General features: G+C 42.2%; 5 protein-coding genes across 5 annotated transcripts; 2 read left to right on the top strand and 3 right to left on the bottom strand.

Annotated features, from left to right (window-relative positions):
- Positions 1 to 1,049: 1,049 nt before the first annotated feature.
- psmd8 (proteasome 26S subunit, non-ATPase 8) lies at positions 1,050 to 5,002 on the top strand. The gene is made up of 7 exons (XM_030765940.1): positions 1,050 to 1,172; positions 1,966 to 2,038; positions 2,148 to 2,250; positions 2,376 to 2,541; positions 3,921 to 4,021; positions 4,178 to 4,289; positions 4,560 to 5,002. Exons 1-7 carry the CDS (start codon positions 1,062 to 1,064, stop codon positions 4,695 to 4,697), a joined length of 804 nt encoding a protein of 267 aa, XP_030621800.1. The 5' UTR covers positions 1,050 to 1,061; the 3' UTR covers positions 4,698 to 5,002.
- A 1,522-nt stretch (positions 5,003 to 6,524) lies between these two features.
- Positions 6,525 to 15,834, top strand: spred3 (sprouty related EVH1 domain containing 3). Its single transcript, XM_030765218.1, has 8 exons — positions 6,525 to 6,542; positions 8,119 to 8,193; positions 12,983 to 13,189; positions 13,400 to 13,587; positions 13,863 to 13,875; positions 14,036 to 14,097; positions 14,371 to 14,545; positions 14,857 to 15,834. Exons 1-8 carry the CDS (start codon positions 6,525 to 6,527, stop codon positions 15,832 to 15,834), a joined length of 1,716 nt encoding a protein of 571 aa, XP_030621078.1.
- Positions 15,835 to 19,070: 3,236 nt separating this feature from the next.
- dhx34 (DEAH (Asp-Glu-Ala-His) box polypeptide 34) lies at positions 19,071 to 27,568 on the bottom strand. Its single transcript, XM_030765812.1, has 16 exons — positions 26,867 to 27,568; positions 26,269 to 26,580; positions 25,674 to 25,928; positions 25,290 to 25,392; positions 24,819 to 25,036; positions 24,321 to 24,495; positions 23,973 to 24,166; positions 23,636 to 23,737; positions 23,087 to 23,353; positions 22,564 to 22,737; positions 21,585 to 21,690; positions 21,331 to 21,437; positions 20,636 to 20,917; positions 20,044 to 20,229; positions 19,651 to 19,792; positions 19,071 to 19,262 (listed from the first exon to the last, which is right to left on the bottom strand). The coding sequence occupies exons 1-16, from the start codon at positions 27,566 to 27,568 to the stop codon at positions 19,126 to 19,128; spliced, it is 3,462 nt and encodes a 1,153-aa protein (XP_030621672.1). The 3' UTR covers positions 19,071 to 19,125.
- A 1,140-nt stretch (positions 27,569 to 28,708) lies between these two features.
- On the bottom strand, positions 28,709 to 31,812 carry LOC115804710 (lipase member I-like). Its single transcript, XM_030765217.1, has 10 exons — positions 31,796 to 31,812; positions 31,404 to 31,710; positions 31,024 to 31,132; positions 30,791 to 30,892; positions 30,580 to 30,687; positions 30,076 to 30,243; positions 29,416 to 29,508; positions 29,205 to 29,316; positions 28,919 to 29,101; positions 28,709 to 28,808 (listed from the first exon to the last, which is right to left on the bottom strand). Exons 1-10 carry the CDS (start codon positions 31,810 to 31,812, stop codon positions 28,709 to 28,711), a joined length of 1,299 nt encoding a protein of 432 aa, XP_030621077.1.
- Positions 31,813 to 33,684: 1,872 nt separating this feature from the next.
- Positions 33,685 to 44,815, bottom strand: st14a (ST14 transmembrane serine protease matriptase a). Its single transcript, XM_030766173.1, has 19 exons — positions 44,771 to 44,815; positions 40,610 to 40,769; positions 40,162 to 40,292; positions 39,848 to 39,918; positions 39,405 to 39,574; positions 39,227 to 39,262; positions 38,797 to 39,031; positions 37,884 to 38,026; positions 37,501 to 37,604; positions 37,159 to 37,262; positions 36,878 to 37,011; positions 36,623 to 36,727; positions 36,364 to 36,471; positions 36,157 to 36,273; positions 35,936 to 36,058; positions 35,127 to 35,310; positions 34,484 to 34,752; positions 34,100 to 34,236; positions 33,685 to 33,849 (listed from the first exon to the last, which is right to left on the bottom strand). The coding sequence occupies exons 1-19, from the start codon at positions 44,813 to 44,815 to the stop codon at positions 33,685 to 33,687; spliced, it is 2,541 nt and encodes an 846-aa protein (XP_030622033.1).
- Between the last annotated feature and the right edge of the window lie 16,133 nt (positions 44,816 to 60,948).

Below are 60,948 nucleotides of genomic sequence, written 5' to 3'. Positions count from 1 at the left end.
TACGTGGGGAATTCCTCAAAAAGACGCCCCGCAAACTCTCCACTGACCCATCAGAAGTTAATATCGTGCGACGGAATTGCACCCTCTGGTGGAAGAGATTAGACATTTATTCGTGTGAGGAACTCATATGGATAAACAGTTGTCTAGTCTCTCAACATCCTTTTTTTAAGTTCCTTGGCAATCTTGAAAGGAGCACTTCTGAAATAAATATATAGGCTCTGTTATGAATGCGACCTAGTTTGCAACATTACTGGTAATGTGAGTAGGGTGGTTACTGTAAACATTTCGTAGACATTCTTGTAAAATTTTTAGATAACATGTCAACAAGTGAAGCGGACTCATCATTCCAGCCTTTTATTTGGGATCCGCACCCCTGAGTGTAACATTCAGACACTATGACTCTAGATCATGTGTTTTAGGCGGCGCTTACCCTAGTGGGTTATGGGGAAGAGATCGCCTATCCTTAACAGGGAGGTTATAGGTGACCTGAGGTTTCGTAATAACTTTTATAATACTCACACAGCTGCAGGACTGTTAACTCAGTCTAACTCAGGCATCGAACTTTCCTTCCGGAGACTTTACCACTTCTGCCGCAACAAGTCCTACTTTTTTCCCTACTTCCACAAGATGGCGACGTCATTGATTTGCTGCGAATATTTGGTCGTTATGGAAACTCAGATTCCCGACATCCTGTTATAACGAAGAAAACATTTTTTCAGTGCGTCGATTGCGTGTGAATTCGGTAAATGAAAAAGCTCTTCATGTTATAAATCGTAGATCTATTGACACCAGTCATTATATAACAATATTCAGACACGTAACCTGACTAGAAGGATAAAGAAAGAATAAAATAAGATTTAAAAGATTTGATGTGCCTGTGTGTTTGTGACAGAAACAGCGTAATTTCTATAATGTTAGCCCTCCGTTCTTTTTTATTTTTCTTTTCTTTTGTCATCACTCGTCACCATTGCAGTCAAGATTGGTTACCATAGCATCAAAACTTTACGACAACGGATAGCCGTATTCTAGCCGACCGGTGTCGTACGTTTTGCAGAATCACCATGGCGTCTGTATTGAAAGAGACTGCTGGGCTGTATGAAACATTGAAAACTGAGTGGAATAAGAAAAATCCAAATTTGAACAAATGCGGGGAGATTTTGAGTAAACTAAAGGTGAGAAACAATACATATTCTGCTTGTGTTGCCCTAAACAGCAGCTAAACATTTTAGAATTCTATTCGTCAGTGTCATGTTAGTTAGCTCACCAACTTAGCACTGCTAGCGTTAACTAGCTTCCTCTCTAAGCTTATCGTGAAGGCTAACAGTTATTGCTAGCCATGCTATGTTAACGAGGATTTCATTCTTTTAAATATCTTAAATGGCAGTTATAAGTGCACAGACCATTTGGCGAACGAGCGCAGGTATATCTATATATCTGATTTTTGGTTGTCAACCACAGTATTGTAATGCAGGTTTGTTTTAAAATGGTGTCTTTAAAGTCAGCTGTGTAGGATACCTGGATACTGTAGCCAACTCATTCTGATTGACAGTGGGGGTGAACTTCAGGTCTAATGTTGAACAGCCTTTCACCATCGTTACAGTCGTGATTTATTCAGTAATTTGCCTAATGTAAGCCCATCGGCAGCTGCTAATATTTGGGAAAAATCTTATTGTAAAATCTTCAGCCAACCGGCTCAAATACCTTTCAGATCGGTGTTTTCCGTATTCATCCGTAAGAACCCCGTTAAGTTAGATGTTGTTAAGTTGTCAACATAACAGACTGAAGCAAGCCTTTATGTGTAGCGCAAAGCGTGTACCGCAACGATTTTCAGCCTTTTGCATTAAGGTTTTATGACTGTCGTTTCCCCATAATACAAAAAATTAGAATGTTTTTCTGATGAAATATTGTCATATTCAAAACAAAAATACTCATTGTCTGGATATCTGTGTTGAAATGTATTCACAGATCTCTCTGTTGGAGCTGAATTTCTTACCAACATCCGGGACCAAACTAACTCAACAGCAGCTTATCCTGGCCAGTGAGTGTTTAGTATAAAAAGAGATGACCACATCTGTTTACTCTCTCTGTCAGGTTTTTTTTTTTTTAAATGGACGTCCCAAGAGCCTGTTCCATTCTGTCTGTTGCAGGAGATGTCCTTGAGATTGGAGCTTTGTGGAGCATCCTGAAGAAAGACATCCCGTCATTTGAGCGATACATGGCCCAGCTGAAATGCTATTATTTCGATTACAAGTAATGCTGATTCCTTGCTCTGTAGTTCTTACTCACATTCGCAGATTTTATACACGTTACAGTTTAGAAATGTATTTCAACTTGTAGTGTTTTGGTTTGTTTTTTTGTCTCTCCATGTCATGTAGGGACCAGTTGCCCGAGTCAGTCTACATGCACCAGCTGCTGGGTCTGAACCTTCTTTTCCTGCTCTCCCAGAACAGAGTGTCTGAGTTTCACACAGAGCTGGAGCGGCTCAGTCCTAAGGATATTCAAACCAATGTCTATATCAGACACCCAGTTTCATTAGAGCAGGTGAGTGGAGCTTTAATGGGAATTGTTTGTGTATTGACTTGAGATGTCCTGTTCTCTGACACAGGCATCATAGTTTTGTATACCCGTCATGTCATTCAGCAATGGAAAGAACAGAACCAAGTGCAATTATTTACAGCTTTGTGTGGAGGTCAGGGTTTCCATTTTGAATAGGAAAATAGGAAAAAAGAAAGACATTATGGATATTGTTCAGAGGCACCCTGTGAGGCAGGTAGGGCTAGGAATTGTATTTAGTTTCTGTGTGGAGCCAATGCTCAGTTGCCGTCATTTTAGCTCAAAATTTATTCAGGTAGGAGTTTTACACTCCCTCTCCATATTTTCATGTCTACATTCAGTTCACTATCAATTTGGACCATACTGTTGATCTAGTCTGTTTTTGATAGATAGCTATGTACATCAAGCTAAAATAACACTTAAACAGTTATGAACTTTAACAGGGACACAGAATGTAGTGAGAACTTCTGTGGATCAAGAAATAAACCTCAAGAAGTTCCTACGAGTTATTTGGAAAAATTATGGAGAGAGGAAAAAGAAACCCAACAACACAACTTAATGCTCAAAGAAGTACAGATGTATGAGCATATGATTGCCACAAAAAGTAGCAAGACCTCAGATATGTTCCATCACTTTCGTCAGAAGTGGGCAGTGCAGCATAGAGAATCAATTGAAGTGCTGACACTTCCCACAGAGCTCCTACCAAGGAAACCTCAGGGACAGAGCAGGTCACAGTAGCCTCATCGCTTTCCAGAAGTGTGCCTCATGACAGGAAACACTGGCTGTGGAGAGAAACCAGTGACGCTGTGACAGGAGATGTGATGACATGTTTAAATCAGTTTCTGTAGCATTGCATCACTGTATCTGTTGCATGTGTTCAGTTGGTCATTTGAACTCAAGATAACAAAAACTAAAAACATTCAGAGATCTTCTCTATTGCATATGAGTCAACTGTCAATATTGAGTATTGTTTTATTTAGGTCACCGTTCAAGGCATGGAGAAACCCAGTCAGTTCATGTGATGGAGTATTTTTGTACATGTTAAACACTAGTCTTTCACCATTACAGTTTTCTTTGTCACATGCTGTTCTTTTACAAAGGGATGTCAGATGTTCTCCATTTAAGGAAGACGACCCAGTTGGTACAAATACTCCTGAATTTCTCTGTAGAAAAAATGCCAGATTCTACCATTTGTACTGACTCTTTAATGCTGGATAGACCAATCTCAAGATAAGCTTAGACACCCAGCATCAAGTTTGGTTTGTGTGAATGTGTATCAACTGCATGTAGTCCATTATAGGTGTAATTTGAGAGTACAGTGGAAAACATGATTTATTCATCTGTTTATTTTTTCTGATCCGTTTCAGTATTTGATGGAAGGCAGTTACAACAAGGTGTTCCTGGCCAAAGGGAATATCCCTGCAGAAAGCTATACATATTTCATAGACATACTGCTGGACACCATCCGGTAAGACTGGGTTCTTTGGTCTGTCTCTATAACACAGAGGTCACTGCAGTGACTCAGTAAGTCCACAATTAAACTGCTGGAGGACTCAGTCTTCATTAGTTCACCTTCATGTAGTTCTCATGGACTTTGATTGGTCTTTGGCTTTTCCCTGTACAGTGATGAGATTGCGGGCTGCATAGAGAAGGCCTACGAGCAGATCCAGTTTAACGAGGCCACACGTGTTCTTTTCTTCTCCTCTCCCAAGAAGATGACGGAGTATGCAAAAAAGGTTGGTTTATTGTTTGCTGATAAACAGAAAAGAAAGATGAATTAATTTATTCTCTATGCATTCTTTTTTTTAATTGATGAGATGTGGCAAAGAGCTTAGTCTTGGTTGTTTTCATCAGCCACTCAGATAATATTAACTATGGGCTTGGCACCTGGTTAATTCTTTCTAAAAATAAGAGAGCTGTGTGGTAACTGTTGTGAGTAGCTTTTGTGAGTGTCATGGGTGGCAGGGTGACCTTTTTAACTTTTGATGTGACTTTGTCTTCTTCAGAGAGGCTGGACTCAAAGCCCTGATGGCTACTATTCATTCAGCACCCAGCAGCAGAGGACAGAGGAAGTGACCATCCCCTCCACAGAGCTGGCCCAGCAAGTCATCGAGTACGCACGACAGCTAGAGATGATCGTCTAAGAACACACACACACACACACACACTTATGTATGTATACATATGTATGGATACATATATATGTGTATGTGTGAGGTCATGTATGTAGTTTTAGTAGGATTTTACATACATACATATATATATAAAATCATACTAAACTTGCATATATGACATTTATACTAAAACTACATACATACATCTGTACTGTTCCACAGACAGAGAATGGTCTTCAAATGTTTGAACTCCCTCACCCTTTTGTCAATACTTGTGCCTCTCTGACTGACTGCCAGGGGGCATTTGTTCGTCTGTATCTGTATTTTTTGGGATATCAGAATAAAGATTTTTTTTTGCTTTGCCGTAGTGCAGTCTTCTCTGTGATTCATAAATTTCTAAAATCAAAGGTGGTGTGACATTTAGGAGTTTGTAAAGTCATATTATCTCGTCTCATTTTACACTGTACTCGCTGAGCTACAGAGTGGTGGTCAAAGAGTGACTAGGGTCTAAGAGTGCTTTAAACCTAGATGGATTTAGGTGGACATAAACATTATCAGAGGCCAAAAGCCCACCATGCTGACTTGTTGCTTGTGGAGTGCTCACAGAATTATTATGCTCCTTTCCAATGCCCTTGCCTTGTATCCTAGCAACAGACAGATTTGCTGTGAAAGTTGTTTTTTTTTTTGGTAGGAGGTTTATAATTGGTAATTTGACCCCCCTCCCCCCCCTCCCGGAATTGGTAACTCCAATTGATTTGAACAGTGCTACTGTTTATTTCTGTAACAGTGACAGAACAAAACTTCTGGGAACTCTGATCTGGTAGTTGTTTTTAAAACTATTCTTATAAAACTTTACAATGTTCTTGTATTGCATGTCTGTCAAATCTTAAAAACAAGTACAACTTCAGTCAAGGATATGCAAACTCGTGACATTTATTCATATACATTAGAGTTTGTATGTATATGATTAATTTTCATGAGAATTTGCGTAATACAGCTTCACACTCATGTTAGTCATCTCCCTCAAGCCTTGCTCTAAGTGCGAGAGATACTGCTAGGCTTGCTGTGGTGGCCCATGGTGGTTCACACAGGTAGTTCCGTCGCACATTCAGCCTAAGGGACAGGAGGAGTAAACTGAAGCAGGAGTAAAGGTGCTACTGGCCTAAAGCACATTCTCTCAAAGCAAAGAAAAACTTTAATTACAACTCACAGCTTCTATATTCATCAGCTTTCGTACTAATGAAGAAATGGATAAGTATGTGCCACTGGTACACGCTTGTGACAAAACCAAGAGGCAAGAAACATCACAACGGTGATTGAGAAGAAATGTGTGAAGAGAGATGCATGTGACTCACCATCTACTGACATTGACTGGCAGCACATTTTTTTCTTGGTGTTGGCAAAGTACTCTTTTTGGGCACTGCTGTTGGATGGTGAAGGGATGCCAGCGACCCTCAGGGCGTTTTGGATGTTCAGGAGGTGGCTGCAGTTCCGCTTCTTTCACCTCCTCTGCTTTCCCTTCTGTTGTATCATTTTTTGTATTTGAGGTTTTGTATTTGAGGCCTTGGGCACAGTGTTTTCTCTTAGCCTTAAATGGTATGGTTGGTTTAGTTAGTGGATCCTGTGTGGCCAAAGTTTCTCGCATGGCTGGGACCGGGTTTTCAGAGCTCAGCTTTGCTGTTGTGGTGTTAACTATCCGAGAACTGAAAAACTTTGCAGTAGATATGCTTGTCTTTTGTAGGATTCCATTTTGTTCCTGTGATTCCTGGGGTGATAATGCAACATGCATCCCACATGGTGAGGAAGCTATAGAATCTGATGAAAAAAATTTTGGAACTTCAAATGGACAATTTGGGAATGGCTCAGTTTCTGAAGGTAGGTCACAGAAGTAGCTCTTACTCCCACTTTGCATTGTTCTCATCTTGCAGTTTGTAAAATCACCATTGGTTATATCTGCTGAAGGGAAGGCATTCTTTGTGGTGTGCTCCTGCGCTTCCGCTCTGGCCTCTTCTTGCAAGTTTCTGTCTTCCGTCAGGCTCTCCTTCTCTAGAGGAGAGCCTGGACCAACTTGCTGCTTCACCTCCTCTTTTGGATTGTGCTGTTTCACTCTTGCTGTTAAGAAACAATGACTAGCTGAGTGAAGATGGCTCCGACACAGGTTACTGCTAGGTGGTATGTAGGTGTTGGTTGCGTTGCTTGCCAAGGGTATGGCTGGAGTGTCTGGTACATCTGCTTGGCCTTGACATTGTAGAATTCTCTCTGTGGGCACTGACATTGTGGGTCTTGGAGGAGTGAATGTTTCTTTAGTTGTCTTTGTATACTGGGCATCAGAACATCCTGAATTAGGACTGGGTGTTGATTCTGCAACTGGTTTTGTTTCTTTGGTAAATCCTTCGTTATCAGTGCTTGAGACTGTAGCTGGATCTAGAGGATTGGTGTGTTTTGACACTGATCTTGACATTTTCAGCCTCTTAGCCAACTTTGTTTTCCTTTCTCGGCGTGTGGAGTTCACCTTCGTTGTGGTCCCTTTGACTGCCTCTTCATACGAGACCCCGTTCAGAGCTCTCTTCACAGCTGCCTGCATTTCTGCAGTAGAAGGCTCAGAAAGAGTCTCTTTCTTCATGACGTACTCAATCCTGAGTAGATACCAGTTGGATAAATTGTTAGACATATGTAGAATAATCTTCACAAAGTCAGACTGACACACTTGGAGACAGTATTGGATGGTCTGTTTTTCCATAATCACATGGTCAAAGCAAGTTTAATATAACAAAAATATATAAAATTCTAATGTCTATTACCACAGTGCACGTTCATGTGTTCTGAGGAGAATATTTTGTACAGATGAGAGATGACATTGAGGATCATCAGGAAGGATAAAGAAGTAGTAGATAATTAAATAGACAGAACATGACCCACCTTGATTTAATCTGAGCTAGGAGGTTGAGTGGTAGTGATGGTGGATCAGTTTTCTCTGTTCTTCTTGGTGAGTTCTGACTTGGGGGTACTTTCACATTTTGCTGAGGTGACGTTTTCTGTGGTAGTTTAAAAGTGGATGGTGTTTTAGGAGATTCTTTCAATCTAGGGTCACCCAGGACATGGGAAAAAGTGCCAACATTGCCTGGAGAAGTTTCTGTTACTTTTGGCTCTTCTTTGGTGTGTCTCTGTGCTGACAATGGGGGCTTTTCTTGTGGAGGAATCTGGGTTATTAGGGGCGTCCTGATTTGACACTGAGCGAAGAGGGGGGGGGCAGTTGGACGAGGAGGAACAGGATCAGGACAGAAGGGTTTAGGCAGTAAACCTGTTATAGCAGGAGGCTGTGGTTGCACAGGTAGAGCTGTGAAAAAGTGGGGAGGATTGGGGTTTTGGAACAAGGGTGGCTGTTCTTCACTTCTTTCTTGGGACTGCCCCAGGGTGTGGCCTGAAGGAGTCTTGGGTTGCCCTCGTGCAGGGATACTGTGGCTGTTGTAAGGAGGTGGAGCTACCTGTGGAAGCAGTGGACTCTCTACATCTGCAGCTGGAGGGGGTATGGCTGGCTCAAAAGCCCAGAGCGAAGCCTGGTCTCTGCTCAGTGAGAAGTCTGGGATACGACTGAAGTCACCAGGGGCTACTGAGTTAAAACTGAATGATGGGGCTTGCACTGCAGCCTTGGCCCATGTGCTGCTGCTGAAGTCAGTGTCTACTCTTTTATTTTCTGACCTCTGTCTTACCCACCCTGTGTCATCCTTGTTAGGTGAATCCTTGCTCTGCCGCTCCTGGTCAGAGTGATTATTTCCCATTCTCGTTCACTCTTGTAATCTGTAATGTAAACAAGTGAAAACATGGTTTTTCGTTGTTGTAACTTTAGCAAACATCTTGTGTTTTCGATGTCACGACATTGTACCATTTCCTCCAAAATATTACTCAGATGTTGTCTTTTACCTACCCTAAAATGTTTAGTTAGCAAAAGATCGAGATATGTGGGTTGAAGGGAAGCGGACATCTCTCTTTTTAATTGGATCTACTTAATGGAGTTTCACTACCATCTGTGACCATGTGATGTCAGGGGGTGTAAGTTTGAGTTGAACTGGCCAATCGTTCACATCACTCCTCTGTTCTCAGCTTCTCTCCAGATCGTGCACTTTGATTAGATTTGAGGATCCATGACTCTCTTAGCCCATTTATTTCCTGGCTATTGACTGTGTCTAGACTTGCAGTAATATTGTCTGGAATTCTCGTGTAACAGATATGTATCTGCAAAGAATATCTTTAATGGTCCAGGAATTACCCAAGTAGCAACAGTCTGAAATTTTTATGGTATACTCGCTAACACTCGGAAGTCTAACCACAGCACCTGTCTACCTGTTATTTGTTGGTAGTGGTGTCGGAAGAGAAATTTAATTTAGGCTACTTATATACGCAGGACTGTCTTAACCTGAATGCGACAGAGTATGAATACATACTATAGAGCTAACTCTTCATAAATAACATTTGCTTGTTAAACTTCTGACTAGATTACGATTTGTCCAGACATATCAGCGGGTGTGGGCGTTATGTGAATAAGTCGAAAGTTGAGAAAGTACACAACGTAAAAAACAACTCAGCACGGTTACATTAGCTCATTTCATTGTTAAAATCGGCAAGCTATGCTGGTGACGACAAGCATTCATCTAACTCACATGTCAGTCTTGCTGGCGAAGGAGCGATTCAAAGTTTAAAATGGCTAAGGTTGACTATTTAAGGTTGAGAATTTCAGTGTCATTGAAACAGAAATCTTGAATTGCCTAACGAAAATGACCACCATTGTTTTTTTCATGCATTCGACTGCTGTAAGTCTCGATCAAAAGAAACTGAATTATTGAATTATGAAACTGTTATGAATTGTAGCTTGAGAAGCCGATGAGATAACTATGTTTTTGGTTTGTTTTTTAACAAAATTTTCTTTTAACTGTGTAACATGCTGTTACCTCGCAGGACACTGCGCACACTTTCACCCCACGATTAAGGTTTTGTTCGTTCTTCCTGGTCCTCTTGCTTTGAGCCTAATGTAAGCACGATTACAAAGCTACAAGTATGATGCAGAACCACTGCTGAGAGAACATTTGAATGTAAATACGAATATTTTCAGTTGCTAAGCTCGTGCTTGTACTTCTACGCTTGGACATACCTCCCGCCTTACTCTTCTATTGTAAAATGTTAATAGACCGTACTGTTGAAATGTGGAAATCAACATGGAATATTCTGGTTGTGGATAATAGAATTATATTATCATGTTTCTTTTCAAGGTCCTTAGAATGAAGACAACCCATCTGAACTTGAATCCGTTATTTATCAATGGTTCGTCTCGGCTCGCGGCTGACGTGAATGGGAGTTTTAGATGAATGGACACAAGCCGATGGAAACTAAATTCTATCATGGCTCCGCCAACCCTGCGTGGTCTAGAAAGATGAACGAGTAGCATCCGTGAGAGCTGTCCGAGGTACTGAAATAGTTTTTCTCCCCTTGTCCTTATTTAAATGTTTTACGGTAGTTTCTATAAACACCGGTTACTTTAATTCTCGTTTATTAAACAACAATTAGCCTATATGCAAATTGTCTGTTGTATCTAAAAGTTTGGCTGGCATTTTCCACAGTACAAAAGTGCTTCATAGCTGTATGTAGCGCCTGAAGACGATACATCGGCAATGCAATGATTCACGCAATAGATCAATTTACTCGCTTACTCGTTTGTATTTTCAAGAGTAATATGCTATCTTTGCGCACTGAAGCAAGAACGGTATACTGTTTAGTGTTGTGAATCCTCTTTGCCCGAACAGCCGTGCGTCCATTAGCCACAGTGAACGTTTGATTCAATTTACGCTTTATACCTACCCGTTAACGGTAGTGTCGTGAAGAATCTTACCCAACACGACTCATATGGCGTGACAGCCCCTAACCCTGTGTTTTCCGTATGTGTGCCAACTGGTTTAACGATAGTTAGTCAGAGGGGAACGCGGCAGGTAGAGTGTGAGGAAAAGAAATAGGGAGGGAGTGATTGTGAGAGAGAGTGAGGGAGGGAGAGAGGGAGGGAGGATGCTGCCGCTGCTGCCAGCGGAAAATGGCTGCTGCAACCTCGAGCCCATCCTGATACACCAAAACGACATAAAGGTGGAGAAAGAAAAGATAAGAAAATGAGAACAGCGAACACGATTGGGGAGAGGGTGTGAAAGAGAGGGAGAGAGCGTGTGTGTGCGTGTGAGTGTGTGCGTGTGTGTATGTGTGTGTGTGACTGAGCGCGCGCGCGTGTGTTCTGTGAGAGGGGAAATAAAAAAGACAGGAGACCGGGGGGCAGCCAGCTCGAAGCGGCGGGCAACACCGAGCCATGGAGGGCGAGTAAGTCTTTACATTTTTATTTGACAAACATTCAAAGAAAATAAACCGAGAACCTGTGAAACAGATTGATTTGAATCACCGCTGACAGACTGTATGGCAGTCATACGACCACCGAATGCGATCACAATTGATCTAGTGAGGAATAAACAGTATTACGTAGTCTTCTAGCTATCAACAGTATACACCCAGTTTTCCATAGATCCATTGAAATAATACTTGACGAATGCGTACAAACCATTCGTCTACATAGGAACTACAGTGTAAAACCTTGCACAAGAGATGTTCAATGCCGTATCAAAGACAAATAGGATTGTAGTTTTGGTTATTTCATGCCGAATACGCATTAAGAAATAACACATGATAGTCCTGGAGATGTATGGAGGCTCCATCTAAGCATTAAATATGTCAGTGAATCTGTAAAAATGTGTTGAGGAAATGGACAAAATATGGCGAGTTTTCGGCCAACATCACGTTACGGACCACATTCACAGTGATGTGTAAGAGGAGGAAAGAAATGGGTGATCGTGCTGTGATTTTTATCAACGCGTCTCGGGTTTCATTATGATTTTTAAAGCCAAACTTTATGAATGAAATGTGATTTTTCTCTCTCACCCTCTTCCTCAACCCCCTCCTCTCTTTGCTTTTCTGTCGCCCCCTCCCCCCAACTCTAGCTTCCTCCATCCATCCTTGCACCCACTCATCTCTCTTCTTTCCACACGATTGTAGTTTTTTGCTGTCATGTAGGATATCAGTTCGAATCGACATGAATTTATTGTATTTCATTCATAAAATAAGGGATGTCAGTGTGCGCGAGCGAGTGCGTGCGTGCGTGCGTGTGTGTGCAGAACAGACGATAGGTGGAGAGGAGAACGCAGTGTCTTACAATAATTGCTAACCTACAGGGTTGGACGGCTCTTTTAATAATAAAAACATGCGTTGTAATTTGCATGTGGCTTACTATGTGTTGTCAGTTAAGTCTGTTCGTTCTGTAATGCCAGTAAAACGCGTTTAAGGTTTGCTGTCTTGATTTCTGGTAAGCTAGACCGGGCCTCGTATGGCGAATGGGCGCGTTCATTGATATATCTCTGTGAGAAATACTCTCGCTCCATCTTTCACCCTCTCGGTCATTCGCTCTTCACCAGAGGCGATCTCAGTCTATCTCTACGATTTTTCTTTCACTGCCATTGCTTTCATCCTGTAGCAGTTTATGTAGACAGTGACCAGGCGTCTTTACTCCATTATGGTGTCAGTTTTATGAATCTCAGTAACTTGATTCAGTCGATGTGTTCGTATTTTACATCAAACGGGTAATATTTGTAAATGAGCAGTGGCTCCCAATGAGTTTAGTCCTTGTACTAAAAGCGAGATGTACCTCGTGCACGTGACCATCCATTAAAAAAATCACACTGCTTCCTGTCAATGACCGAAACGTGCCTAACGGGTTTTGTTTTCATGAGAACGTAATGAGAGAATTAACGTGAATGCTTATATTTTTATAAATTATTATAAAGCATACGAATCTCCATTATAAAGAGGCGCTTTTTATATTAAAAAGAAAGGGGCATACTCTACTCCGTGGTGTCATCTATCTTGTGTCAATAAAGCAATCATAATCTTCCCACAGCCACGTGTCACCATTTTGATGCAGTAGGCCTGCATAAGAAACACTCTGAAAACTTAACAGGTTAGGGCGAGGGCTTCTCCATGTCACACTCTTTTAATCTTTGCAACACTGTACATTATATCTCAATAAGAAAAAGTAAATAAATATATTTTTAAAAAATCTATTCATTGACTTTTCTCTGAATCTTTTCCCTGTTGGAGGTTTTTCTATATTATGTGTGTTATGTTACTGAAAATGTGGAATATAAGGGTGATGGCCTATCTTTTTTGTAAAGGTGTACAATTGTGTGTGTGAGAGAGAGAGTGAGAGAGTGTGCATGTATATCTGTGTCTGTTTTCAGGCTCAGCTAACCTCACTCACTCCTCTCACTTCCCCTAACAGTGTGCGTGTTCGTGCAGTGGTGATGACACGTGACGACTCTAGTGGCGGTTGGGTGCCCCTCGGAGGTGGCGGCCTCAGTCACGTGATCATCGGTAAGGGGCGGAGTCCCGAAGGCCAGGGTCGGAGAGAGTACGTCATACGTGGAGAGCGGCTGCGCGATCGAGCAGTGAGTGTGTGCGTGTGTGTTAATGCACTGTTATTGGCTGATTCGTTGGTGCCTCCTCTTTTATCCACCTGAGGAACCTGTACCTCTCACTTCGTCTTTGGGTCGACTTCTAAGTATTTTGGGGAGGCGTTGCACTCCAACTTTGTGGCTAGTGATGTGACCACCACTTTGTGTGCGTGTGTGCGTGTGCGTGTGCGTGTGTGTGTATAGCCCGTGCTGGAATGTGCCATCCAGAAAGGTCTGGTCTACAATAAGGTGAACCCCATCTTCCATCACTGGCGTGTGGAGGAAAGGAAGTTTGGTCTGACTTTCCAGAGTCCAGCCGATGCCATCTCTTTTGAGAGAGGGCTCCAAAGTGTCCTTGACAAGCTGGAGAGAGGTAAGAAAGAACACTCCAGGTCTAGTGGTGTGTGATATGTGAAAAGATCAAAAAGGTGTTATTCTCTGAACCATCTATGATCAGTATGGTCAAATACAGAGTAACACATCACATATCAAATTAGGTCATTACACTTACATTGACTAGCACGTTTACAAAAGAGCAAACCGTAAGTGAAGACCAGTTTGAGAGAGACAGGTTAGGCCTTATGAAAGCTGCTCTGGTTTAGTCTCACTCATAGTATTGACTCCTCCCTCTTTTTACCTGTGATGTTTTGAACTTGTGCACTTGCAGATTTCACTGGCCTGTAACTGTTCTGATAGCGTTGCTGAGGTTACATGGTTCTGATGTGGTCTTGTCCCATACCTCTGTTCCTCACCTCATGCTGTGGTAACAGCAGACATACTGCTACTAATTTTATCGCAATAAAAGGAGGAATTTAGTCTGTCATTCTTCTCATGTTTCAGGGTCTGATTCACCTTCTTCCTCCACACCAGAAGAGGGCGACACTGAGGATGACGGTCAAGCAGTGAGTGTTTTATTCACCCTTTACTGTCTGGACATCCACTTTAGGAGACGTTCCCTTTTTGAGAGCCACCAAAGAACTATTTGCTTTTACAAACTTTTGTTACAATATTCACCACATCTAAAGGAAAAAAATATTTGGCCAACTGCTCCTGTCCTCATCTGGCCCTAAGCCCACCTGTATTGCTGTTACCCTACTTTGTTCAGTGTGGCACTAAGTTAGTGTTGGTTTGTATTGTCACCAGCTAGTTCTGCTTGTTTGTTTGATGACTTGCAGTCTGTTTCAGTCCCACACAGGCAGTGAGTCGTCCTCCAACAGCAGGAAGGAGATGCTGCCCAAACCCATCACCATAGTGACCAGTGAATCGTCCTCCTCCTGCTTTGTGCGGTCGGCAGCAGAGGATTTTGGGTATGGGATTGGACACCCCATCACCACGCAGACCCCTGCTCAGGTAGAGGTACACCCTCACTCTTTCTGTCAGAGACTGGATTTTATCCAGGGATGTTACCTGATACAGTCAGTGCAGTCACAGTATTCCCATTCCCCGGTTTCCCATTTCTGGGTATTGTGTTATGTCATAGGAAATGATGTGTCAGTAAGCCGTTTCTTCATACTGGAATTTCCAGTAACATCCGTGGTATTACAGGAAGCTGAGGTTGATTTACAGTCCTAGATCTTTCCTGATGTCTCAGTGTGCTGTCTCTCTGCGTATACTTCCTGCTCTCTTTTCCTTAGCCCTTTTTTTTCTCTCCCCACACACAGATCCACATGCGACCCGCGCAGCACCAGCTCTCCCAAGGAACAGCCGTCTTGAATCCCCCAGCGCCCCCACCGCCGCCCCCGGCTCCGCCCACTCCTCCCATAGTGCCCCCCGCCTCCTCACCCCTCTCTCCCCTCTCTCCCACCATCTCACTGCTGGAGGAGGGAGACCTCCGCAGCATTGACCCCTGCAAGGACCTGTGGGGTTCCCGTGGTTACGAGGACTACAGGAGGGCGGCGGCCACGCGGACTAAAGTCGGGGGTCTTACGGGGGGCGTGGTGGTGGGTGGGCAGGACAAGTCGGAGTTGTGCGTAGTGCGTTTCGAGAAGGAGCTGGCTGGGGTGGGCACGGCCGGCTGCGAGGTCACCGTCATGCTGGACGCCAAAGGTTCGGGACAGAGACACTCGTCATCCTCGCCAGGCTGCATGGCCATGCCCAACGCTGTGCCCGGTGCGCCGTCTGCCGGCGGTTCCCCGCAGGAGACAGGCAAAGGGTCGCCTTCCCCCTGCTGCCTCCACACGTCGCTGGCCACGTCCCGCTCACGGACTCGCAAGAGAGGAGGGGGCGGGGACGCTATCTCCCCCGACGACGACAGTCCTTGTCCCCAGGGCTCATCCTCGTGCTCATCGCGCTGTGTGTACTGCCGCTCTGTGTTCAGCGCCTCGGAGAACGGGCGCGGCCGCTGCAGGGACGCACCTGACCCTGCCCTGCACTGCCTGCGCCAGTGGACGTGCGTGTGGTGTGCCGAGAGCCTGCTCTACCACTGCATGTCGGACTCGGAGGGCGAGTTCTGGGAGCCGTGCTCGTGCGAGGACTCGCTGGGGGGGCGGCCGCACCCGCTCTGCTGCGCCCGCTGGATGGCGCTGTTGGCGCTCTCGCTGTTCGTGCCCTGCATGTGCTGCTACCTGCCGCTGCGCGCCTGCCTGCGCTGTGGTGAGAGATGCGGCTGCTGCGGGGGAAAGCACAAGGCTGTGCGGTGAGGCCTGGCTGGGGAGGGCAGGTGGGGGGAGGGAGAGAGAGGAGGGTGGGGGGGGCACAGGCAAAGTCGGAGGGGCCAGAATGTCTGGAGTGTGGAACAGTTGAGGGGGAAAGGGGAAGAACAGCACTCGAGGGACTTTGTTTACAGTCACTTTTTTTCTGTTGTTGTTGTTACTGAAGGAAAAGAACCGTTAGAGCCAGATCTCTCACTCACATCTTCATTACAAACCTCTCCCTTCTCCCCTTTCTCATTCCACCCCCCTCCCCACCACCTCCCTCCACAGCCTTGTGCTGCATTCCATCATTCCCTCTTTCCCTGGACCTTTAACCAATGGTCCAGCGACCAGTGCAGTGGCTATGGGGTAAATTTGCTGCTCACAGGCACATGGGAAGGAAGAGGAACACTGTTACTCCTGCCGCTTCACCAGGTGTCTCCTGATTGGCTGTTTTTGTTTTTTTTTTAGCTTTCTGTGAGATGAGGGTGTGGAACTCTGGGAGGAAAGGAGTGACGGAGGAGTGATGATATGTAAACTTTTTCATTTGTTGGGTTTTTTTTAATTTAGGGAGAAAAAAATGATGTTTATAAGTATGATTATCATCATTTTTACTGGTATATTTTATTTTACTTGAAATATTGACACACCCCTCCTCCCCCTCCTGCAAACTGGAAATGTGGAGGGACATTTTTTGGACATGATTTTGATTTGTGATTATTATTATTTTGTTTATTTATCTGTTTGATGAACACAATCCCCTTTTACCTCTGATTTACTGTTTTACCTCAGTGTCCCAGAGACAGAGAGAGAGCGAGAGAGAGAGAGGGAATAAGACAAAGAGAAGGAAAGCGTAAGTGAAATGGGAAGGTGGTCAGATGTGGGGGTGTGTGTGTGTATAGTGGTCAGGCTTTGTGTGATGTGTTTGGGGTCGTTTTTGTAAAAGTCCTGCAAGAGCACATTGTTAAAGAGGATGTTTATGTGAGCTTGTATAGCATTCAGCATTCAACTGTGTAAGGGAGAGGGTGAGGGTGTGTAGACAACACACACACGCACACATGCATACACATATGCTTGATCACTCACACTCACACATGAAAATCCACTGGTCAAAGGCATGAACAGCATTTTCACCAAAACTGCTTTTACACACACTCACATACAACACACACACACGTACACACTTTTCTATTATCAAGAAAATCGCTATTTAAATAATGTTAAATCCCCAAGTGTCCTATTTACATTTTAAGAAATTGTTGACCAAAAACGTGAAGGACCAGACTATGGTGAGCCTGTCTCCTTACCCGGGTCTAGCCAGGCCTTGAGATAAGACCAATGCACCCCACCAAAACTATAGTGCAATGAAAAATGAATCAGAGGATTATTATTTTTGTAAAAGATAGATTGATGGGGTGAAGACAGGAAAGAGAAATGTAATGGGTAACCTCAAAGGTAAAAGACAGAGAGACAAAGAAAGAAAGAGAAACATAAACCCCAAACAAAGAGCTCTTGTGTAGGACACAAGTCCTTGAATTGTCTTGTGAATACTTAAAACCCTCTCTCTGTTTAACTAGTTTAAAAAAGAAACTTTCTCATTTAATAGGACAGTGAAATTCACAGGTGCTGCACAGAGCTCCTGCATGGTGCAGCCTAGGGGACAAAATCTGGTGAAATTCTGGCATGGCCTGTCTGATTTCACCTCCTGGCTGACACTGTGTATACAAGCCTCAAAGCTGCTATTTAACTCCTCTACCCTCACCCCACCCCAGAGACCGAGAATTGGGAAATAAATGTTTTTAAATGTCATTAATAAAATTAATGGAAATTTTAGAGGATATAAGGGGGTCAACACCCTGAGTGTAACATTAAGTATATCAGTCTGACTGACACCAACACCAACAGGGCATCGCTCACCCTGTCATCCAATCATAGAGAGGAGTGGTAACCGATGCTCCGTACACCGCTGGGTTTAAGTCACCTTATGTCACCTTAAGTCACCATACATTCACCAGACATGTTAGCAGACAGGGAGTATCAGAATGTGGTGCTTGTATATGAACCCTCCTGGTCTGTTTCCAGGTAAAGAAACCCTACTTCAGTCCAGACACATACACCCACACACATACACATATCATCTCAGCTGCACAGAAAAAGGCAGAACACATACACACTTACACCCTTTTTGTGTCACTGCATAAACACACACACACACGCACTCACACAGAAGAGAGACAGAGGTGAGAGCCCCATAAGATGAGATCACCCTTGAAGGCCCCCCCCCCCCATCCTTACATCTCAATAAATGTGCCTTTTGATTTGATTGATCAATAACCTATGATTTGTAAGTAACTACGTACGCAAGTACCTATTTACTTTTTTTCTGGGGTCATTTATTTCTGCCAGTGTGCATATTTTAATATGTATGTATAATCTATTAGTTTGGAAAGTAATTAATGAAAATATGACCTGTTTATTTATTTATTGAGATATTTATTCGGATCCTTTATTTATTTTTGGAGACGGGTTTTTAATTTCCGTGCTGTCTTACTTCTCTGACTTTGTGCCAATGTGCTGCTTCGAGGTGTTACATATCGTGGGTTTGTATCATTTATTAAACCCTCATTCTATATTTTAATGAAACATTCGTTCTCTGGATTGTGTTTACATGTTTTTAAATCGTGTTTGTTTTTCATTGGCATCATAACCACCATAATCTAGACTGGCCCTTCCCTTTGGCACATCTGTTTGATGTCCAGTTGTGATGTGCTTTAAAAAAAACGGGGTTCTCTCTATCTGCAGCAAACTGAATGGTCCTAACACTGAACTGTGATTCATGTACAATAAAAAACCTTGAAGAACCTGCACTGACCACGAGATGGAGCCAGTGCTAAGTACATTCAGCTCTGTTTGAGGGTTCAAATAAGGAAGGCTTTTAAAATCAAATGGCGCAAAATGGTAAAGAAAAATGGTTATTGGTAAAAAACGGTTATTATACATATTTTACTATCAGTTTAATTTAGCTGAATGCAGGTGACAAAGGACAACTTGCACTTCTATTTTTTTTTTTATTACAAGAACACAGATGTATATGCACAGTTGAAAGTCTGAAAACTTTCCCCAACCAATCAAGTGACTGGAATCCACAGTGAATCACTGGCTTTTACATCCAAGAGTTCCCAGCTCAGCCTGTGCCTCTGTGCTGAGGACCTGCAGTGGAGCCAAAGCAGCTCATAAAAAGACAGCTCACTCATCTCATTTGTGCCCAGTCTGGAGCAGGGCAGTCAGTGGAGCTGTCACTTACTGGAGGTGCTGTCTCTTGTGCTTGAGGATCTCTGTGGAGGTGAGAGTTAAGTCTTTATTACAGACGTCACAGTGATACAGCCTGGTCAGACTGGACGAGGAAGAGGACGACTCGGCTTTCCCGCTCTCAGCATCTGTGGACACATAACAGATGAATTTTAAAAAAGGACTACAAACTATACAAATAGAGTAAGGAAAAGTTAAATTGCAGAACCTGTTTAGTTCTTGCTTAAGTTTTTCTCATGTGAAATTTTGTTTTGACATTTTTTCTGTTTATGATAGCTGCATCATAGCCTCAACTGCTATTTAGTTCTGATTGGCTGGAACACAGAGGTTATCTCAGGTTCTTGGATAATAAGCACTACTAATGACAAAGCATTAAGAACAAACAGTTCAGTAGAACAGTACCACTTCCATTAAAATCAAAGATGAGCTTCTTCAGACAGCCTTTTAGCTGCTGTTTAAAATATAAATACATGTTAAATGTATGTTAAAGCACTGTAGAGGCCCTGTGGGCTTTACCCTGCTCAGGCTGCTGTTCTCCGGCCGGCCTGCAGGTGGCTTCATGCTGCATGCGCTCCAGGGGCGTGAGGGGCATGTGGAGGTCACAGTGGGGACACGTCCAAAATGTGCGCAGACACTCACTGTAGAGGTCCTTAGAGTCCTGGGTCACACACACACACACAGAGAAAAGACTGATGTTGGCTACAATCCACACACACACACAGTACAATAATTCACTGTTTGTGACTTTGTATGACTTGTCTCCTGCACAAACTTTACATGTCCTTTGACCTGAAAAATTCTGAGGAAGTGGTTAAAAAGGAAACTGAAGGAATGTTGTGTTTTAAACTCTGAATTTCTGGTACCATAACCAAGGCACTGCAGCAGTCTGACTGCAGGAGGCGCACTTACACTTAGGCAGTTGTAGGTGAAGTAGCTGCTGACACGCAGACCTCCTTTAATGGGATCTGGCTCTGTCTTCATTCCAGGGAACAGAGGGTTAAGGTTCTGGGAGTCTGGGAGGCCCGAGTCCTGCTGGGGTCCAATATACAGATTCTGAGACTGGAGAGCGGTGAGACGTCGGAGACTATAACTCACCTATGGAGAACCAAACACCATACATATAAAGCACATTTTAAATTAGCGCACTGATGTTTTACTCCAGTATACACAAGCAGGATGTGAGGATTTTCACTGTAAACATAGACAAAGGCCTTGAGACTGCACAAAGCAACTTATGAAACTATTACAGATCTGTTACGGAGCAGACTCTAACGCTGCATACCTCATGTCCAAAAATCTATTCTCTTTTTGCTGAACCCTGAATCAGGTGGGTATGTGTGAAACTAACACCAAAATAATCAGCATATGTGGTCCAATAGGACCTAATTGAGAAAAACTTTTCTCAGCATTTGGACTGGTCTCTAATCTGTCCTGAACAGCAAATCAAACTTGAGTCAATCAAGCTCTCATACTCCAGAAAAGGAATTTGATGTGTTACTACCTCAGTGTAGAGGAGAAATCGGACCAGCCCCTCTGCCAGTTTTTCCAAATCCCGGCGGGAGGGTTTGGGCCCGGCGAGGCCCAGGCCAGCAGTGGACCCGGGACCACCCTGACTCAGCTGGGCTTGCAAGAGGCGCTCCCACTCAGTCCTGAGCGTGAGGGCAGAGGAGAGGACGCGCAGGGCTGCCTCCGCATCACTAACACTCAGCTCCAGCCAACCGTCCACCACCAGACGTGTACAGTCAGCGTTACTGTCCACAGAGTTAGCCACTAGCAGCAGTGCCTATATATATATATAAATACACACGCACACACACTATATACATATTACATGTACATATATAAACACAGACACACACACACATTTCATAAGCGGCTACAAACACAATTTGGAAGCGGCTAGCTATAGTTCCTGGAGAGTAAATGCCACTAGAGAGCCTCCTTTAATTTTAAATAACATTTATCCTTTTTTTTTTTTTTTACTGTTATCTGCTTGTTTTAAAGAAATTTCTCAGTCAGATTTAGAATTACGCGTGGTGCTAATAATGAAAAATAAAGAGATGCTATTACCACTGCTGTTAGCTCTCTACCCACCAGATGTCTCTAAAATCAAATCCTGAACAACAGCCACTGATCTGGTATCCCAGTTTGTGGCCCACAGGGACACTACTGCCAACTAGAGGCTGTTTGACTCACCTGCAGGGCAGGCACACGCACACAGTTAGACAAATAGGGCTTGTTTGTTTCAAGCAGAGTCACAAAGGCGAGTAACTGATGTCTATTACTCTGGCCTTTATCTGCACCTACAAGAGAGAGATACAGGAAGAGTCAGACACAGAGAGACGGACAGACACAGCTTTTCTTTTCCAGACTCACATGTGAGATGTAGGTGGAGGTTTATGGTGTAGGGATGTGTTTAGAATCTTCTGGAGAGAGATAGCTTAACACACCAAACTCGCTAGACTCATGCTCAGGTACATGTAACACCTCTGGGTCGCTGGCGAACACACTCGTGGGGTGGATGACTACGCCCTGCTTGTTCCGTGTGTGGAAAACCTATAAAAAAAAAAATTAAAAAAAAGAAAACAAAGAGAGAGTTTACAGCGGAATCAACAAGACGAGACAAAAAATAATCAGAGGTATATATGAGGAGGAGACAGAGAGAGCAAGCACTTCAAATTAAGACAGAGTCAGTATTTCGTACATAAGGGGTGTATGTGTGTGTGTGGCCGTTTTCACATGTGAACTATGGACACAGTATCAGGTTTGGACATTGTCTGAAGTTGCCCTTTCACACATGTAGCACACAACAGGAGACACCGTGTCAGACACATCCTCACCCACTCGAAATATTCCGTTTGGTTTAGGTGAGGGGTGGCATCTGGGTAGAGCGTGTGGGAGGCAGGACACGATGCAAAAAGTATGCTGCAGAAATCACAGTGTTTTGTTTACAGCACACTGAATATGGCGGACAAGGCTACCGACCTTTGTGCTTTTGTCTGATGATTTCTGCATCGGCCCTTACTGACAGAAGTTCCCGAATCTCCTCGTCTCTCCAGTTAGACATTTTCATTGTCCTCTTCATGTAAATGACCCTTCTTCCTCACCCTCGGATGTTTGTATTCTTCTGGTTTTGCAGCAGTCGCACGATAGAAACGGCATCAACATGCCCACTCGCTCACTGTGAATTCTCCGGACCACGATCTGCTCTACATGCTCTCAATCGGACATTACAGGAGCTTTGTACTAGGGAGCTGGTAGAGTAAAGTCCATTTAACGTCTGATCCGACTGATTTGGACATTTGTGTTCTCACATACAGCTCCTCTGGGTAGAGTCTAGATAAAGTTAGGGTTGCAGTGCATGTCTGAAAGGAGCTACAAGCCTGTTTGTGTGTGTGTGTGCATGTGTGTGTGGCACAAGATCCAGACCTGCTCAGAGTCTTTTCGTGTGGCATTGTGTTCGTCGGGCAGCGCCAGCTGTGGATAGAGTCCGCGGCAAAGCACCAGTTTGAGCAGGGCCTGTTGCCATGACGACAGATCCTGACCGGCAGCTGCCGCTTCCTGCAGCTCATTCACGTTGTGCCGCAGTTTGAACTTCACTTCCTGTGAGATGAGCCAATCACAAAACTGCATTAGCACCACTGAGTGAACAATAAGTAACAGGAATCTAGCATAGCTTCCCGGATCCTAGAAGCTTAGAAAATGAATACTAAACAGTCTTTCTCCAAAGAATATAAACTGTATATCACCTGTGTGTCCAGGTTTGTGTGTGAATCACCTGTGTGTCCAGGTTTGTGTGTGAATCACCTGTGTGTCCAGGTTTGTGTGTGAATCACCTGTGTGTCCAGGTTTGTGTGTGAATCACCTGTATGTCCAGGTTTGTGTGTGAATGACCTGTATGTCCAGGTTTGTGTATGAATGACCTGTATGTCCAGGTTTGTGTGTGAATCACCTGTATGTCCAGGTTTGATCCTGTGTCCTCTTTCCTCTTCTTGCCCCTCCCTGTGCCTCCCTCCTCATCTGAGCCAGAGGAGCCGGCGTTTTCTGGGTCCTCCTCCAGGCGGAGCACTTTCCTCCTGCTGTTCTCCTGTAAGTCATGCTCCCGCTTGAGCTGGTGCAGTCTCTGCCGCTCACTCAGCCTCTCCCTGCGCTGGCTCCTGTCCTGGACTGACACACTGCTCTCCTCAGTCTCCACTAAACCATGACTCCTCAACAGCTCCTACAGCACAGAGAATTACAGTTAACAAACACACAAAGACACACAAACACACACACACACAGACATGCGCACGCAGGCACGCAGACACACACACACACACACACACACACACACACGGAGTGCAGAGAGATTACAAATAGGAACAAGGCACAGTTAGGTATGACTTCTTCATAAACACACACATATGCATACACACGTGCACATGTACACGTAGGACTCACCTTTACACAAGAACACAAAATGAATATAGATTAGACAACTGTATATTTAACCATTCAATACCTTGAACTGTCGCCTCATGTTGACCATTTCATACAGGCGCTGCTCCTCCAAACCCCGCCTTCTGCACCACTTCCTGGAGCCGCTGCCCCTCTCTCCTTTTACCTGATGAAGAGTAGTGTTCACATAGCCACTGGGTTTATCAAAACAAGCCAAAACATTACCTGTGTCCCCAACACATTCTCTATAGTGATGTCACCTTTTGACATCTTTGTAACCTCTCGCTGACTTTCAGACAGACATTTGAAGAATTTCTCTACCTGCATTTCTTCTCCTGATAAGCATTAGCCTTAAAACTGTGGTTAATGAAGCTGTGAGAGCACTCAGTGAGCTGACTGACCTGCACCCATGAGTTGAACGTGTTGAGGAGAGTGAAGGGGTCTCCCTGGTTGCTGTGCAGGGGCTGGCGTGCTGTGGAGCAGTCAGGGTTGTGCTGAGCGCTGCGTAGAAATGGTGACTGAACGCTTAGGGCCGCTGCAACAGTCAACACCGGCTCTACCAGGTTAAAGAGAGAGCCCAACACCAGCATCTTCCCTGAACACACCAATGGTCAGGGCCATGAATACAGACACACACATGCACGACACATAACACACAGAAAGAAAAAACGTTATTCAGAGAACCAAACACAGCTGACTGTTCCTTTGAGCATTATAGACGCTCTTCACTACAGATAAAAGTGTCTAACCAATGACCACGTCAACAGGCAGCTGGGCCAGCAGCCTCCCGATTGTCGTCAGCTCCCCACGGGCATCCAGTGCCCCCTGCTCCCTTAGGTATGTCATTGCAGTCTGGATACTGGATGCAGGAGGAGGGTCGATGAAAGGGAAGGAGCGAGGATCACCCAGATCCATACTCTTCATCTGTGAACACACACACACACAAACACACATGCACACACACATACAGAAACACACAGACACAGACAGAATTTAGTCAGGGCAGCTATGTCAGACCACTGTTTGTAATTAACATTGTGAGACATTGTGGGTCAAATCAATATTGATGTCATATTTCATTCATATTTTCCACATAGTCAAGCCTACTGCTCAGCAAAACCTCACCTTACCATTACCTGTATAAGCTTCACAAAGACATCATTACACACAAACATCCTCATTTGACAGTGGACTTAGTAAATGCACTTGCTGCCAGAGCACAAAGCAGAGTGAGGAGAAAGAGTGACCTGCAGAACGAGAGAGTCCAGGGCCACCCTGTGGATCTCTGGGACGGGGTACGGGGCGAAGGCCTCATAGTCGGACTCGGCATACAAGCGGTAGCAGACACCAGGCCCCGTTCTGCCCGCTCTGCCCTTTCTCTGTTCAGAACTGGCCCTGCTGATCCAAAACTCCTGCAGGCGCTGCATCTTAGCCTTTGGGTCAAAGCTCATCTCCTTCACCTTACCTACCAAGACAAGAAAAAAAAAAAAGCAGGTGAAAAATGGAAGCAACAATCGCTGTTCACCTTAAACAAATATATGAATGAATTTGATATGAATATTTCGAAACAAAAAGTACTTAAAAAACAACATTCCGCATGCTTGACAAATGTGGAGAATTTTCAGTTTATGGAGGCAAAACACAACAGAGCAGCTCAGAAGGCAAGCTCTTTATGACCTATGTTCTACAAGCTGTTCTGATTGGCTGAAGCATTTTACCAGAGTCCACCACAAAGCGTACTCCGTCGATGGTGACTGAGGTCTCCGCTATGTTTGTGGAGATGATGCACTTCCTCACTCCTGGAGGAGCAATGTCAAACACCTAAGGGGCACAGATCACTTATTCAGGTGTCAAACATTAGTTTCATCAATTTACTACTAAACTGCTGAATAAACAGAGAACAAAAAATCAGTAAAGCAATTCATGAGATGACATTGTTTTGTGTCCGATTGTCTGTTTTGTATCTGATTGTGTGTTTTGTGTCTGATTGTGTGTTTTGTGTGTGTGTGTCATTGTGTGTTTTGTGTCCGATTGTGTGTCGTTTTGTGTCTGATTGTGTGTTTTGTGTCTGTGTGTTTTGTGTCTCACTGTTACAGGGCTACCTTGTCCTGCTGGGCCAGAGACAGAGTACTGTGCAGGGGAAGAACGATCCAGCGGCGTGTGTGTGTTGCGTAGGTCTGACAAGCCTCCATGATGGTGGAGATCTCAGCCACACCGCTCAGGAACAGAAGCAGGTCTCCCCTCTCCTCTGGGGGGTAACGTTGGTCAATTCCCTGCAGCACGCGCAGGTAAGGACGAGGGTCCAGCTTTTCTGAGCGAGACGACTGCTCCTCTGGAGGAATGGGTTGGTAAATGACCTGAGCAGAGATAGGCAGACAGACATGACCCAGTTCACGATGAAAATTTTTGCCAGAAAAGATCTTCAAACAGAGATATATCTGTGCTAACCACAACTAGGACAATCGCAGACAAAATTCTCATGCAAACCATTCAGCCTAGATAGACTGCTTGATGAATTTTTACAGTAAGCAACACAAAACTTTAAATTTGGCTTGCGAGTCAAGAGTAATATTGTATCTCACATAAAACACTCACAGTAGTAATGTGAGATTTAACCATGTTTAGAGCTTTCAAACAAGGTCTCCATTGGTATCTCTGTAAATGTCTATTCTCATTGCAGTGCATGTCAACACTCACCTGAATGGGGAAGAGTCGTCCAGGCACCTGCAGTACTGGGGCGTGGCCAAAATAGCTGGAGAAGAGTTTGATGTTGATAGTGGCTGACATGAGGATCAGTCGCAGGTCTGGCCGCATGGCCAGCAGAGAGCGCAGAACACCCAGTAGGAAGTCACAGTGCAGGTGCCTCTCATGCACCTCATCCACGATCACCACCTGGTACTGACTCAGAGATGGGTCCTGCTGGATCTGCCGTAGCAGAAGACCCTCTGTCAGAAACAGCAGCTTGGTGACTGGAGTGCGGCTGCTCTCGAAACGGATCTGGTAGCCAACCTAGAAGGCATGAACAAAACACGGTACAGCGTAAAGTAGCTTGATTTCCACAGTGACATATAAAAAACATCAGTCAAGCAGATGTCACAACAGTAAAGGAAAACAATACAGTATGAAATGTAATTCAGTAAGCTCTCCTCAACAATATCAAAGACACATCTAACAGCCATTCTACGTGGTTTCTAAAATATCTTGCAGATACACGTCTAAGGCTAAATATTCGTGAGACGTTTTTCAGTGTAAGAACATGTACACATATGAAAAAACAAACAAACTATCCAAGTACCTTGGAACCATACTGGTTTAGGCTCTCGAAGCTCACTCTCTTGGCGAGAGAGATGCAGGCGATGCGGCGCGGCTGAGTGCAGGCGATATGACTGAAACCTGCCGACAGCAGGTACTGCGGGACCTGAGTGGATTTTCCACAGCCCGTGTCTCCTGCCACCACCACCACGGAGTGTGTCCTTACCAGCTCCACAATCCGCTCCCTGTACTGGAAGATCGGCAGACTCTTCTGCTCGCGCTTGAGCTTAGCCAGTTTACCGAAGCTCTGTTTCTGAGTGAAGTCCAGAAAGTGAAGGAGGGCAAGGCGGCAGTCTGCTACCTCCTGTTTGCCAGGACCAGAGGACGTTGATCGCTGCCGATGCTCCGAGACCCCCAGACGTTCTTCCACGTCTCTCGTGCACACTGATACGTTAATTCTGTAGCGTGCATCGTACTCCTTGGGCAGCCCTAGGTCCACAGCTTGACTGTCCGATCTCTTCTTCTTACTCTCATGAGGATCTCTTTTGTTGGCAGCTCTTGACCCAAACATATCTCGTTTTGCTTTAAACCGCTGAAAGCGTTCAAAGAAAGCCCAAAACTCTTTATGCTCTGGGCTACCTGCTTGGATGTAATCGTGCGGGCGGAAAAAGATTTCGTCTAATTGAGCACGGCACTGTGGACTGTCCCAGTCCCAAGCCCGACTGTCACCTCTGTCGTCTGACATTTTTGGTTTTATTTTTCACTGTAATCGACGTTTTGCGGCATGTGGGCAATAGATGCAAACGACAGAGGGGTAGATGTTTCTTAAAACATTAAAGTTAACCTACATCACTTTACAATAGCTGGCCTGTGCACTGCCACATGCTTGACCAATAAGGATCAACATAACGTCTGTAACGGAATGATTAAGTCTTTTTGTACTGACTCTATTAGTTCCTTGATTGGCAGGGTCTTCGAGGTGATGGGAACGATACCCCGAGTTCTAGAGCGAGCGTTTCATATGACCAGACTCGGTAATAAGGCATTAAATCTCAATGTCTGTTTATATTACAGTCCACATAAGTTATCCGGATCGATTAGTGTATCCTCGACAAAATACATGTACTACATTTAAACAGTGCTGCAGATCTGTAAACCAAAACATCGCAACCGCATGAAATGGTGGCAGCGGACAAATAACATGGCCGAACCATTTCCGTTCCGCCTACACAAACGGTCCGGGTTATTCCTAGAGTCCCTAGTATCTATATTCTTAGAAGCTATCGGAGGAGTGTTGCCACATTTGGCACTTATGGTCGGATTCTTAATAAGGGAAATTGTGCTCAGCTGCATGGATAAATTTGGACTGGTTTGCCATCGTTTGGGCTGATTTTTAAAAATATAACATTCATAAACTGAACGCCTTAAACATCCAGCTGAATCAGAACAACTTCTATCTACACATTAACACTGATTGGCCTATGTTTACTTCACTCCTGTTCACTGCAGGTACACATTGCCACACCCATGTGCAGTGTATGTTTTCCGCACGTACTTCAAGTTCATTGTCACAACGTTGGGGGATTCGACACTGATTACGTACTGTGAAACACTTTATTTTCCTGCATAAAATTTCAACTTAACATGATGCTTCAAATCTGATGTAAGCTACAGACTACATAATCGGTTCATCTTTGGCCTAGGTCACAAACCTTTACTGATATCAAAATATGAAACAAACAAAACATGAACAGTGATGGAGAGAGAAACTGTACCAATTGAACAAATTCTCTTGTCTTTTCAGTAACATTCCCAAAATATTTGACACAAGGGTAAGTCCATGTTTTTGAAATTTCGTCACATATTCAGTGTATCTTCATCTGGGTCAACTTGGATTTTCTGGATTTTCAACGTGGATTTTCTGCAGAGGAATCTCAGTTCTTTGGTTTTCAATCACTGTTATATCCCTGGCCTGAAAAGCAAGCCTGTGGAGATTACAAAGTGAATAAGATATTTTGGAGAGATTTAACACTTAACCAGCATAACTCAGTTAATTTGCATTGTAACTGAAATTCAGTTGATACTAAAAGATTACCGTCTATCTCTAGGCAATAAGGTAAGCTGGAGTTGAGTGACCGTAACCTTCCTCTTCATCCACTCAAAGTAGAGGAGACGTTGTGTGTCAAACTCCAGCTCCACAGTTTTAAAGTCTCCTGCTTTGCTTGCTGATACCATAAACTGATACACATTACCAGCAGCAAATGTGGCCATATCATTTCTGGGGAAAAAAAAAAAAGGTTATACAGAAAAATCGACCATCAAATATGGACTAACTGTTGACAAGCTGAAAAAAATAAACATACCAGTGGGCTGTTTCTTACCCTGATACCGACATGTTCGATGTCTCAACACTGTCACCCTTCAGCTGGACAAAGAGCCTAGCATCTATAGAGGTATTGCCACCAACCTGCAGCTTTAGCAAGAAAGGGGTGACTGGGAAGACAGAATAAAATGAATGGACAAGATTGCATTTTAACAGAAGATCAGGGAGGTACACTTGACTGAGTTGAAAATATGCTTTAGTGTCCTGACCGCAGTAGGGGGAGGTGGATGTGATGTCCAGAACTGCGGTCATGGGTTCGAATGGAACTGGACGAACCTTGGGCAGCCAGGCGATGTTAAATCCTGGAGGTGAAAGTAGGAAATAGAGTGGAAGTGCAGATAAAGAGCATAGTATAAAGTATGAAGCTTCTCCCACTGTGAATCAGAAAGCAACAAGACGAAGAAGTACTTTATTTGTCACACGCTGAGCAGTGAGCAGTGAAATGTCGCCTCTGCATTTAACCCATCCTAACACCAGTGACCACACACACTAGAGCAGTGAACACACACTATGAGCTAGGAGCAGTGGGAAGCCAGCACCACTAACGCCTGGGGACCAACTCCAGTTGGTCCAACACTATTGGTCAACACTATTGGTCACTGACAGGAGTACTAATCCTAGCATGCATGTCTTTGTGGTGGGAGGAAACCCATGCAAACTCCACACAGAAAGGACCTTGGACGGCCAGGATTCGAACCCAGGGCTGTGAGGCAACAGTGCGAACCACTGAGCCACTGTGAAACAATGAACAGAGCCTATAGTTTGATTAGAAGACCATGTGAGATCTAATTAATGAATCTAGTTGTGTACAAAACAAACAAATGAATGTGTGAAGGGAACAGTCACTTTGGACCAGACCCATCCCTTACCCATCTCAGGGCACACGTTGAGGCCGGGCCAGGAACAGTGTGTGCACTGTCCCGTCTGAAAATCTGTCACTGCCTGACAGGGGAAAGCCACATGTTGGCAGAGAGACTTAATGGAACTGGTGAAGAGCTGATGGGCACGGTAATGGCTGCAGAGCAGGTATTTCTCCTCTGAACCAAAAAATCCCAGAGAATACCTCACAAACAATCCATAATGACAGACATGTTATACACACACAGTCAGTTGACATTTGGATCAGTCTTTCTGTATGTGTGTATTTAATATTTCTGCTTAGAATGCAACATTTTTTGGATGGTTTATATGTGTGATATATGGGTGAGCATGTTCTTGGCATGTGTGTTTGTATGAATATATGAATTTTGCCTTAAAATTCACACCAGTTTTTAACTATAGACATGTGTCTTAATATTCTGTTGTTGTATCAACTGGGACACTATTGGCAGTTAAAAGTCATTGGGGAACACTTCCCAAACAAACACACTCACGCATAAACAGTCCTTTAGGACACCCGGGAAGCAGTTGTCCTTTTCCAGTGTAGAAATCGACATGACCCACAGGCCTGGAAAAACCAAGGGCCTCCAAGGGCTCGTTGGCTGGAAAGATAATTCACCTTTGTCTGATGGTAGTGGTTAAAAAACGATGTTTAAACACTGTAAAATGATGAGTTATGAGAGAGTCTCTAGAAATGAGCCTCACGGTTAAAGTTGGTGTGTATCACGTCCACGTATTGTCCATCCGTATAGTCCAGGGAGAGAGAGCTGTTGGTCTCATAGAATACTGGAGCAAAAGGGTCAAGACCTGAGGAATGAGAATGAGGGAAAAACACTGATGGGAGACATATGTAAATCCCTTTCTGACAAACTGCGCATCTCATCAGGTTGGGAGATATGGTTTGGTGGGAGTGCCGAATGAGTCTGGTTTTATAGTACCTGTGATTCTCCCAATGATGCCATGCAGCCTGGCTCCAGCTATACCAGCAACATGTGCCCCAACACCGAAGCCAATCACGTGGAATGTGTCCGGAGAAGATCCCATGTCCTCATGGAAAAAAACACAAAACCGTTCATCTGTATGGGAAAGTTCACTGCCTGGTTAGGCTACTGGATACGAGAGAATTTGCTCTCTTAGAATGAAGGAATTGGTCAGAATTATACTAGCAAACATCAGCATGTTTAACCAGGTTAAAAAAATATATATATATGCTCCCAATTAAGAAACACACCAAATACTGCCATGAAACAGCATGTATCACTTTTTTTTTTAACCTTAGCACTAAACATCAGGTTTTCAGAGCCACTTGTTTACTCACCATGAGTTGCTGGATGGTTTGCGCCAGCTTCTTGCCCACCTCGCTGGCAGCAGCGGGCAGTTCTTGCTCAGGAGGAGCCATCCAGTCCGCTGCCAGCACGTTCCCCTGCCCAGCGGACAATAACTCCCACGCCATGGTGCTCACCCAGATTGGGTGAGTGTTATTGGGCCTCCTGCCTGGCACAATAACCACCGTGGGCTTCGCAGGGACCCAGTCAGGGTGAGGTAGGTCCTGGTGCACCTCAAACAGAGAACTGCATGCCTTGTCCACTGAGAACCTCAGGAGTTTCAGGACAGGAGAAGGTGGACTGATGGTAAGGAATTCAGAACATGTTCTGCCACTGCAGCCTGCAGGAGTGAAATGTCTTGTTTTTGTTTTCTAACTTAGCCTACGTAAACTCTTTGAACATTTTTGTAAGGATGCAGTTTAAGACCTTGAGATCCTTCTTCAAGGCAAGTAGACTTGTATTAACACAGAAAACAGAATTTCAAAAGACTAGCTCACATCCATATGTTACAACTTTGTCTCCAACATATAATAATTAAAAAGTGTCGCAGACTTTGTAAGACACATCATATACCAAAGGAAAAATGTAGATGAGGTTCAGTTATGTCTATACCTGCAAAAAGTGCACAAAAAAGACAGAGGGCAGGCAGCCAAAAAGACAAGGAAAGAACATGCTCAAATCCACAGTTCTGCAGACGTTTTCTGTCTCTCGCCATCGCTACATGTCAAATGCAAATGTCTTCCTCAGCTCCAGCTCTATTAAAGGGTGAGATGGCAGCCTCTGTAGGCATATGCAAAGATGTGGAGAGTGTTTGTCTTTCATCACTGCAGTAGAGTGGAGTGGATGTGCGTGTTTAATCTTCTCCCAGGTTATTATAATTACATTAAACTGCGTCTCTTAGGACCTTGGTTGTTCATAAGGTTGCTTATAGTGGGATAAAACAGCTTGAGAAAAATCTTAAATAATTATATGTTTACAAAGAACAAAATTAGGACTTGCATTTGTCTTTTCATTCTAAGAATAATATCTATAGTATTAACTGAAAGAGTAGAAAATGTTCATTAGGTAGTGAAACATTTTTATTCTTCCTCATTGCAACACACACGCATACACACACACACACACATTATAGAAGTACATTTAGCTTAAAAAAAAAGGACAGAATATGAAATGCAGTCCCTGAGGATGACTATAAAGAATCAGGTCTCAAATGAAGACTACAACAGCTATCACATTTTAAACAGGTCCATTGCTTGATACAAAGACTCACAATCCCTTCAAGTACTTTTCATAAAACTGTATGACATAGATGTGACGTGAAAAAAAGCATGGAGTTCCTTCAAATGTGGTCCCCCATCTTTTCAACCATGTTTGAGAATCCTGTTCTTAAGGGGACAGTAAGATACAGAGCAGATGAATATTCACATTGTCATGTGTGAAGGCCTATGATCTATGATGTCATAATAGCATCTAATTCAATTCGCTATGTGCTGTCTGACATGGAGAAATTTTATATATATATATATATTTTATATATATATATAATATTTATAAAAATAGAGCTATACAGTAGAAGACACAGAATGGTGCCAGACAAGGCGATCCATAAGTACACCACTTTTTCCATAGCTTTGCTGTGTTTAAAATAGACTTTTATTTAAAAACAAAGAAGTTGTTTTAAAATGAGAAAAAACAAAATAAAATATCTATTTACATAAGATAAACCATCACAGTTTAACCCTCCCTTATAAAATATACACATACATATGACAATATCGGCAACATAGAAACATTTTAAAGGCATCTGTTGTGTCCAGCGTCTGCTGTTTGTGTGGGCCGTGGCCACATCACTGTAGTTGTGTTTTAGCTTGCGACGGACATCCTCTTTCTTCATTCAGGTAACAGTATGTTGCCTGACTGGCCTTGTCCCTCGAATGAAAAACCCCCCAAAAATTGGCTCCCTTGCCTTGTTCCCTTGTTTAAAAAAATAATCAGAATGGACAGTATTGGTCACAGTAGAGTAACATAAATTATTTAGATTGATTTTTTCACAGTTTGTCCACTGATATTTTTTTTGTTTTTTTAAAGAGAATCAGAAAAGGGAGGGGTTTAGCATTAATCAGAGCAGTATCTGACATGTGTGACACAGACATTTGATCCGGAGTGCTTGCAATGGGATGGGAACTGACCAGTAACAGGGAAATCTTATTGACTTAGAGAGAAAAGCTATGCCTCCACACTATAATTGTCCATCACAACCCTCAGTGGCCTGGATTATACTCCTGTGATGTCTTTAATCCAGCTGCGGAGCTTGGTCACTTTGGTGTAGATGCCAGGCTTGTTTCTGCGGGCACAGCCGTCACCCCAGCTCACCACGCCTGCCAGGAACATCCTGTTCCCGACATCAGCCTTACTGGACAAAGGCCCACCTGAATCACCCTGAGGGAGAGGGAAGGGAGAGACTGATTAGACTGGGACAGGACATAGAGTGGTACAGCAAAAGAGCTGGAAAAGATAGAAAGAAAGAAGGAAAGAAAGAAACAAACAAACATATTGAGAGCGCTTTGTCATTTCCTGTGCGCTCGTGTGTGTGCATGTGTGTGAGAGTGAGAGTCAGAGAGAGAGTGAGAGAGAGAGAGTGAGAGACAGTGTACAAGATATAGAAGTGGGCTGGTGTGTGAGCTAGTACCTGACATGCGTCCACTCCTCCAGACAACACTCCGGCACACAGCATCCGCGAGGTGATCTGCCCACCCATGAGAGTATTACATACTGTGGTGTTAATGATCCGAACATCTGCCTTCTGAAGTACATCTGCTCCGTAACCTGGGACACACACACAAATAATTTACAAAATGTCTTTGTGCATCACCGAGATTCATTCATGCAGAATATGCATTGAAAATGAAAAAAACATTTTTCACGTCCAACCCAGTGACTGTCTGTGTGAGTGGTATAACCACTATCTCTGTAAGGGCAGTATAAAAATGTTAAATCATTCCATTTCCATTCCATCAACACACAACAACAACAACCAAACAAACCCTGGAGATCGGTCCTCAGTGACACTCACCTCCTTCGCGGGTGGCACCCCAGCCTGTGATGGTCACCGACTTGCCCGCTGGGAAGACGTGTGTGGCTGCTGGCATACAAACGGGGCTTATCGTGTCGGAGAAGTCGACGGGCCTGTCCAGCTCCATCAGAGCGATGTCAAAATCGAAAGTGAAGTCGTTGTATTGGGGGTGTGGCACTATTCGCTTCAGTCCCCTCTTTTCTGCTTTAGTCTTCACCTTCTGAGAGTGAAGTCCAAGGTACACGTCCCACGCGTTAGCTTGGGACAATCTGCCAAAAGCAAAGAACACACGCATGTCTGCTCTTTTCCTGTCTGACACACACAACATATACAGCTCACTCTCACAGAAAAAGATCTTAAATGCACCCTGATTAAATCAAATTAAACAACATCTTCTGTTGAATTATACTGCCGATGAAAAGTTCAGGCCTTGTTTTATTCATCTTTCGTTCCAAAGATGCTAATAACAATTTAGGCAGGAGCTATAGGCAAAGAGAGAACTGTCAGACATTAACTTTTGGCTTGAGGAAGAACCATGCCTGGTGTGATACGACAGGACACCTCAGTGTAACAACACAAATGGACTGGAGACACGCTCTAACACTAACACTAAGAAAAACAGCGTCAGATGTGGGTTGCATACTTGTGCTGTCCAGCGTCCTGCACGCAGTGGGCGGCAGTGACCAGCCATTTGTTGCTTATGATGGAGGCTCCACACACGTGGGCAGAATTCTTGATGTGGAGGCTGACCTGCCAGGGAAACTCGCCCTCCATGGCGTTCTGTCCACCCACAATACGGGACGTCTTAAATGGCTGCTTGCCGCAGTCTAAAAGAAAGTGAGGAAAAGAGAGGGAGAGACAGGGTGAGAGGGAGCATCTCTTCTCAAAATGCTGTAATGAAGCTATCCTGCTAATGGGACTTGTGTCTGCTTGGCTACAGTCATTAGATACTCTCGTTCTAAAAGGCTGCTGGCAGCCTGCTGGCAAAGTTTACTAAGTCAAAAGTTTAAGGAACTCACGAGTCATACTTTCAAGAAAGGTCATTTTAACTCAAGGTGTGGATGGTTAGCTTTTCACAAAGCGTAGAATCAATCAAGCCAGATAAACTTAGATACTGCAGCTTAGTTCGCTAAGATCGCTAACACTTAGCTAAAGTTGGCATCTGACTTAATGTCATCATGCTGGTTTATAACTTTCCAGAGGCTACTATAATTCTGGGACTGTAGTTTTTTCCCCCTGAGAATCGCTGGTTAGGCTAGAGAAGGTTCCTGAGAAGGAGACACGGGTAGAGAGAGAATGTTTTGGTGTTTTTCCAACAGCAAAGTGTTCACAGGAAAGAGAAGGAGCGGAAAATGTGTGTTCAGGTATTTTGAACATAAATGGATTACAGCAAAGTGTTCACTGGAAGGAGGCAGAAGTAGAGAGAGAGCGTCAAGGTGTTTAAAACAGTACCACAGTTGGCCTCATCAGATCCATCACTGCAGTCATTAATGCCATCGCACTCTGGGTTCACTTTTGTCAGACAGCTGCGGTCTGCGCACATGTAGGTCTCCTCCGTGCACTTGATCTGGTCAGCTGAACACAAGAGAAAAGAGGGAGTTATTAATATTGTGCTGCTCCAGAAACACCAGTCAGACTAGAGAAACGATGTGACACGAAGGACGTGGACTTACTTCTCCCGCCGCAGCCTTCTTCATCTGATCCATCCCCACAGTCATCGCGCCTGTCACACTTCTTCTTCTCCGACACACAGCGGTCATTTCTACACTGAAACTCTCCATGCTTACATCCTGCAGAGAGAGGACGTGATGAACAATGTTAGGGAGGGTGAGAAAGAGAGAGAGAGAGAGAGAGAGAGAGAGAGAGAGAAAAGGTCTTACCACAATTCTGTTCATCCGTTCCATCTCCACAATCGTCCACTCCATCACACTTCCAGAACATTGGCTTACACAGGCCATTCTTGCAGCTGATCATATCAGATGGACATTCTACACGTACAAAACACACAAATAACTGTTCAGAACAATTTGAGTTTGTACTTTTTGTGACAGAGTTTCATTTACTACACTCTGACTATTTGCAGTGTGATTTTGCTCTACATCTGTAGCTGTCAGTGACTTTGGCTGGTCGGATACTTACTGCAGTTCCTCTCATCGCTGTTGTCTCCGCAGTCATTCCAACCATCACACTGCAGCTTGGAATCAATGCAGCGCTTGCCAGGACACTGGAATTTACCCGGGCAAGCTGGGTGGGAAAAAAAAAAACACGCTAGTTATTGCCTGTATCTCGTAAGAGATGACGAGGTGGTTTGAATGAGAAGCTCAAAGCTCTCTCTTCAGGACGAAATGACTGTCAGATTCTCAGTGACTCTCAGAGAGGGACATCTGCACTTACGGTTTGTGGGTTCAAAAGCTTCAAACGTGGCACTGAAACCACGGTCAACATGCGTCGCACTAGAGACAAATGCCACCGTTATCCTGTTTGATTCACTGGACTCGATTAAACCAGAGATCTCCTGTCCACAGAGTCTGGGACACACACACACACACACACACACACACACACATGCAATTTCAATATTCATTACCCACAACATCTCAGTTTTAACAAGATTAAGAGGTTAAAATGCACAGGGAAGGAAAAAACACAGCGAAAGAAAAGTTCAGTGAACTAACCTTTTCTTCGAGTCAATATCTACATAGTCATCTGTGCAGCCTTGGTTTGTTTTTGGTAAGAGAAACTTGGAGAATTGCACCCTCACATGTTTATCTGCAGGAACCTGGAGGAGAGCAAACACATGTAATGTTAATGTGGTCACATACAGAGACATCTTCACTCACTCACTTACTACCCTCACTCACTCCCCTCACTCACTCACTCCACTCACTCACTCACTCCACTCCCCTCACTCACTCCACTCCCCTCACTCACTCCACTCCCCTCACTCACTCCACTCCCCTCACTCATTCCACTCCCCTCACCCACTCCACTCCCCTCACTCATTCCACTCCCCTCACCTCGATGTCCCACAGACAGGAAACAAGAGGAGGATAATAGTTAGGATAGTTTGGTGACGTAAATGTCCCTTTGGTTCCTCTCAGTTTACCACCACATGAGAGATCTGAAAACACACAGACAAACCACACACACACACAAACCACAGTAAGGATGTGGATATGACCTGTTTGATTTACAAATGCATGAAAACATTTTGAAAACTGAACAAAAGTACTACTATAGGCGCCAGAGTCATTGTTCACATCGTGATCACGGGTCAGAGTTATTTCCATTATCAACGAACTGACCCATAAAGCGTCTTTTGACCCAGCCTTGGTCTTGGTGGGCTGTTGTGGACAAGAGAGGACCACCTAAAGGAGGTTAAGATCAGGTGAGTCCATACCTCTGCTATCTTGACTGATCTGGGAGACGCTGGCCCTAAAACCAGGGTAATTATGCTTGTCGTTGGTTACCAAGGTGACCAGCATGACATTGCCAGAGGAGATGAAGGTCAAGGGATCGCTGGGGGAGTAATAGCCACACTTCCTGTCAAGAGAAAGACAGAACTGTACTAGTCTTGGTTTGTGTATTAGAATTATCATCATTCTCTCTTTTTTCTGTAAAGTGTGTATAAGCGCTGAGAGTAGAGCTGCTCTATAAGCCCTCAACAAGAAACTTTTGGGTAGGTCAAGTTTCACTTCATCCAAACCTGTTAGTCAGCTTTGAACAAAGAATTACTAACATTACATGCTATAGCGTTCCAGTTGTATCCAGAAAGTACTGGTAAGAAACAGCAGAAAAATGAGACTAATAATAAATAATAAAAGCAGCAGAATAAAAGTAGGAGTGTATTGAGGCAAGAATTATAAAAAAGGCATTTTTTATTGACAAGAATTCTGCACAACCAACGTCTGAAGTACTTGAGCTGTCCAGCCCAGGGCAGAGAACAAACAACGACAATAAGCCAAAAGCATGTTTAGTGTTTGACAATTTGTTCTAGTCATAATTGTTCTGATCAGCTTTGAGTAGGCAGCTGAAGTTCCTACTAGGGCTTGAAAGGGTGATGAGAAAATTCTTCACTGTAAAGAATGAATTCAGCTCTCTGCTTTCAGCATCTGTTGCCAGATTGCAGAATTCGCTGTGACCCCCCTCCCCCCAAACAAACAAACAACAACAACAACAAAAAATCACCTGAGTAAAGAACAAGCTCTGCAAAAATACTGAACCCTCTCAGAAGTCTGGAGAATGTGTGTGTGTGTGTGTGTGAGAGAGAGAGAGAGAGAGAGACAGAGACAGATAGCAGCTAGTCCACTTACTCTGCCATTAACTTGCTGTCGACAGCGACCAGCGAGTCATAGACTCTGACATAGTCATTTTGACAGTTCTCCTCCAGATTAAAGGTGTCAAAGTCCAGTTTGATCCTATACCCAGCGTCAGCCCTCAGCTGCCACTGGATCAGGGTATTGGATGGGTATGGGTAGTCAGGGAAGCCCGGGGACTCGATGGTGCCAATGTGATTGGACCTGGTGTGCTGAGCAAACCAGTGAGTGGCTACAAAAAAAAAAAAAATCAACAGCAAAAATGTTCATTTCATTCATTTTCACACACTGACACTCCTAACAGGAACTGCGGTCACTGGTTTACATCTCACAGTGGGCAGTCTTGATTTTCAAAGAATTGCACCAGAATGATACAGAAAGAGAGAGAGAGAGAGAGAGAGAGAGAGAGAGAGAGATGAAAACTTACAGCTGAAAGACGAGGAGAACATACGTTTATCCACCGCTGTAAAGAAAACGACACAGATTGCAGTGTTAAGCCTGAGCATCAGAAAAATGGTGAATTTTCAATATTAGCTACAATTCATATTCATCCACACATCAGCTCCAGAGCGGCACAATGGGACGAATATGGCAGGAGGCCTTACAGGCAGACACGATGTTGTCAAACAGAAGGCTGTTTCCTGGTTGATTCACATTACGCCGCTGGTCTTTGGCTACAATCTGATCCATGGAATTTATAGTGGCTTCCACAGCTGCCTCCTGTTCCACTGGCACACTGAACTCTGACATGTAGTAGGCAATTACGCTACCCTCACTGGAGACACAGAGAGAGAGAGATAGAGAGAGAGAAAAAAGAGAAAATCTGTTAAGCATCAGGGCTTTTTTTCTTACTTTTTAGAAAAAAAATTAACCTCTCTTTATTACATAGACTGATTAACCATCAAAACCAGGTTTTTTTTTTTAATTTTTAAAATTTTCAAGCAACAAACTACATTCACACAAACACATACAAGCAAACATGCAAAATTCACACAAGCAAAATGCAAATGTTTGTGTTTTTATCAGTGTCAGTGGTTTAATATCATACCTGAATGCGTGTACAGTGGATTTAACATAATATTTGGCCAGCTGGGGAGTCTTTTTATATATGTCTTTCAGCTGGAAACAATAAAACATACAAAATATTAAGCCCAATTCATTTATAATAACACAGGCCACATACGGTGAGAATACAATGCAAATATATTTGTTTTTATTGAACAGATTGTCTATTCATTAGATTTTAAACTTACTTCTTGATAATCAAATCCTTGTCAATGCAACGGAACTGTCACACTGCAAATAATGTTATCTTTGCATCTTTACAGTATAAAGTGGATGCTTTTGACATGTAATGCTTACCTGTTTAACCACCTGCAAAGCCAGGGACTTGAACTCAGTGCTGTTGGGTCTCTCGTAAGCATCCACAAACACCTGGTTAGTGATTCTCATAGAACCGCCATACATCTTCTTCACACGAACATCCCTACGGACTTTATTACACACACACAAACACACGCACACACAAATATACACCCACCCACACACACACACACACACACACACTTTGATTATTTTATGAAGAAAATTTAGAGCAGGTGCTAGATAAATATTGAAACTCAAAAAAAAATGTGATTAGGAAAGTAATTGAGAGCCAGAGAGTGCAAGAGAATTGGGGTGACAAAGCAGCGACTAAGTAGTCTTATACTGTCCAGACTGGTAGGAGGGAGATCCCAGAGCTCCAATGAACAAGGTCTTCATGTACTAAAGCAGCCAACCAGAATCAGGGAAGAACAGATCAGGTACTCACAGTGGAAATGCCAGACTAACAGTCCAGTCATCAATGCTACAATAGCCAGGAAAACCACCAGGCCAATCACAGCTCCCATCTTCCCCGGGCCCTTTTTCTTCTCCAGTTTCTTTGAGTCTGATGCTGGAAGGAATGTGACAGACTGGTCCCAGTCCCTGTCCTGTGTCCGTATATGTGAGAGAGAGGGGGGGGTCTTATCAAAAATCTTTTTGGTCTCACCAAAAATCCTTTCACTAAAATCCACCAAAGCAGGATTAAGCTGACAGCAGTGGCTAAAATATAGACCATGGCAATTTCGCACACAATGATGGATTAAACTGAGTAGCCTCCTCAATACTGCACTGAAATGGAGCTTGTTTTTGTTTGTACTGATTTGGTGGTTGCATTTAGGACGCCATGCACCTGTAGCAGCCCCTCACTGTGGTGGGACGGTGTGTTAAAGAGTATGACAGCAGCAGTGGTTAAACGCTTCACAGCTCACCACAGCACTGTAAATATCTCTGATTTGAGAGTAACTGTTTCTTTCAGTTTCTGTCTGCGATGACGTGTTTCAAACCGGTTTGACATATGATGTGACCATATCAACCAGACATGCGACCGTGTGTTTCTGGTGTTTATTTCCTTATGCATAGGCACACACACACACACACACACACACACACACACACACAGAGGTAAGTGTGTTTGTCAGTAAATAACTGTGCTAAAATGATAAGGAAACAGGGACAAAAAGAGAATGAAAAAACAGCGAGGTTAAAAAGATGAACGTACGAGTCAACAGTGGTATAGTGATGGCTGGAATGTGACTTCAGGGAAAACTGCCCGTGGTATGGTCAGTGTCTAATTTATTAGTGCAGTGTTACAGATCTAAAAACACCACATTCATGTCAAGGGCCTTCAAGACTGCATATATTCTATTTTATAAACACGTAAAAAAAATTGCAAAATTTTAGCATGTCAAAGGGCCCTACAAAACCAAGGGGTGAAACTCTTTACACCAACAATTATGAAAGCGGCAGTGAGTACAACGGAGGAAAAAACAAACAAAAAAAACACTCCATTGCAAAGCAGACAAGCTGGCCTTGTGCCTGATGGGAGGGGCGGGCTGAGTCAGACTTTTATCTGACAGTGTTTATTTGACCTAGAATGCTAAATATAAGATCACAACACCAAAAAACAGCTCAGCCAAGATCATGTCCTGACCTGTATTCTTATTTCTTCAAATTAAAGTTCCAAATATCTTTTTTTGTGTCCCCACACCTTTTACAATCATAAGCTTTATGTTTTTTAATTATCCTCCACAAGAGGGAGGTGGAGACAGTAGTACACTTAATTTGAGTTGCATTCTAACAGTTAGATCAGATCTGGGTCAATAAGAGAACACACCAAACATTTCAGCTCAGAGTCTCCAGTGCAATTTACTTTAATATATATATATATATATATATATATATATATATATATATATATATATATATATATATATATACACACACATAGAGAGAGAGAGAGAGAGAGAGAGAGAGAGAGTAAAAGATTGCCAAAGGTGTAAATACTTCTCAGTACTCACAAAAATAGACTCAGTACTCACAAAATCTGACATGAAACAGTGCTGTAAATCCACAAAAGCATTGTTTCTGTAAACACCATAAAAATGGTGTAAATAACAGTCTAAGTGGTCCATAGGCCAACATAAAAGGAGTTAAACCCGCTTCCTTCACACTAAAATGAAAAAGAATGAAAGAAGGATTTCAGCTGGTGCTTTATCTTAGTATTCTGTCGTTAAGTGAAAATGTTGCCTTTGCTGTGCTCCATCTGCCTAATGTATACACAGTCAATAAATTCATGTAAATATCCGGCAACCGGTTGTCCTCGGGAGACCAAACTATCCCTCAGATTGTGGGGGTTGATAAATTGCACAATCTGATGAGGAGCTGTGCTCCGCATTGTGCCAGTGGGGAAAAAGTAGGAGCTACATGCACAAAGCAGAGGCAGTTGTGGTTCTTTTTTAAAAACTGGAATAAATAATAATTGCCTATGATCTGCTATGGGTTGTGTGATGTAGCCAAGCAATGTAACATGCGCAGACGTTTGTCGCAGTCTCCAAATCCAAGGAAATCTGTTGGCACATTTCTGCTCTCTTATTCAAATTTCTCACAAGTTTTCTGAGAAAACATTTTCTCTTTAGAATTCTACAGTTCATTCAATGATCAGAAGTGGAACGGGTGAGGCTAATTTCAAGGAAAATGTGTGTGTGTGTGTGTGTGTGTGTGTTGGGGGGGGGGGGGGGGGGGGGGGGTGAATTCAGATGAATTTGTTTGATTATCCACTCAGATGAATTTGTCTGATTATTCACTCTTCACAAAACTACCAGAGAACAAAACTGTCTGGTAAGGACACATCCCAAATGTTTACGGTCGGCGTGTCATGACAGAGCGGAGGAATGCCTTCACCTATCTCCATTCAGCGTTTTACCCGCAGGGACATTAACCATACCGCGTTTTACTTAAATTCCACGTTCTTATGTAAAACACTAAACCTGATATTACTGCAAACGGCACCAGTAGTACAACCAGGATTTTGTGGACCCCACCCCTAACATGAAACATTTGGCAAAACTATGACTTAACCAAAAAGCACAAATATTTAAGGCTGCGGTAAGAACAAAATGGATAGCAAACACGTACCAACGAGAACATGCTCATAACAGTCCAACCAAATCAGTTGTAGAAATCACGCCTGAAATTCCTTTACACCTAAGTTCCCTTAGAATGCTCCAAATGTCGCCTACCACTATACCCTCAGGCCAATGCAGCGATATTAATCCAATCTACTCAGCCAAGATTTAAAACCCGTCTCTTACAGGCGTAAAACTATTTGTCAACGTTATCCGGTGGTTATTTCGAAGGACAAGCAATAAGCCTAACACGAGGACCCCAACGACAACCCCCGACTTTTGTTGACGTCTGTCCTTCCCACCGAGAAACTGTTTAGGCCTATGAGAAGAAAACTAAAGGACAGATGTAAAAATATAATAAAGATTGCGATGAACGTCTTTTAAGCATGCTGAGTAACTAAGCTCTCTGCCTCTTCCATGAGGGCACGCGAACTGTTTATACTGAAATGCACCGCGAGCGGAAGGAATGACTGAAGGTAATCAAAAGGAAAGGTGATACACGTAAAGGTTTACAGGGCAGCTAAATTATACCAGTAAAATCTATTTCGTAATCATGGAAATCTTTCCTTGATGTTCCCACCTATGATTCATACTGTCGCATATGTAATAACACATTAGCAGTCCTTTTTTTTCAATTATTAATATTTACTTCATATTACTGAACATTTACTTAATGATAATATTTACTGTCTTGGGTGTTCCTGTCTGCGCATTCTGACTATCTAATTCTCAGTCAGTCTTACTGAAGCCTCGATTCGGCAGGACAACGAAAACAAGACAAACATCATTTCTCAGTTAAATGCTAATCTGTGAACAAAACTGACCTATGTCCCCTGAACTTACTCCTTATATCACATAAATGATTTACAATGTGGTTTCAGGGGTTTGAATCGCTGACTGAATTCTGACCTATTTGTTTGTATGTCGTTGAAGTATTCAGAGGACACGGTTTTGTTTGTGGTTGTCAGAGAAGGTGTACTGTATCTCTAGAGAAGTAAGGAAGGGGGTAGGGATGGGCATGATATCTCCGCTTGTTTCTTTTCATTCTTATGCCAGAAGTAGCCTTCTGGTAAGTAGGAAGAAAGATATAACAAACAACTGTTTTTTCTCCAGCTAACTCAATAATTTTGCATTCTTTGAATAAATGGAGTTCTAAACTGATGTCTGTCAGCTCGTGGAGGACAGTTTGAATGCCGAATCCCCATATTTTTCTTTTTAGTTCACTCATCATGACACTCCTACCACCAAAGAAAACCAAACTACACATTTTGGGATGATAACTAAGGTGACATAGTTAGTGGTCAGGTCAGGTGTACAAATGGAATTTTGAGGTTTATGAATGATAATAAATCCAAGAGCTACCCAAAAATGACGTATTAATACTAAAACGTCCACTTGTACACACACACACACACACACATATGTATATACAGGCCTATATATATATATGCCAACATAAAAAAGAGAGAAGAAAAATTAATTACCGGAGACTTCGGTGTGTACCGCATTCCTGAGTTCATTGGGTCCATTTCTCAGGAATTCCAATGGTCGCTTCTTTTTTTGATTCCCGCTTTCCTTATGACCTTCTTTCTGTCCTTTTGGCAAATTCTGTCGTTGGTATAGGCCTATTGTCTCTTGTCGAAATAGTCTCGGTGTTTGTTGTCGAAAACAGGTGAACAGTCAGGACACCTCAAACAAACGCTAACAAAAATGTCCAAACGATTAAATTTCGTGGGAAAATGCGGTTCCCTAGCTCAGACGTTCCTTTAGAATCGCTTTCCAACCTCAGAGATGCCCAAATTATCCAAAATATCAAACACTAAAACGATGTGTACGCGACTTGGGTGTATGTCTACCTACGAAACTGATAATGTTTTCCGGGAGGTCAAGTTACAACGGGCGTGTCTTTTTCAAGCGATACTACCTGTTGCTTACAGGTGTTAAGTGGTGGTGAGAGAGTGAGAGACTAGTGTAAATTTTCGAAATGTGGTCACTTAAATTATTAACGATTTTTAAATTGATTGCTCCACATCGCTGTTTTTAATTCTGTTTAAGCATTAAATCATATAAACGTTGCATCTTTGTGAGTATCGATGCACCTGCTCAGGGAACGCGGTGACTCACCCCGCCTGCACACGTTTCAGGACGTTCACCAAGCAAACCAGACCCACAGGTTTTTGTTACCGGAAAATGGAATTTCCTCGAATTGGAAACAAGCTCTGTGTTGACTAAAAGAGACTTCTTTACAAACAAGAACTTTCGGTCATTGTGAGATGCTTTCAGGCTAGATTTAAACACACGCAGAAATCTCTGCAGGCTTCTACACCCTTAGAAAAAAAGGTTCCACATGGAACCTAAAAAGATTCCATCCTTTGATACAAATAAGAGGCCCCAAATGGTTCCTTAATAAAGAACCATACAGGATGCCATTTCCCAGCATACTAATAGTTCTATAAGGAACCGGGATATTTTCATTATTATTATTATTATTATTATTATTATTATTATTATTATGTTGGTGGTATTGGTCTTGTTAGATTGTGTAAGAAATGCTAGCAAATATTATGTGACAATTTTATCAGTTTAATACAAATGGATACATCTAGTCAGTTCAAATTCAAATAATATATATTTAAAGATTAATCAATTTACATATATTTACACATTACTGGTAAAATTAGATCAAATAAAGTGTTAAAGGCATAAAACACATAAAAGGCGACAGCATAAATACGAATAAAAAGTAAGATACAATAAGATACAATATTAGTTATTATAAAACACAAACTATTTCACCTAAGGTTGCAACATTTTTTCTGCACGTAGTAACGGGGTGGAGGGCTTGGACACAGAAAGATTAAAACGTCTTTCAAAGAAATGCAATGTGTGCCAAGTCCCCTTGGGGCACTCAATATTGAAAAGGAAATACAATGCAAAAAGACAGGCAAGCCCTAAAGTGGCATCAATGTCTGGGGAGGGGCCAATAAGAAACTCGCCATCCATCTCTATGGAGACCATATCTGCATCCAGTGGTTTGTTCACACTTAAGCATCATTGTTGGTGTTGGTGCCAGTGGTTCCTAGATAAATAATTGAAATTTACTGTTACTGTGAATTCCTTTCATCACTTTTGCACTACAAGTACATGCTGTTCCACAAGTTGTTCTTATTAATGCTACAGACACTGAAAAAGCTAATTCTTAATATACTCACCTCATTGTGGAAGTACAGTAATTTACTGTTCTCCTTCATCAGTGTTAGCAGTAGCAACACAGTGGCATTGTTCAGCATATCTGAGAAATAAAAAATATGACATAGCATTTAATGTAGATTTTGTCATCTCAAGTTGATTACAAAGTTTGTACAAATGATAGCACTGGTCTGAAAACTTCACTGACTCACCTTTTGATTTTGAAGGATCTGCCCGCGACATTGCAGCTGTAAATGAGGCCTGTAGTGGCCCCTTACAGCTCTCCACAATCTTCCCAACAGTGATCTGGCGGTAACGGCTGAGCACTGAGTCCAAGTCCTGGCCAAATCTTAATTCCATTTCATAAAGCAGCTAGAAAAAGCAGAAGAAATTTTTGATGTGTAGTGAAAAGTGATTAGCCTGTCTTCTCAAGTCAACAAAAACCTATTTACTCTTATTGATATTCACAGACTGACTGTTGTTCACTAGCTGTTTAACCTTCCTTGTTTCATCCTCAAGAATGATCAAACCCACAATCATGGTGTCATCAGCAAATGAAATAACGTGGATTGGATTTTTGTACTGCTTACCAGACGAGGGACTTTGAGAAATGGACACTGCTGAAATAATTCTGCAGCTGCGCCTGTATTCTAGAGTGGAATTCGTGCATGCAGAGTCTGCTGCATCCTCCACTTTATCGTTTCTATGTTAGGCCTGCTTTTCTCCAACTCCACATTGATGGCCTTCATGTGCTCCTCAATGCTTTGGGAGTCTTCACCCTCCACTGACTCTGCACTGAGCTAAGAGGAGGGAATGGGTAGGGTGAGAGGAATCAATAAGGAAAACAAAAGAATCTCAATTTTCATTTGTACATTTGTACATTGCATGAAGCACTGCAGAGAGGATAATGCATTAATTGTACTGGTTGTCTCCTTTTTGAACTCGTCAGTTTGTCTCCTGCTGTTGATAGACACTTCTGACCGTATTTTTGCCTCATCTCTATGACTTTGTCCATATGGACAAGGGTCCTCCTCTCCTTTTTAAATTAAATTTTTAGGCACTCCAGTAGGTTTGCCTTGGTAAAGAAATGAGACATCAATACAGAAGTTGCCAGTACAATTACAATTTACAAGCAAAGTGACAAACTGGACCACAAGTACATAGAATAGATAAAGTTGAAATAATAACAGTTGTACTTACAAATCCAGAGAGGCTTCCATCCGTAAGAAATGGATGCGGGGTTATCAGCACTCCCAGGACATCCCTGTACATTTTGTGGCATGGATACATTGGGAAGGAATGTACGGCCATTAACCTTACCCCAGCTGATGCTAAACAAGATAAAGCACTGACACTGACACAAATACAGCTTAACAACACACTTACCAGGCTGTACAGTGCCTTGTGAAAGTATTTACCCCCCTTGGCGGTTTTCCTATTTTGTTACATTACAATCTGTAATTTAAATGGATTTTTATTTGGATTTTATGTAATGGACCTACACAAAATGTTTTAAAAAAATTCTAAAAAAAAAAAAAAACTTCACTCCCCTTTGCAATGAAACCCCTTACAATTACCTGCAGAAGTTGCATAATTAGTTAAATAAAGTCCACCTGTGTGCAGTCTAAGTGTCACATGATCCATCACATTCATATTCATATATACCTGTTTTGAAAGGCCCCAGAGTCTGCAACACCACTAAGCAAGGTGTACCACCAAGCAAACGGCACCATGAAGTCCAAAGAGCTCTCCAAACAGGTCAGGGACAAAGTTGTGTAGAAGTACAGATCAGGGTTGGGTTATAAAAAAATATCCCAAACTTTGAACATCCCAAAAAGCACCATTACATCCATTATTACAACATGGAAAGAATATGTTACCACAACAAACCTGCCAAGAGAGGGCCACCCACCAAAACTCACAGACCAGGCAAGGAGGGCATTAAGATCCTAGAGAGTTTACAATTTCAAATTCATCCGTGTAAAAATGAAGCCTAATTATGTTTTTTGTCACCCTTAAATGGGAATCTTTGAAAAATATCTCCTTTTGTGAAGTAGTTTAAATAACCCTCCCCATGGACTCTGCCATGTGCCACATACTGAAAGATGTCTTCATTTCTCAAAATCACTTTCAGTGCATCCTCAATTGGAACATACTGAAATGTATCAAGTAATCCTTTTTCATTCACCCCTAACACATGCTGTACTGGCAATTGCAGTAACTTGTATTCAGATTGTACAAATTCAAATGTGCAGTCAAATACAGTTGCATCTGACAAAAGCTCGTTCAACTCCTCATTATTTTCAATACCCAACCCAGATTGAGCTAGATGAAATTTTACAATGTTTGAGTAATGTTCCTGGTAAAAATTCAAAATAAATTTCAGATCTGTGACAATAGTGTCTTGGGTTAATTTAGAAGTAGATGTTTCTGCTGGAGATTTGGAATAAAGAGAGAGACATGTTTTTTCAGACCAGATAGAAGAATATCTAAACTGTGACCATTGACCACAGGCTCTTCTTCCTAATATTTGTCTGAAAGTGTATCAGATCCAGCATCAGACTCAGGTTCAGCATGGACTATGTCCTCAGGAGGCACAGGATTGTTTTGTAGGTAATGTCAATGATTTCTGTAAATACGAACCCTCAAGGCACCCACACTTTTGTATTTTTTTCCACATTGTCCAATCACACATAAAGCAAAAAATCTGGTTGGTGCTGGTGTGTCAGTTGCACATGGCTCAGGTACTTTGGAACAGCGAACTTCAGTATACCGCAAAAACTACATCTAAAAACATTTTCCATCAACTTAAAGGAGGGGAACAATTACCAAGGAAGGTCTGCTTAGTTTCACTTAAATTGTGTTGCTCCAGCCACAAACAGGCGTCATTAAGGGACCAAGTCTCAACCATATTTCTTAAAAAAAGGAAAGAAAAGAACACAATTGTAATGTGTGGATTACACTCATTACTATGCAACTGCAGCTCTGCAGGTCTGGGGGTGGAGGGCAAGAACAAGGAGTAGGAGTAGACCCGAAAATTGTCTTAATTCTGGCAGCTAAATGCCTCATTTTTCCGCAGTTTGAGACAGAAACAGAAATCCTAAAGGCGGTGGCGTTACCAGGATATCATAGTGTATGATACATTGCAACTTTGCAACTTCTAATTTGATACAACCAAAACTGTCAAAACACAGACACCAGAGCTGGAGAGCTGGAGCCTTCAAAGCACCAGTGACAAGAACGTGGTTTCAGCTTCTAGGGTAGCCTACCTTAGATGGAATTACAAAGAAGTTGTGCTTTACAATCGAGTAATCTCTGTTGGCTATTCCACCCCTCTTTTTATGTTACCTAAGCAGATAGCCTTTTAACAATGAACTAGCTAGCTAACTTAACGGGCTAAACTTGGCCATGCTGCTAGTAAAGACATTTTTGGCTAAACTAAAAGAGGTTAAAAGGCCCTTGAGGTTTATGGGAAATGGGAGACACGTCTTGTAGGTTTTAAGGAATGCCGTTTGAGGTTTTGGCCTGCACACAACACAGACGTTAGCTGCATTATAAACAGAGGAGATGAAAACTGTGTGCCCCTTACCATTACTGTATCCCAGTGCGTCTCCAGGAAGGTTCCAGCAAAAGTCGTTGAAGTAAGGTTCCAGCAAAAGTCATTGAAGTTCAAATTGCCCTTGTGTGCGTGAAATAGCACGTTTTGTTGGCATAATGGGTCTATTTCCCTATGTAGCGACCTCTATGGTTCCATATGGCACCCTCAAGAACCCTTTTTTCTAAGAGTGTACTGTCCTATCGTCAATACAATGCCTAGCGGGCTAAAAAGTGGATTACTCATCTATTGTCAGTGTATTATTAAAACAAGTCAGAAATGCTTGACTTGGCTTGATTCGTTTGACTAATAGAATGAAATGGTGAGTTCCTTGCTGTACTACTCATTGAAAAACCATCCACCCTTCCTTAGCACCCAGTCTGTGCTTCTCAGTGCAGTCAGCTGCCAATTCTCCAAATCACACACATGAAAGGAGACCCACAGGAAGCTTGGTGAGACTGCTGGAATTGTGCAGTAGTGTAGGGCTCTTAGCTCGTAGGGTCATGTTGATTAGTTGTATTTGCTTTCTTCTCAACACTCCAGAGCTTTGTCAACAACTTACATATTGTGTATTATCACAATAGGAAAAAATTGTTCAGATGTCTAAGGTTTTAGAAAGGGACACTCAGCAGGTTCCAGAATTATAACTTTTACTAAGTAATGGTAAAACATAGCACATCAACAGTCATTCATCTTCAACAGCCCCTGTGATAGGGGTCTCCCACAACATTTATACTGTATTCAGGAACCAATCAGATACTCCGACACTTGTAATAACCCATTGAGGAACAGTATACATTTGCATGTCCCAATCAATTTATTTCCATACATTTCTTGTGTATCTAGAACACCACAGTTCCTCCCCTGTAAATCCACATTCCTATGGAACCTTTTTTTTAACCACTAGGGTTCCCTATTCACCCTTTTTCTTCCAACCAACAATCATATTCTATTCTTCAAACAAAATCATACAACACTTTGTTTAAAAATGTTTATTACAGTCAGACATTAACATCTCACAAGTTCAGTCTTTGAGGAGGACGTCTGTTTCTCACTGGCCGACGGTTCATTTCAACAGCCTGTGGTGGTGGTGTTCTTGGTTGTTCCTCAACACTTTGTGGCACAGAATGTTGTTCCAACTCATTGTCTGCATTCAGATCATCAAAGTCCAAACATGTTCCCACACAAGACGAGTCCTCTCCCTGTGTCAACTGAATTTGATTTCCTTTGGTATGTACCATCTGATTCACATGTCTTTTCACACAATTTCCATTCACCTCAACCATGCAGGTAACTGGACCCAACACTTATTACACCATTCACCCATTTCTCCCCTCCCCTGTAATTCCTTACCAACTCACCTTGACCTACAGTGAAGGACCTTACTTTAGGAGATAGCTGTTTGTCATTTTGCATTCTCTGAGGTTTGATCGGTGACAACCTGTTTCACACCTGTCTTTTCAGAAATAGCTCAGCTGGTGTCTTTCCTGTCTTAGTATAGGGTGTTATGCTGTCCTCACTAAAACTTGTTGCAAGCAACTTATTGTCGTGTCTTTACTCTTTGCTATTTGCCAGCCTCATCCCACCTTGGCTACAATGGTTAGCTTTCTTACTAGCTGAATGCTCCGTCCCATGTATTAATGAGGAATACAACTACTCACAGTCTCTGGAGGCACTCGTAATGACACGACAAGAGTCCAGTGATTAAATTGAGTTGTTTACTGTTGAAACTTGGAATACAAGGCTGCTTCTGCCTAGCACCAGCAAGGGTAAGTAATTTCCTCGACGGGGGCCATACAGTGGGTTCGAAAAGCAGCAATCAAAAACTGTCAATCACTTCCGTGTACGTACATTATACACTGCATACTCGTCGAATCCTATTCATAAGACATAAGGTCCGTTTAACAACAACAATGAAACGAGTTGTACTGCTTGAAGCAACACTAACAAAAGACTTACATTACAGTATTTTCAGCTATACAGCTAGTTAAACATCATATTCTCCAATGTTGCATACTCCAAGAAACAGACAGGTTGTTGTATTGGCAGGATTTATTGTAGGAAAATATCAATTTGTAAAACTAAGAAAAAGATACAATATAGGTGAGCACCTTCAAAACTACTAAACAACATCTCTCATACATCAGTAAAAGAAAGATTGACATAAACCAATGTAAACAGATGTTTGAAGGTAAGTATGCCAATTAAAGATAAAAATACAACAGTACATATCCTTTACACAAGCACCAAAGCTTCAAACACCAAACACTAATGCACCTATAGTTAACAGTAAACTATCCATTATCAGAAATACTGTACCCAAGAAATAATCACATAAACATGTTAATATAACTATAAATAGCAAATTACTTACGGAAGAAGCCGGTTCATGAAATTTGAGGCAAAAGATTAGAAGGATTGTAATGCTCACTACATGAGACAATGGAAAAAAGGGAAGCCCCTGGGCACTACTTCCTGTTATCCTGAATATTCTCTGTTATATCACTTCTTGTTCAATAAAGTTATTTGCAATGACCACTAGGTCTTACTAAAGAGCAATCCACAGAACCAAGACACTGATTCCAATACAAGTGTCTGTCCGTAACCAAGTAGAAAACTGGCCACACAATGCTCCAGTGTCATACCACCAATGGCTCGATTCTTCGCCAGTGATTTCTTGAGACTCTGCACTGACCTTTCAGCTAAACCATTACTGGCAGGGTGGTATGCAGGTGATTTAATGTGTTTAACCCCATTTTTAGTTAGAAACAACTCAAATTCTTGTGATATGAACTGAGGTCCGTTATCTGTTACTACTTCTTTTGGCAAGTCATAAGCAACAAACAAATTCCTCAGTGCTTCAGTCATTTTAGCTGAGGTGGTAGCGTGCAGGTGAAATATCTCTGGCCATCCTGCATATACATCCATCACTACCAAGCACATCTGCTTGTGGTCCTCAGTAAAATCAAGGTGTATTCTCTCCCAGGGACATACTGCGCTGCTGTTTACAAATACTACACTCACTCACTTCATGTTCAATACTCTCATCTAATGTGGGTCACTAGAAGAGACTTCTGGGCAGGCATTTCATTTTAACTATTCCCCAGTGATGCTCATGCAATTCTAATAGATGCCTGCCTCAGAGTTTTTCAGGAACTACAGCTCGCAACCCCCACAATAGGCAATCATCTTCAAAGGTCAGCTCAAACTTTCTCTGAAAATATGGTTTCAGTAACTCCTCCTGTACATGTTTAGGCCAGCCTGACATTACCAGCTGCTTCATCACTTTCAAAACAGGATCACTGTCTGTTTCCTTAGCTATCTCTCTAGCTCTGAGAGGTAAGTCATCAAGATAAGAAACTCCAGGTTTGACACCACATCCCCACTAGATTTCACAAGTAACCTAGATAAAGCATCAGCATTACTGTGCTGCTCAGATCTCTTGTATTGTACCTCACATATGTATGCTGCTAAAATCAGAGCCCATCTTTGCATTCTAGTGGCAGCCAGTGTTGGCACACTGTCTTTGGCCCTAGAATCTTCAACCATGGTTTGTGGTCTGTCAATAAGGGGAACTTCCTACCATGGGGGTATTCATGGAACTTCATTACCCCAAATGCAAGACCTAATGCATCTTTCTCTATTTGTGAGTAATTTTGCTCTGTTTTTGTCAACATTCTTAATGCGAATGCAATCGGTCTCTTGCTTCCATATTTCATTTTACGCCTAATCACTGCACCAACCCCATAAGGGGATGTGTTGCAAGCCAAAATGAGGGGTAACTCAGGGTCATAATGTACTAGCACTTAACTAGACTGTAGGGATTTCTTAGCATCATCAAATGCCCTCTGACATTTCTCTGACCAATCCTAGGTTGCATCTTACGGCAGCAAGGCTGTCATCGGCTAAGTCAAGGTAGACAGATTAGGGATAAACGTCCGGTAGAGGTTTAACAGAGCTAAGAAGGAACTGAGTTCTGACACATTTTTCATAACTGCAGCCTCCTAAACAGTGTCTTGTTCAGCCACCTCTTTAGGTTTTGCATGCTTGACTGTTGAAACCATCTAGTGGCAGTTAATAGTAGTGCAGCCTACTTTAAAGACAGGAAGTAGTGTTCATTTAGTGTTAGCATTGCAATGTTGCAGCCATACGATGGTGTCTCCTCTATCCTGTTCCGTCCATTGTCACAAGACTTGTTAGACACATTGTCTTTAAGTGAGTTTGTTAATTAGAAATGTATTGATATAGGAAAACTACACATTTCAAGAGTTTATGGTGAATTGTTTATTTTATTAGTTGATCATATACAGTATGATTGCAGCTAAGCTAACATACTTAGGCTAACGCCCCATTATACTCACCTGTTAAGACATTTACCTTTATTTACTGTTATACTTTATACTTGCTGCATAATACCTACTTTGTCACATCTGTAATTTCGACATGTCATTTTGTGTTTGTTTTAGTTTTACAAAAAGAATTATTCAAGTAAACTTCAGACTGGAATCCTGGTTCTCCTCGTGTTATTGAGTGGATGTTTAAGCTGTGTGGATAGCTCTAGCGAGGCCAGTACAGTCGGTCTTTTGTTTTATTGGGTGGATGCCCGTAGCATCTATGACATGTGTTATCTAGGTTAATATAACCTTTAAAAAAAGTTTAGACAAATAATAAATATAATATAATCAGATTAAATACATTAGTTATTGAATTGATTAATATTAACTGCCATAATAGTAGTTTATACAGTTGATTTTGCCACTCTACTTCTGTGCTGCTCCTTTAACAAGTGCAGTGGTAACAGCCAATCTGTTTAATTGTATTGCTCACGTGCTGGAGAGGGAGAAACAAAGAGAGACAGAGAACGGTAGACCGCAAGAGGATTAAAAAAGAGACAGGGACTGAGTGAGGAGGAACTGAAAAAATTAGATTAAATAACTATGTTTGAGGGAAACAAACCTTTATTTTGTCCATTTTTTGTGTTTACTTTCTGTCAGCATTTTGCTGGATTCTGTTTTTTGGTTGAGTTTGAACGAGGATTTGGTGAGTTATGACTATTGTTTCAATATGTCAATTCGTATACTATTTCCTTGTTTTCTAAGTTGAACGTACAGCTGTATTTTTCAGTAGTTAAGCTAAGACAGTGTGTAACGAGTGTTATGTTGTGTGTTTTGTCATTTTTCATGTTGCGTGTTTTGTGGTTTTACTGTGTAAAGCAAACTGAGAAGCTGCATGCTACAGACGTAGTAGAATTTAGCCTTGTAAGCTGAGTGAGGTGAACAGAACCGCCATTTTAAGGTGTGGGGTTCAAATTAAATTAACAGTTAACTTGTATTTATATGTTAGTCCACCTCAAGCACTTAATTTTCTTGTGAAATATGTATGACTAGAACATTTGTGGGTATACTGCACTGTTGTACGGTTTTAGTTGTGCAGATCGCTTGGTGTATACTCACCTGAAGCTGAGGAATCAAGATGGCGAGCCACCCACAGGAGAGAGATCGCATTCGATAGGTGTCTGTATCGCCCCTTTCTCACATGCACTGCAACCCTAAAATAATCATTATTCTAACTGGAGGGGCTGTATGTGTGAACAAAAATGTCCGAATCAGTCAACTTGGATTCTAAACGGTGTTTATTCTACCAGCCCACTAGTACACACTCCGTTTTCTCTTCGTTTGGGTCTATGTGTGAACAGAGCCGATTACAGTCCGGAGTATCCACAGCAAGCAAGTGGGCGTGTTGATGCTGTTTCTAACATGCGACTGGCGTGAAAACGGAAGAACACAAACATCCGAGGGTGAAGAAGAAGGGCCATTTACATGAAGACGTCAACGAAAATGTCTAACTGGAGAGACAATGAGATTCGGGAACTTCTGTCAGTAAAGGCCGACGCCAAAATCGTCAGACAAAAGTCGGTAGCCCTGTCTGCTTTTTTTGATTTGTTGTAATCAAAACGGTGTGATTTTCGCAGAGTACTTTTTGCGTCATGTCCTGCCTCCTGCACACTGTACCTGGGCGCCACCCCCCTCCTAAACCAAACGGGGTATTTCGAGTATGTGTGAAAGCGTCTGACTCAGATTATCTGCTGCTGTGTGCTGCATGTGTGAAAGAGCAGCTTCGGACATAATGCGAACCTGATTCTGCGGTCATAGTCTATAGTGCATATGTGAAAATGGCTCATCTGACTTACCTGCACTCCAGGGATGAGCACACAGATTCATAAATCTAATTTTTGGTAGGACGAACCCTTCAGAATTTTTGCTGCAACATGCAGAGGCACTAATTCGGACTCAAAAAGGACTTAACAAAAAGGACTGAATACACACCGTCTTTAATTTGGGGTTATTGATTTTATGTGTAACGATCTGTGGAATATTGAGTTGTGTTTGACTCAGTATTGAGTTGTATTTTATTTTCCAGTCATTTTGTGCCGAATCTGGTAATACCAGTGGGGTGTGTTACTGTAAAATCCTAAACTTGGGTGCTGGTTAAGCGAACTAACTAGAAGCTAGAACTAAACTCTTAAACAGGCCTAAACAAGATAAAATGAGAACATAGAACTTAATCAACTCTGGAAAAAAAGAACTAAACAACAAACTGAAAGAATCTTAAGCTAAAAATAATTATCTCTTGAACTCAAATAGTTTTAGACAAAAACGAAAGTAAGATTTAAATAGGGAGATATACTTTATTTATTTATTGACCTCTTCACCTATTTATTTATTTATTTGTTTGTTTGTTTATTTCTCCAGTATGAGTGAAATGTGTGTTTGGGTACTAGTTATGTGTATGTTTACTATTAATTGTTTATATAAATAAGCCAGCAGTTGAACTTTTAAATCTGAACGTTTTTTGGGTCAGTATACTCCGATGACATTAATCCTCAAGGCAACTAACAACAACGAAGGTATCGTTTCAAACTTGAAACACCTAACGCTTTGGCTGTATGTGCGAGTTAGCCTAAAGTAACGACCACAGAGAGCAATACAGTTGCTTAACTAACGCCAAGGATTGATAACGATAGCATACAAAAAAGAGGCTTTCAGAAAAAGTATCAACGTAACTGACAGTTGGACAACCACTTGAATTATCGTAACATTAAATAAAATCAAACACTTACATATATTTTCTGGTATAACTCCCACAGTATGCCTTACCCTCTTGACACTACATTTCAGACACTGCTCTACCAGAGCTTTACAAGAAGGTTTACTTTGTTATTTTGTAAAATAAGTAAAATAAGTAATTAAAAAAAACATAAGCAACAGCTTGGCCACAGGCAATTTTTTTCTTATTCAGTTGTCAAGCATATACATTGAATTGGTTTTAATAACTTTAATGTAGGCTACTTGAAATGTGCACTGTGTAACTGTATTACCTAGGAAAATACAAGTATCGGATCGGGACTTGGTATCAGTAGATACTCAGTATGAAATGACTCGGCTCGGGATCGGGGGCAAAAAAACTTGATCGGGACATCCCTATATAAATTTGCAGTTAACTTAAGGCAGAGGGTTTCAATGTTATGTCATCTAGTATCGCTGATACATGCTGAGTAATGGTAGCAGCATGTAGCCTACCACGTCCTGGACACCGAAGCTGTTATCTGAAAGCTTGATTATGAAAATGAGTGTTCTTGCTGGTTATACACAGTAGTACCAGGATGCTATTGAATCGCTATTGTTGGACACATTTACGTGTGCACAAATGCGTGATCAGCTATGTAAACAAGTACCGCAGATAACCAGCCACCAGCCATAAGATGGTGATGCCTCTATTTCTAATGTGCCGGAACAAGCCACTACGGGGAAATGGTGCCAATTCGTGATAAACATGCCATGCTGCTGATATAACGATGTTATGCCTGAGCATTAATACCCAGTACTGCAAGTTATGTTGTATGTTGTGAAATGTTGCAATTTAATCCCTCCTGCCTAAGCCAAATCATTAATGTTTAAATAAGTAAGAGATATATTGCTAGCAAAGTGCAGCTGTGCCTTGTTATTACTTTGCATTTTAGGGTTGCTTAATATTTGGCATGTAATAATTGTGTTGAACTCTCGTGTTTATAGAACCATACCTGTGCATTAAAGAAATGAAGAGTGGCAATTGAACACCTATCTTGCATTCTTGCCAGATGCCCCGAGTGGTCACAGCTATCCCGAATCATAAATAGACTCAATCTTTAAAATGTCTGAGCATTTAATCTACTTTTGTAGTTTAAACAGTGTATTATCACTTTAGGTTTTTCCACATTATGTAAACAGATTTTTCCTATTTTAAAGTTAGTAAAAGAATAATTATTCACTCAATAAAGCAGTATTAGATCTGTATATTGCCTATTGTTTCTCATAGGGGGTATTTGCAAACAAATTCAGCATGATTCTGTTTATGTAGTTTTGTTAATGCAACTGCCAAATATGATAAATGAATAAGGACACAAAATATTGGCCAAATATTGGTTATTGGCCATCCTAAGCCATTAGATATCGATATCAGTATCAGCCCTAAAAAATGCATATCGGTTGACCCCTACTACAGACCTATTTGTCCTGTATGCAAACTGGTCGTGGTCTAAGCTGAACGCATTGGATAGGTGTTTACATACTAGGCGCGCAAAGATTTCCATTATTACAGATGTTAATTCGATGGGCTGAGTCTGAATAAGAAGACTCAGGGACAGTTCCATTCTGACAAACGGAGGACTGAATCCCGCCCGACGTCGGGCGCGGACAGCAGGCAGTGGATGCTCCATCCAGATTTCTTACGTAAGTAAGATGTAATGAATCATTTCTATAGATTGACATAGGGAACGTCTCGGTACCCATGTGAATTTAAGAGTTAGAAGCAGGGAAATGAAAATTCAAGCGTTAATAGTAAATGAGTTTAAATAAGTAAAAAATGGAAGTGCATAGGTTAAATCTTGCAAGTGAAACAAGTAATGTGAAAACTGTGTTATAAGTTTGCATAATTGGACTGGTATCAAGCTTTAACCGTTTTCTGTGTGGAACACACCCTAACCCTAACCCTAACCCTGTGATTTCGATAGCAGACTTGTGATAATCCATGAGTGGTATCAAGTTGTAGTGTCTGTGTAAATCTATAAGTATCAGAACCTGTTAAGAAGATAAAGTCTGAAATAAGTGAAGATGTCCAGCCCATTGAGACCTGTAGTCAACAGAGTAATAATTAATGGAACACCAGTAAGGCCACCACCTCGAGGCTAAAGAAACAGCTGATTGTTATTGTGTCAAAAAAAGGAGGGGGGGTTGGCTTTTAAGTTGCTCTCTATTGTGTGCTTTGTGTGTCTGAGTGTTTGGTAAATGTGTGTGTGAGAGAGAAGGGGCCTCTCTGTGTGCTTGTGCCCTCTACGTGCTTGTGCTCTGTGTGTGTGTGTGTGTGTGTGTGTGTGTGTGTGTGTGTGTGTGTGTGTGTGTGTCTGGCGTATGTCTGAGAGACAGTTAGAGAAGGAGTCACTGAAAAAGGGGAAACAGACTCTTGTGTGAGCACTGTTTGGTCATCTGAAAACTGGGTAGTCAGATAAATAGGTCTACAAGATTATATGTGGAGTAATAGACCTTGGGCGTAAGAGAGACATGTAAAAAATTGCTTCGTTTTTTATTTTATCTAGTTTTTGTTTGTTGATTTATTGTGATTATCCGAAGTAAGTGAAATGTCTGGTTCACTATTACTTGTTGTCACCCGAGTCACACTTGGCACAAGACCACTCATTACAATAAGCGATAGTTATGACAATGTTTGAATTTGACTGAACCACCCCAATTAAGACCTTAATTCCTGTGTTTTGTTATGTTAAAGTTGGATTGATTTCTCTTAAAAAAGAAAAAGGAAAAAAGGGTAATATTTGTGGTTTGGAGACTGAATTGATCATGATGATATTCCAACTGCTGTGTTATCGCTGTGTTTTCTTCTTTTAACCTGTTACACTTTGTTTTTCCTGGTGTTTTCATATTCTTAAGGCCCGGGGGTATTTCAGAACGTGGGTTTAGTGAAAACTTAGAGTTAGTTAACTCAGAGGAGGTAATAAATCTCCTAATAGAAGAGCCCTAAGGCTTAATTCTCCTGGCAAAACAAAGCCAAATGACTCTTCTATTAGGAGGTTTACTACTTTCTCTGAGTTAACTTACTCTGAGTTTTCACTAAACCCGTTTTCTGAAATACCACTCAGATGTCAAATAAATAAATAAACAAACAAACAAATAAACATCTATTTAGCCATTTTGCCCCCCTTATAATATGTAACTCTGACGTATGTGCAAAGTTTCATCAGTTTTCGGGCACCTTTAGCCTCTCAAAAATGCGATTCATTTGGATTAAGAAGAAGAATAATAAACACTACACTTCCAATCGAAAGTATCTAAAAAGATACGTCCTTCTATGCACAGCCATAATCGATGCCATAAGCCAGTCCCAGGGCAGAAATCCAATGTTCGAGCGACAGGTATGAGCTGACGACCAAGATGTCTAGCGTTGCCAGAGGTGGTATTAGGCACTCCTGGTGACTTAAACCTCTATCTGGTGTTCCCTCAACATCCAATCATCAAGACTGACACAAAACTATAAATTAGGCTAACACCTAATTCGACTGATGTTATCTAGGCTTTGATTTGAAAGTCTGTAAAGATAATTTAAAACGCTGTTCTGAATAAAACAACTTGTACACAGAAGAAAGAAACCAGAAACTCTGCCACCTGTAATGACCTATTCTATTAATGAACAGTATACATTTGCATGTCCCAATCAATTTATATCCATGCATTTCTTGTCTGTCTAGAACACCACATTATACAAGTTCATTCAAAATTGTAGGTCAACCAAATTCATGCCTTTTTTCCAGTAACTTTTGGGTCCAGGCAC

This window comes from Chanos chanos, chromosome 2, assembly GCF_902362185.1.
Source record: "Chanos chanos chromosome 2, fChaCha1.1, whole genome shotgun sequence".
Classification (NCBI taxonomy): domain Eukaryota; kingdom Metazoa; phylum Chordata; class Actinopteri; order Gonorynchiformes; family Chanidae; genus Chanos; species Chanos chanos.
Note: the sequence above shows the minus strand (reverse complement) of the source record. Positions and strands in the feature narration are given on the sequence as shown.

What these genes read in the sequence shown, in the direction of transcription:
- psmd8 (XM_030765940.1), top strand. Translation starts at nt 1,062, where the DNA reads ATGGCGTCTGTATTGAAAGAGACTGCTGGGCTGTATGAAACATTGAAA. An exon ending in TGCTATTATTTCGATTACAA is followed by an intron (nt 2,251 to 2,375) that starts GTAATGCTGATT and finishes CATGTCATGTAG; the next exon opens with GGACCAGTTGCCCGAGTCAG. An exon ending in TGACGGAGTATGCAAAAAAG is followed by an intron (nt 4,290 to 4,559) that starts GTTGGTTTATTG and finishes TGTCTTCTTCAG; the next exon opens with AGAGGCTGGACTCAAAGCCC.
- spred3 (XM_030765218.1), top strand. An exon ending in TACATCTGCAGCTGGAGGGG is followed by an intron (nt 8,194 to 12,982) that starts GTATGGCTGGCT and finishes GTCTGTTTTCAG; the next exon opens with GCTCAGCTAACCTCACTCAC. An exon ending in CCACGCAGACCCCTGCTCAG is followed by an intron (nt 14,546 to 14,856) that starts GTAGAGGTACAC and finishes CCCCACACACAG; the next exon opens with ATCCACATGCGACCCGCGCA.
- dhx34 (XM_030765812.1), bottom strand. Translation starts at nt 27,568, where the DNA reads ATGTCAGACGACAGAGGTGACAGTCGGGCTTGGGACTGGGACAGTCCA. An exon ending in ACGCTTTGTGGTGGACTCTG is followed by an intron (nt 25,037 to 25,289) that starts GTAAAATGCTTC and finishes TTGTCTTGGTAG; the next exon opens with GTAAGGTGAAGGAGATGAGC. An exon ending in AGAACAGCAGCCTGAGCAGG is followed by an intron (nt 19,263 to 19,650) that starts GTAAAGCCCACA and finishes ATGTGTCCACAG; the next exon opens with ATGCTGAGAGCGGGAAAGCC.
- LOC115804710 (XM_030765217.1), bottom strand. An exon ending in GATACACACCAACTTTAACC is followed by an intron (nt 30,688 to 30,790) that starts GTGAGGCTCATT and finishes TTATCTTTCCAG; the next exon opens with CCAACGAGCCCTTGGAGGCC. An exon ending in TTATTGCCTAGAGATAGACG is followed by an intron (nt 28,809 to 28,918) that starts GTAATCTTTTAG and finishes TAATCTCCACAG; the next exon opens with GCTTGCTTTTCAGGCCAGGG.
- st14a (XM_030766173.1), bottom strand. Translation starts at nt 44,815, where the DNA reads ATGGACCCAATGAACTCAGGAATGCGGTACACACCGAAGTCTCCG. An exon ending in GTTCTCCTCGTCTTTCAGCT is followed by an intron (nt 39,032 to 39,226) that starts GTAAGTTTTCAT and finishes TTTTTTTTGTAG; the next exon opens with CCACTCACTGGTTTGCTCAG. An exon ending in AACGGATGAACAGAATTGTG is followed by an intron (nt 36,274 to 36,363) that starts GTAAGACCTTTT and finishes CTCTCTCTGCAG; the next exon opens with GATGTAAGCATGGAGAGTTT.